Raw genomic sequence first — 72,089 nt, forward strand, 5'->3', positions numbered from 1 at the left:
CATGATTGACTCTGAAAGATGTTCCCTTCCAGTGGACAGATGATTTTGAGGAGAGCACTCAAAAGCTCAAGCTTCTTTTGACTACAGCCCCGATCATAGCTTTACCTGTGGAAGGTAAGGGTTTCGTTGTCTATTGTGATTCCTCCCGTTTGGGCTTGGGTGCGGTCTTGATGCAGGAGGGTAGAGTGATAGCTTATGCTTCCCATCAGTTAAAGGTTCATGAGAAGAATTACCCTACCCATGATTTGGAGTTGTTGGCCGTAGTCTTCTCTTTGAAGCTTTAGAGGCATTTATTTGTACGGTGTCCATGTGAGGTTTTCACCGATCACTGTAGACTTCAGCATGTGTTTACCTAGAGAGATCTTAATTCCAGGTAGTGCCGATGGATGGAACTCCTGAAAGACTATGACATCTCTATTCTGTACCATCCCGGGAAGGCCAATGTGGTGGCTGATGCCTTGAGTGGTGGCCAGTCTGAGCGGACCATTCAGGTGCTCGAGGACATGTTGAGAGCGTGTTTTACTGATTTTGGGGGTCATTGGGATCAACACTTTCCCTTGGTAGAGTTTGCGTACAACAACAGTTATCATTCGAGTGTTGGCATGGCGCATTTTGAGGTCTTATATGGTAGGAGATGTAGATCTCCGATTAGTTGGTTTGATGGGTTCGAGGCTCGGCCTTGGAGCATGGATCTGTTGAGAGAGTCCCTTGATATAGTGAGAGTTATTCAGGCCAAGCTTTTGGCAGCTCAGAGTTGGCAAAAAACGTATGCAGATCGTAAGGTCTGGGCTTTAAAGTTTGCTATTGGTGACCAGATTCTATTGAAGCTTTCACCCACGAAGGGTGTTTTGAGGTTTGGTAGGAGGGGCAAGTTGAGCCCCAAGTATATTGGTCCGTTTGAGATTATGGACCGTATCAGTGATGTAGCTTATAAGTTGGCATTGCTGCCAGGCTTGGCGGGAGTTCATCCGGCTTTAATTTTTTTGATGCCGAAGAAGTACTATGCCGAAGGTAGATACATTATCCGTTCGGATTCTATATTGCTTGATGAGAATTTGACTTATGAGGAGGAACCTATCGCGATCTTGAATAGGCAGGTTCGAAAGTTGAGGTCAAAAGAGATTGCTTCTGTGAAGGTGCAATGGAAGCACCGTCCTGTGGAGGAGGCTACTTGGGAGACCTAGTCCAACATGCGGAGCCGATATCCCCAGTTGTTTACTGATTCAGGTATTTCCATGCTTTCCTTCTTTTTTTTTCGCTCGAGGAAGAGTAACAGTTCAATTGGTATTTGATGTTACGACCCATTTGGTCGTTATAGAACGGGTCGTGAATGTCTTTTCGACATTTTGCCCTTTTTCGAGCATTTATTAGCTCAATTTTGACCCAAGGGGACCGTTGGGATGCTTCCGGAGGTGTCTAGACCAGATTCAGGCAATCTTTGTGAGTTCTTGATACAGAGTTCATGATGATGTTCTTGCAGAGTTAGTATCATTCAGTTATGAGTCAGATGTGGGCCACCCTGTTGTTCAGTGAGATCTAGGTACGAGTATAGGAGTGTCTAGCCAGCAGAGGTCAGGTACTCGTCATGACTCACCAGTTCGGGTCCTGACAGGGACTCATTGCTATCTCTTATTTAAAACAATTTATTTACATGAACTGGCACGAACATTTGAGTACGGAACTGACTTCAATATATTTGAATACCGAACTGACATGAATGTTATAACATGAGATCTGAATACTGAAAACATAAATATCGTGACATGAGATCTGAATATGGGAAACCTGAATGTTATAACATGACACGAGTGTACAACGACCACCCTGGTGTTAATTCTAGCTCATTAGCCACTTGACAGATCCTTCGTCGGATCCTGTTTGGTCTAATATGTCTGGGAATAAGCTTCCCTCTCTTTTCAAATTGTATGATGCCTTTCATGACTTTCAAGAAACACCTAGTCGTTAACATGAAACTCTGAATCTCTACGCCACACATCTAAATAGGACTTTTGGCGACGCTTAGCCTTTTTAAAATGCTCCTGAATCAATTCAACTTTTTCCATAGCCTGATGGACCATGTTTGGCCCTAGAAATTATACTTTATCAACTTTATACCAACCAATAGATGATCTACACCTTTGCTCATACAAGACTTCAAACGGTGCCATCTTGATACTGGCATGATATCCATAACTATACACAAACTCAATGAGAGGCAAATGATCATCTCAATTGCCTTTTAATTCTAGGACACATGCTCTTAACATATCTTCAAGCATCTGGATAGTACGCTCTGCCTGACAATCTGTCTGATGATGAAAAGCGGTACTGAGACTTACCTTAGTACCCAATCCTTTCTGAAAGGACTTCCAAAAGTTTGTTGTGAGCTGGACACCTCGATCCGAAACAATGGACACTGGAGTCCTATGCAATCTGACAATTTTTTGAGTATGCTACTTGGTGCAGTCTTCTACTAAATATGTGGTCCTCACAAGAAAGGATGTGCTGACTTAGTATGTCTCTTTGCAATCCCCAAATAGAATCGTACTTTCTAAATTGGTGAGATACCCTGTTATAAAGTCCATATTTATCATCTCCACTCAGGACTATCTACATTTGGTGCTAAATCACAGGGCTTTAGATGTCCGACTTCCACTGGTTGACAATTTTGACACTTAGTCGCAAAGTCTGCTACATTCTTTTTCATGTCATTCCACCAATAAATCTCCTTGAGGTTATGATACATCTTTGTGTAACTTGGATGGATAGGGTACCTAGAATTGTGTGCTTCTGACATAATTCGCTCTCTGAGCCCATCTGTATATAGTCTGCTTTGGTATCTCATCATCTTCCCTTGTTCAAAAGCCATCGTCTTATGTTTGTGAATCCCCTCTTTTAGCTGCAATAAGAAGGGAACACTAAACTGTTTCTCCTTCACTTCGGCTACTAAAGAGAATTCAACACTGTTCTCTACAACAACTCTACCATCTTCGGGGTCCAAAAGTTGGACCCCTAGGTTTTCTAAATGATTAACTTCTCTCACCATGATTCTCTTGTCTACCTCAGCATGAACTGAACTTCTAATACTTGATTTATTTCTTGAGGTACTTCCTGAAAATACTCACAATATTGTTGTGCGTTAAGTTTTCGACCAACAACCTGAAGATTGGAGTCTCATGAGATGGCATTTTCCTCGTGACACATAACTGGCATAATCTCGTAGCTTTTTCTGTGATATTCCTAATCAACAATAACTAAGCTCGACGATCAATCTACTCACGTCCTGTTTCTTACACATGCGAGACACATTCCTTATGGAGCTATATCTGTCACACCCCGACCTCGCTGGGGTGTGATGGGCACCCGACCCTTACTTAGGGCCGAGCAAACCCTCAGACTCTCGCTGCACATAAAATCACGTCAACTTTTTTTTCTTTAAAACAAATAATAAAGTACATAGCAAAACTTTTCTTTCAGAAATATTCTTTGTCGTGGCTTTCAAGCCGAACAAATTTGTGATCATACAAAATTCATTACGTACACAGACCGACAACCAATACCCACGACACTGTCTGCAAAGTCTCTAATAAGATCCCAAAAGCATAACATACAGAATCTGACTCGGCAGCACTCCGGGAACAAATGAAGCTTGCCATCTGCACTGGAACATCTTCCATCTGTCCTCAACTCAACTGGGAGTACCTGCGCGGCATGAAACGCAGCCCCCGAAGAACAGGGGGTCAGTACGGAAATGTACCGAGTATGTAAAGCGGAAATATAACAATATAAGCAAAACCGAGCCAGAAGTATAGAAATAGAACAGGTAGTATCGGCTCCAAGTCCGAAACGGAAATACAGAGTGTATGGCCAGGACCACGATATATATCATAAGCACGGGGTGTAGCCTTCTGAATCATGATATGAAACAGAGGTACAAAGCCTAACTGGCAGGATCTTCGTGCGGATCGGGGCACAGAGTGCGACTGACATACCCGCAACCGAAGCTAGGGGTGTAGAACTATAGCTGACTGAAGCATAGTCCGGCTCAATCATGCAGAAGCAACACCAACAGAATCATTCTCCGAATCCGCTGTCCAGAAATGTAACAGGCAGAACCATGCATGCAGAATCATAAACTTACACAAGCACAGGTAGTATACATTTACCTCAGGTTTCGGCCCTTTAGTGAGGGGCGCAATGGACAGTGCACTGGGGTGTGCAGGAATAACCAGGTCGCCACAGGGTCGCCTCTAGTGCACAAGTCATACCCAAGAGGTTCCAGTAGGCAAATACGGCAGTTAGAATGTCAAAATGCTTTACTTTCTTTTGAAAAACATTTTTGTTTCACACATATAAAGGAATCAAAGCACAATTTCCGCGGCCATAAGTCCAGCGGTCGCTACCACGCATACCGCGGCCATGTACCCAGCGGTCACTATCACACGTACCGCGGCCAAGGGTCCAGCGGTTATAATCACACATACCGCGACCAAAAGTCCAGCGGTTACAATCACACATTTGACATACCGCGGTCAAGGGTCCAGCGGTCTATGTCAGGCACAATCACAAGTGCGGCACACGCGGTCAAGGGTCCAGCAGTCAATGCCACACGTCCGGCATGACGCGGTCAAGAGTCCAGCTGTCAATGTCGGACACGCCGCGGTCGAGGGTCCAGCGGCCACTATTACATATGCGCATATTCACATAACCGGCCCGGGACTCAGTAAAACAGAAAACAACCATACAGAATGCCAAATTATCACGTTCCCAACATAATCACACACGCCAGGATCATACATCACACAAGATTCAGGTATACCAAAATCGTATATCAGTAAGTACGGGAGGTAAGTAGTTTATCCAAAATATCAGGGTAATATTTTCAAAACGTTTTAGATGTCAAAAAAATATTTTATAAAGCTCAAAAAGGTGGTCATAGCACCTATCGTATAGTAAACAACATAATAACCAGGAGCTACCTGCGAGCTCCGGACACGAGTACATTGGCTAAAGCCATACAGAATTTATATCAGGGTTTCTGTCCCCGTAATTGTTTCCATGAACATTAAATCAATTCAGGTTCGTTAAAATAACTCTCGTTTAGTAGTCGGAACAATAGCCATAAGTTTCCTCGACTTATCGTATGGGAATAAGACAGACAGAACAATAAGAGAGGCATCGGGGAATAGCGGGCCCACCTCGGGCCAAGTCGAGGCGGCGGACAAGAATCACGCCCATTAGACTCTACGGAGTCATCCAGGAAGGTTTCATAGTGATCGGGTTACATTTGTACAAGTTATGGAGGTTTAACCACTTTTCTAGCAAAATGCGCCTTACGCTCACTTGGCTTCAATTCCAATTTCGTCCAGAATCTTAAGTGCACAGCTACCACGTCCACCCTCTTATTTTTAGTTGATTTTTAGCTCAAATCGAAGGCAACGCGACGTAGAACACTTTTCTCTTCATGGGCTTCGGGATTCGGGGCTCAGATTTTGATCAAACTTTATTTATCTCTCTAAGTCTTTCCTCCCTCTCTCTCAATAGAATTTTCTGGATCTTTTCTGGTCTGAAAATGTGGAGGAGGAGGCTGAAACCTCCCTTAAATAACAAGGAAATGGGCCTGACCCGGATTGGAATCGGGTTGGGCCCATTTCACTGCCCAGCTTGACCGTTCCGCCTTAAAATGTTCATATATCCTTATCCCGATGTCACCTATAGGCCCACGACCTACCGTTGGAAAGATATTTCAATTATCTACAACTTTTATTTCTGGGCGTTTTCCAAAATTCCAGACTTATAATGCCGTTTTTGCCCCTTCAAGTCAGGTCATCCGAAAACGTTTTCTTAAAAATATTCGTTTGGAGGGCTTCCACTTTGATTTGGCCCCAAGGCCCTTCACAAGTTGTGTTTTACTTTACATATGTGATTCATATAACTTGTCACGTGTCCCAAAAAAAATTTTGACGTGTGGGCCCCACCTCAGTTAATAATCTGACGTTCAAAAATACGGGATATAACAATATCATTTTTCCCTCATTACTTAATGAAGTTTCTTCATATCTCGTGCTAACTCTTCGGGCTTCATAAGTCTAACTAGACTAACTGACGATTCGTACATCTCCCTTAGACTAAAGGCTAAGGTCTTATACTTGCTGATTCTTCTCTTTTGTTGAGATCATCTGTCTCCCCTTTATCTTCTGCAATTCTTCGTACTTTACATTACCGACTACTTATCTCTAAACTCCCTTATGAGAAATATTCCTCTCTATAAAAACTAAGTTACTTACGTAAACGGGGAAATAATGTATTTATAACTAGCATATTCTATCTTAACGACTTAAACCTTGCTCCCACTGTCAGTCTTAGGGAAAACATCCTTTTTGATAACCCGTAAGGGCTATTCTTCTGTAGTTGCTCTCTTACGTCATAGCTGATTTCTTCATCCACTAATCACTACATTTCGAATTTACTTAAACCTTTGGGTTCTAACATGCATTCGGGGTATTCAAACTGTTACTCACTCACTAGTGTTAACCTGACTAAGGAAATCAAATCGTACCTCTACTAGTCTTGCTGCAATTTCTAATTTACTGTATCTACTCAAAACTTACTGTCACGCACCAAAACCCACCCTGGACGCAACATGTATCCGATTCTATGAACAACACCGGAAGCACCTTATAAAATTAATAAACATCTAATCTCTTTTAACACTCTTTCAGCATTTACTTAAACATGTCATTTTAAGGTTAAATAGACACGTGCTCACACTTATAAAGGTAACCAACGGAAGTGCAATATAAGTACTTAGTCATAAACGTGGAAAAATTCCTAACAAGCCATACGAGACTTCAACAATCTACCTACAATTATAACAACTCTCTGTGGAGCTTCTAAGATAAATAACTGAATGAACGAACTTTGAGACTCAGCCTGAAAAGTAAAATAATAAACTAAGATAGATAGGGTGTCCCACGAACAAGGGGTGGACTCACCAATCAGTCTGGAAAGCGGCAAGTTCTCCTACTACGTATGCGTATCACGAACTTGCTCTTATTCGTTACCTAACATGCCATCGAAACAATAATGGTATGCCTGAGTACTGGGTACTTAATAGGTGTCTCCGGGACAATAGCTAATAACAAAACATATAAGTAATAAGTGTAATAGAAAACAGTATTGAGAAGTAGTTTAAAACGATGATAACATATCATGAATGTCCAACATAAGTCAATGATGAAGAAATAATCACTTTGAATCCTTAAGTCATTCTCGTTACCTTATGTTTTTTCCAAACAGTTTGAAATCCAAAGATAGAGTAAGCCAGTAACCTTAGTAAACTCAACATTAAAAGCCAATTACACATGAATATATCAACTTTAACTTATTATACCTTTTATTACGTTAAGTCCTTTCAATCATTAACTCAAGGTCATCAACAAGCCACTCACAGGCAATCAAAGTATAACACATGCCAATGCCGGCCTAAATTAATATAACGAAGGGATGGCCACTTAAGGTTCCCTAAAATGCATAGAAGCACCACATCGAGGCTATCAATTGTAACGACCCGCTAGGTCGTTATGGGGTGACTTAGAAAACTAGACCTACGTTGGGAATTTTGAGGCCACGGGTGAGTTCATAGCGTGTTCTTATTATATTTGCATGTTTGGTTGGCGTCTTTAGGGCCTCAGATTGGTGTTAGAATTTTTAGGTGAATAACTGGGGGAAAAACCTGAGCTACTGGTCAAAATAGACCGTTACAGCGGGTGTGGGATCGCTTTAGCGGGTCCATTGTAGCGGGTACAGGGTTGCCGCCATAAGGCAGGGGAGATTAATGAGGCCCGCCAGCGAGACATTTCCCGCTACAGTGAGACATTGACCGCTGCCGCAGTCGACGGGAGGCAGAATCAGCGTTTTATATTCTTATTTTCAGACCCATTCCCCACATAACTCCCAAACAGTTTCCAAAAACACTTGTGGCAAATTTCTAAGACTAGGGCTAAAACACTCTTGAAAGGTAAGTCTCAGCCCTTTACTTTTTTCATTCCATCATCACATTAAGTTCCATGATTAGATTAAGAGTCATTTTGTTATATCTTGGAAATTTCATTTCCAAGTCGTTTGAAATTATGAGTGGACTAACACAAACCTAAACTGGACATGAAGTCCTTATAAGGTTAAGGAGAGTATTTGATAACTTTAAGCGCGAACCTTAAGGTCTTGGAGTCACATGAATCGATGGAATTAAGTTCGTCGAAGGAAGTGGAATTTAAGCCATGTTTCGGGAAGATTTTGCGTCAATTAGTTATACCTTGTTTAGTAATGCCTTGAGGGGCAGATATAGGGCCCCTTAGATGGTTAACGAAATTTTACACAAGTGCCAAGAAGGTTCCATAAGGATTGGAAGTCAAATGAATCGAAGGGAGCAACTTATCGAAAAGGGGCAATTTGATGGACCATTTGACGGACCGTACGGTGTTTGATGGCCCGTCAAATGGTGGAGCCACCACCGTGAAATGACCACAGTGAGACCTGTTTGGTTGGGGTATTTGACGGTTCATTTGACGGACCACATGAAGTTTGACGGTCCATCACAGTTCACGTCAAAATGGCCGACGGGATTTAAGTGACGCTTTATATATTTTGTTTTGCCTCATTTGAGTTCATTATTTCCGCAAATTAGATCCTGGAGCTCTCAAAAACCCTCTCCCCAAGTCTATAAACTAATCCATGCTTAACCCAAAAGGATTAAGAGATTCAAGTGTTAAAAAGCTTACTAGGGTTTGTGAAGCTCAAGATTTCCTTGAGTGTTGATGTCGGAGACTTCACTCTAGTGGAGTAAGTTGATCCAAGGCTTGTTCATGTGTGATTTAGGTAAGTTTTTACATCTCTTGCATGTAGTTAAGGTTGTTTGGTTGTTGTACCATTTGGTTGAAGGAAGAAAAACGAAATGAGGGTTTAAGTATGAGTTTGAGGCTATTTTTCAGCTATAAATTAACTTTAATTACAATTCATGGCATGTTATCAATATAATCTTGTTGTGGGTGGGGAGCACCGGGGTTGTTTGTAAGGAAGAAAGATGGATCCTTGCAAATGCGTATTGATTATAGACAGCTGAACAAGGTGACGATCAAGAATAAATATCCACTTGCAAGGATTGATGATTTATTTGATCAATTGCAGGGTGCCAAATGCTTCTGAAAGATAGATTTAATATCGGGGTACCATCAGGTGAGAGTCAGGGAGAAGGACATTCCAAAGACAGCCTTCAGAACCAGAAATGGTCATTTGGAGTTATGGGTAATGTCGTTTGGACTAATGCACCGGTACTGTTCATGGATTTGATGAATAATGTGTCCAGGCCTTTCCTAGATTTGTTGATGAACAATCTAGATTTTCTAGATTGTCGGTCCGAGGCAGAACATGCAGATCACTTATGTACTGTCCTTAGAGTTCTTCAGGCACGGGAACTATTTGCAAAATTTTCAAAGTGTGAGTTTTGGTTGAATTCGGTGACCTTTTTGGGGCATGTTATTTCAGCTGATGGTATTTGAGTGAATACCTAGAAGATTGAGGCTGTGAAGACTTGTCCAAGGCCTACACCACCTATAGAGGTTCGTAGTTTTCTGGCTTGGCAGGTTATTACAGACGATTTGTGGAAGGATTTTCTTCTATTTCTGCACCACTAACAAATCTGACTCAGAAGGCAACTAAATTTCAATGGACAGATGTTTGTGAGCGTAGTTTTCAAGAAGTAAAGAGTAGATTAAATTCGGCCCCAGTTTTGACAATTCTAGAAGGATCGGAGGGCTATGTTGTTTATTGTGATGCTTTAGGTGTTGGGTTAGGATATGTGTTGATGCAGCATGGTAAGGTGATTGCTTATGCTTCAAGGCATTTGCAGAAGCATGAGAAAAACTATCCAACCCATAATCTTGAGTTAGCTGCGGTGATTCATGCATTGAAAATGTGGAGGCAATATTTGTATGGTGTTCATGTTGATATTTATATGGATCACAAGAGCCTTTAGTATATTTTCAGGCAGAAAGAGTTGAATTTACGGCAAAGGTGATGGTTGGAGTTGTTGAAAGATTATGATGTTAGCATTCTATACCGTCCCGGGAAGGCGAACGTCGTAGCTGATGCACTTAGCCGAAGGTCTATGGGTAGCTTCTGTGATGTTCAGCCAGAGAAAAGAGAGTTAGCTCGTGAGCTCCAGCAGTTAGCCAGCCTAGGGGTTCGGGTAATGGACTCGGGCAATATGGGAGCTACCATTCAGAATTCAGCTGTCTCCTCACTAGTGGTTGAAGTGAAAGAGCGCCAGTATGAGGATCCCATTCTAGTCCATTACAGAAACACACTCCCTCAAAGAAAAAAATCATCCTTTGAGATTTTTGCAGATGGAGTTCTCCGATGTCGAGACAGGTTGTGTGTTCCCAATGTTGTAAAATTACGTCATCAGATCTTGGAAGAAGCCCATTGTTCCTGTTATTTTGTTCATTCCGAAGCGACGAAAATGTACCATGATCTTAAATCCATATATTGGTGGAATGGAATGAAGAAAGACATAAAGAAATTCATGGCTCAATGTCCTAATTGCCAGCAAGTGAAGATTGAGCATCAAAAGCCTGGCGGATTGTTGCAAGCCATGGAAATTCCAACTTGGAAATGAGAAGTGATTAATATGGATTTCATTGCAGGCTTACCTCATTCTCGGCGTAAGTATAACTCTACATGGGTAATTGTGGATAGAATTACGAATTCAACTAATTTCTTACAAGTCAGAACTACATACACAACTGAAGATTATGCAAAGTTGTGTGTTAAAGAGATAGTACAACTCCATGGTATTCCAGTATCTATTATTTCCGATAGAGGGGCACAGTTTACAGCCAATTTCTGGAAGTCTTTTCAAGAAAGTTTTGGGACTCAGGTGAGTCTTAGTACAGCATTTCATCCATAGACTGATGGACAAGTTGAGCGTACCATCCACATTCTCGAGGAAATGCTACGGGCGTGTGTGTCGGATTTTGGAGGTAGTTGGGATGATCACTTACTGCTTATTGACTTTTCTTATAACAATATTTATCATTTCAGCATCCAAATGGCCCCGTATGAGGCTTTATATGGGCGCAAGTGCAGATCACCAATTGGGCAGTTTGAAGTGGGAAAAACTAAACTAATAGGGCCAGACTTGATCCAGCAAGCCATAGAAAAGGTTAAGCTTATCCCAGATCAATTATTAACAACTCAGAGTCGTCAGAAATCTTATGCAGATAATCGTCGATGAGACTTAGAGTTCCAAGTGAAGAACTGGGAATTCTTGAAGGTGTCTCCGATAAAGGGTGTCGTGAGGTTTGGTAAGAAGGGCAAGCTTAGTCCTCGGTATATTGGACCTTATGAGATTGTACGCAAGGTAGGCCAGGTGGCTTATGAATTAGATCTACTTCGGATTTGGAGTAAGTCCGTCCGGTTTTCCATGTATCGATGCTTCATAAGTGCACCAGAGATCCTTCAAGAATTGTACCTATAGATGATGTCCAAGTCACTGAGCAATTATCCTACGAAGAAGTTCCCATCGCCATTCTAGAGAGGCAAATTCGGAGACTCAGAACCAAAGATGTGGCCTCAGTTAAAGTTCTATGGAAAAACAATAATAGAGAGGAAATGACTTGGGAAGCAGAGGAAGATATGAAGTTAAGGTATCCCCATTTATTTTCACCCCAGAGGAGACTCAGGCAGAGAAGCAATTATCCTCAGGTATGTAATGCTTTCTTTTGATGATTTCTTGGTCGAGTGTGGCCATTTTTGTTGTTGTTGTTGTTGTAGCCCTATGAGGCGATGTATATTTTGGGTTGCTATGATAGGATGGTAGTGGCATATTACATGAGAAACTCTGGAAATTTTTTTGTAGAATCCCTAAGAATCTAACATTGAAGGACGAATGTTCCTAAGGGGGGAGGAATGTTACATCTTGGAAATTTCGAGTCGTTTGCATTATAAGTGGACTAACGCAAGTATAAAGTGGACATGAAGTCATTATAAGGTTAAGTAGGGTATTTGATAACTTTAAGCGCGAACCTTATGGTTTTGGAGTCACACGAATCGATGGAATTAAGTTCGTCGAAGGAAGTGGAATTTAAGCCATATTTCAGGAAGATTTTGTGTCAATTAGTTATACCTTGTTTAGTAATGCCTTGAGGGGAAGATATAGGGCCCCTTAGATGGTTAACAAAGTTTTACACAAGTACCAAGAAGGTTCCATAAGGATTGGAAGTCAAACGAATTGAAGGGAGCAACTTATCGAAAAGGGGCAGTTTGATGGACCATTTGACGGACCGTAGGGTGTTTGATGGCCCGTCAAATGGTGGATCCACCACTGTGAAATGGTCACAGTGAGACCTGTTTGGCTAGGCTATTTGACGGTCCATTTGACGGACCACAGGAAGTTTGACGGTCCGTCACAGTTCACGTCAAAATGGCCGATGGGATTTAAGTGACGCTTTATATATTTCGTTTTGCCTCATTTGAGTTCATTATTTCCCCAAATCAGATCCTGGAGCCCTCTCCCCAAGTCTATAAACTAATCCATGCTAAACCCAAGAGTATTAAGAGATTTAAGTGCTAAAAAGCTTACTAGGGTTTGTGAAGCTCAAGATTTCCTTGGATGTTGATGTGGAAGACTTCACTCTAGCGGAGTAAGTTGATCCAAGGCTTGTTCTTGTGTGATTTAGGTAAGTTTTTACATCTCTTGCATATAGTTAAGGTTGTTTGATTGTTGTAGCATTTGGTTGAAGGAAGAAAAAAGAAAGGAGAGTTCAAAAATGAGTTTGAGGCTATTTTTGAGCTGTAAATTAACTTGAATTACAATTAATGGCATGTTATGAATATAATCTTGTTGTGGGTGGTAATAATGATGTTGAGGAAGTGTTGTATACATGTGTATATGGGGTTGTGTTGAAATTATTGTTATAAGTGATTATGAAAAGGAGTTTTAGGGATTGAATGGAGCCTAATTTAAATGAAGTGTCTTAAATTGTGGTATTGTTGATAATGTCAATGTTGATTGGGGGTTGTGTTGGAATTTGGTTGAAGTAGATGAAATAGGGGAAATGTTGCCCAATTTTCGCTAGCTCGCTAATTATACTAGTTTAGACTTAAGAGTGTCTTTGAGACCTAACCTTGGTATGAACCCTCTTGAATGTGGATTTCTTGGGCTTTGGAGGAGAACATTAAGTACTTAAGAAGACATAAAGGTATGTAAGGCTAACCTTCTTTCTTAAGGCATGATCCCATTGTTGTATACCTATACATGAAATTCATAATGTCTTCCATGATGACTCTGTTCCTAGAAGCGCTAAAGCTCATAGTTCTTGATACTCTCATGATATAATTGATCCCATCCTATGATAGTTGATCCTCTAAGGAAAGATTTAGTGATAAGGATGATGATGATGTTGCTTTTACTTATGTAATCCAATATGTATATATATAAAGCTATGTTGTGACACCGAGCCTATATAGCCGGGTATGATATCTATTACGCACACACCACTGATCAATTGGGTACAAATAACACCAAGTCCCATTGTGTCCGGGTACATTACACACTGAGTCCTGAAATGGCCGGGTATGTTATGGTGATGATGCTATTTATATATGTATGTATATGTAAGGAAGGTCTTCTTTGGACAAAGGGGTAAGTTAGTGTGATGTAACATCTTAAGAGGTATAGGCGGTCTTCTATCTTATGTTATCCTTCATGTTTTTATCATGTTATTACTTATTCCTTACAGACTAAGTACATTGTCCGTACTGACGTCCTTTTGTTTATAGACGCTGTGTTCAGGCCCGCAGGTGGACAGGGAGACAGACTGAACCTTTAGGCTGCTTTATTAGAGATTGTCTAGAGGAGCTCCATTTGATTCGGAGCTACAGTCGTTGGTACTATTCTTTTTGTGTATTTATATAGGCATGGCGGGGCCCTGTCCCATCTTTATGAAGTTATATACTCTCACTAGAGGCTCGTAGACAGTTGTGTATTGCTAGATGTCACTTAGCCTTATCAGCTCATATTTTGTATATCATTTTGATAGCCTTGTCGGCTTATGTATATAGATGGGCATAGTTGATGATGTTGATATAAAAGTGCCTTAGCCCGATGAAATTTGTATTGTTGATGCATAGGAATTGCGAGTTAGCCATGTGGCTCACCTAGATCTGATTGTGAAGGTATGATAAGGGGTGCTCGGTGAGTTAGTTCTGGGTGCTCGTCATGGCCCTCCGGTTAGGTTGTGACACCTTTAATGGTGGAAGAAAAGGATAGAACCCTAACAGTTGCAAACCCTTGAATAATTGATGGGTTATTGATTTTATTGTTGGTTAATGGTATGGGAGTATAGATTATGACTTCCTAGGATAAGAATTGATTATTAATGGTGAGACTGATGTATTGAGACTTAGGGTTTCATAAAGATGGTAACTTTAGCAGAAAAACTACTTGTAAAAGGGTTGAATTGATTAGAAACCCATGAATTGGAATAGTATGATGGTTGGGGTTGATTTTATGATGAATTCACACCTAGTGATAGTGCACCCAGTTGAAAAAGGTTGAAAGAGTTGGGTTCTCTTCCGCAATTGTTGTTTTTTTAGTAGATGATCCATTACTCACTTAGCGTTATGATTGTCAGACTTTGAATGTTCTGAAGCTTTGCGAAATAGGAAAGCTATTACGGAGTGAATTTATTGTTCCAGTTCGGCTTTAAGGTAGGTTACGATCTACTCGAGTTAGACTTTGATTAGTTGATTGTATATGTTATGAAATTGATAGGAGAATCATGATTAGGGCTTCGGATATAAAGTGTGGTTGGAAATTCCTAAGTTTGATATTGATTGATTTATTATGTGATGATCTATTATGATATAGAACATAAGGAGTTAGTAAATACTCTTTTTGTTGACTTGGAGTAATCATTTGTTCATGTTTGGTGAATTGAAACTTGAGTCTTGATATGACTTGTGACATGGTGACTTGTGTTCCTTGATATTGATTTATTGATTGTTCATAATTCCTTATTGATTATTGGAACGAAAATGCATTGAAATGAGAAAGAATATATAAATATGAAAAGGCACATTTGACAGGGGGTAAGGATGTGGCCTAGTTATGGGTTTGTGATTCGAGGTCAGTTCCAGAGCGGTGGTACATGGACACCATGTGTCCCCTGCAGGTCATGGATATTTGGGAAACAATGCCATTTAGCATGTGTGTACGGATATGTGACAGAGTTGGTGATTACTTAGGCTGAGTTACTTCTATTGATTACTGTTGTGTGGACTTATCTTATATTGGTGTTGGATGATTCCTGTTGATAGTTTCATATGGTTATGTGTTGTTATGCCTATCTGTCTATTATATTCATTTTATGATTTTATGCATGATACTAATCTTTGTCCACCTATGATATCTATCGGTACATAGTGTTTGTACTGATACTACCTTGCTGCATTCTTTTGAGTGCATATTGTGATCCAGCGACATCTACCAGACCTCATATTTAGCGTGAGGTCAGCTTCCGACAGATTTGAGGGTGAGCTCCTATCCATGCCAGGTGACCTGAAGATCTTTCTTATTTTGGATGTTTGTTTCATTTCAGACATTTATGATTATTTCAGACAGTTGTTCATTCTTTAGACAGTTATGTTTTAGAGCCCTTGTACGATGACTTTCGGATTTTAGGGTTGTAATAGTTAGGACTTCCGTACCTTTATTTATTTATGGGATGATAAGATAGTTTGGAGATTTTTATTATCATTATATCCTTGAATGTGTTAGAATTTATTAATTAAATGATGATCGGTTAAAGGGATAGGATTGTCCACTAGGAAAGTTAGTGTGGGTACCACTCACGGCCATTTGGGTCGTGACAAAGTTTGTATCAGAGCCTTAGGTTCATCGACCTCGTTGTACAAGGAAATGTCTAGTAGAGTGTAGAGGATCAGTATACAGACGACTATACTTTACAACTCGAAAAATTTCATGTTGTTGCACAGTGAATAAAATAACAAAAGACACAAAGTATATGATGTTTCTATAGGTAAGGAGTAGTATTTAATGGTTCTAATTGAGCTTTCAAAGACATTCGATGTAAGAGAAGAAAGTTTGTCAAGGAAGGCGAGGTATACGTCGTGTATCGGAAAGGATTTACAAGGTATCAAGTTAATGATGGCTTAATGATGTCTTAGAAGAAGAGTTATAACGTTTCTTAGATCGCTAATGAAGTGTTAAACAAGTGTTAAGAAGGTTCCATAAGGATTGGAGATCAGACGAATCGACGAGAACAAGTTTCAGTAAACTGTGGATTGTACGGTCCATTATATGGACCGTATAAAAGATACTGGTCGTATGTTTGACCATATAAGCTGCCCAAAGTTGGGGCCTTCACTGGAACAAACATACGGTCACACATATGGCCCATATAAATTATACGGACCGTATGTGTGTCTGTATAACCGAGTAGGGACAGATTTTTTAAGTTAATATAAGGGACCCAACCTCATTTATTTCATTTCATTTTTCACTCCACATCTCAAGAATTCACTAGAACCCTCTCCACACTTCTTCTACACGAATTCAAGAGAAACTAATGATCAACTTCATCAAACCAAGAGAATCAAGTGCAAAAAACTCACTAGGGTTCTAAGACAAGAAATCTCATTGGAAGTGGGACTAGGAGTTTGCTCAAGTGATGTGTTTCCACCCAAATCTCATTCCCACACTATAAAAGGTAATTTTTATGATCATGTAATGTTGTTTAGGGTATTGAGGGGTTGAAAGACTTGGATTATGAAAGGAGGTGGAAGATGGGTCATGAATATGAGAGTAGTGGTTTGAATGAATCGTGATTCTTGACATGTTGTGATTATAAATAATGTTATAAATGACATTAAAAACATAGGATAAGGATCATATAGGAATGAATGTAATAGTGTACTATGACCATGGTTATGGATGATTTGAAATGAAATTGGGAAATTTGGATAATGTAGGTGAATGAAGATTGTTTCTTATGAAATTATGAATGTTATTAGTGACGTTTGTGAGTTAATATATGATATCGAGAAAGTTGTATAAACAAAGGAGATGCTGCCCAATTTTCTCTAGCTTTAATCAAGTATGCTTAAGCTATCGATTATCTAATGTTTGTATGAACTCTCTTGAAGGTAGAAACGTGAATATTGGAGGAGAACATTCAAGTGATAGAGTAGCTAAACGAAAAGGTATGTAAGGCTAGTTCCTTCTTTTTCAGGCATGACTCCTATGGCATGAATCGTCCTATCTTTCCATGACTTTCCTACATATCGGAAATGATGAGTCTATGATTATAAAGAGCTTCACATAAGATAAAGAAAGGAGATATGTTACGAGTATGATAATGATGATGACGAATTTCATTCTCCTATGACTTGGCTCTATCGCACGATCTAAGATTGACAGAAGGTCGACAATCCCTAGATGCCCCGCAGCCTCCTGTTTATAGATGTGACCGGCTTCACACCTATAAACAGGACTCTACTGGACACGACTTTGCAGACAAACCCTTAGCCCGACCTGCTCTGATACCACTTTGTCACACCCCGACTTTACTAGGGCGTGATGGGCACCCGACCCCATACTCAGAGCCGCTTACTGAACTGACAACCAATAACCACAACTCTGTCTGCAAAGTCTCTGACTTCGAACAAGACATCATAGCATAGTACGCTGACTCGGCTACACTCCAGGGCTAAATGGAGCTCACCAACTTCGCTGGAACATCTTCTATAATAGTTTTTGCTCATTTGGGTGTACCTGCGCGGCATGAAACGCAGCCCCCGAAGAAGAGGGATCAGTACGAGCAATGTACTGAGTATGTAAGACATGAATAGTAACATAGTAAGGAATATAAATATAAACAGTAACAGGATGGAAACATAGAGCATATCATGAGGTGAAAGAGTAACCTGTACATCTGAGTGCCTCTTAGGGCGGATGTCATGCATGCTTAGCTTTCTTTGAAAAACATTTCTTATTCATACATATAGAAAATAGAACACGTCATATTGCCGAGGCGTCGGCTCCGATCCATTTAACCCCATATATATATATATATATATATATATATATATATATATATATATATATATATATCATACTTTACTTTCTTTGAAAACATTTCTTTTCATATATATAGAAAATAGAACGTATCATATTGCCGAGGCGTCGGCAGCCGATCCAGTTAACCACATATCCCGTATCCGGGCATCCCGCGTCCGCGACGGTATCATATTATTCCAGCTGATCAGGTGGCTACGCGTATGTAACGCTCTGACCTTTCCCCTTACCCCATATACATATACATGTACATATATCAGCGTCTATAGCGCTCTGGCCCTTTTTCCCATCTTCCCCATATACATATACGTATACATATATCATATAGCAGCATGCAGGAGAGCCCAAAGAAAGTCATGTAACTATCGGAGTGACGTAAGGTCGGTAACCTCCGATTACATTATGGAATAATCAGGATCGTCACGTCTCACCTTGAAGGGACTTGTATTATAAGGCGAGACTATCAATAAAGAATGGCGTTAGGAGAAAACATAGAATAAGATTATCAAGCCTAATAAAACGTCAATTCATACACATTGGAGTCTTTAGAAATTAGAGTTATAACAAAGGACTAGCTCATTGTTCTTATATTCATATTGAATCCTTAACTTAAGACTTTTAGACATGAAACCATTCTTGTCATAATCATCCTAGACATATTCTCTTCTTGGCATCACCGTTATCATTTCAAAAAAAAACATGGCCATCGTTATAGTCATAAAAGCTTGTAAAATTATAAACCTTTGTTTTGGAAAAGTATAGACATTTTGGAAAAACATTTACGGTTTATCAGGAAGAGAATCGTACCTTAGAGTCATAAACATCTAACTTTTTAAAAACAAGGAAAATATGGAAACACTTATGAACTCATAACATCGGGATCATGCCTTTAAAAGAAAGGGACGAGCCTTAACATACCTGTTCCGCGTCCTATTAGCTACGCTTAATTGTCCAAGCTCGCTGCCGCTATTCTACATTCAAAAAGGTTAACGCAATCATTAGATTCATCATTATATACTTGTCTTAATTCTTCAAATAAATTCACTTATGATCTGCCGAAATTTCGGCAGCACCTCCCCTGTAAATAAACCATCCCCGAGAATCTAACTCGGCCAATTCAACAACAAACCCGAGAATGGAACTCGGCCACACTATCAACAACAATACCAACATTTATTCTAACAATACTACAATATTCATAATGATCCAATGCTACCCGAATCCTCCAACTTCAACAAAAGTATTAACCACACATTTTTCTCATTCCAGATTCATAAACCATATCAACAACCATGCATTAACAACATCATTCATACAATGTAAGAATCCAAGCTAGTGTCGCATTAACTTTCTTCAACAATTCTATAACGATTACAACTTCATTTCCAAGTCATTAAACCTTCATTTTCTTATGGATTCCACAACAACAACAACTAGAATATCAAATGAAATCCATTCGTCATAGCTTACCAAAACATCACCATTCTCGGCCAGAACACTACATGCATATTTCCACGAATTTCCATCTTTTTCTATACATTACGACAACAAGCAACACAGTTCCTTCTTTCAATTTCAATTACAACAATCAAATTACAATTTTCCAATTCAATAAAATCAATGCATTTCTCTCCTCCAAATTTATGCATTATATCCACGACCACATACTAATAACATTATCTTCACAACACAAGAAACCATGCTAATATTATATTAACTTCTTCACAATCTCGTAATAATTACAAATTCATCACTTCTACACAACATGACCCTATTCGGCCACATCCCCCACATGCACATTTCATGACTTTCATCGATTTCTACATGCTACAACACTCACAAATCATTCATAACACATGAGAAAGAAGGTTGAATCTTACCTTTACTCTTGGACTTCCCATGTTGGCTAGGGTGAATAAATTGCACCAATGAAGACTTTTCTTGTTCCAACAACTCTTTCATGTTAAAGAGGACCTTCCAATTGCTTAGAAAACTAAGAAAAAATAATTTCTCTTCATCAATTTCCATGGAGCCAATTTCTTGGCTTGGGGCCGAATGCCCCCTTATTTCTCTCTTCCTTCTCCCTTTTTTCAAGTCTCTAGAATTATATGGAGAAATATGACTAGTATGTCATATATATATATATAGCTCCTACAGGCATGTGAGGGGCACATGCCCTCTTTCTTCATTTTTCTAGAATTTTCCTCCTTTTTCTTGGAATTTTCTTAAATTAAAAGATGACTAATGTCTTACCTTATAAGCCTTGGTCCATATATATAATCACATGGCCATAAAATAATGGGACCCACACACACACCCTTACGCGGCCAACTTGGCCCTTTCAAGAATTTTCTTGAACACTTTGGTCCTTTCAGAACATTCTTGAACACTTTGTGAAATTCCCGTTTTGCCCCTAGCCTTCCACAATATTACCATGGGCCATTTTGTAAATTTCCCTTTTTACCCTTAACCTTTCTCAACATTTCCATACTACCAATGTTCATAAATAATATTCATAACCAACTTGTACATTAGAATAATTTTTGAAGATGGTCATTCCCTTAACTTTGCCACGACTACCTCGAAATATCCGAAGGTTTAAAATACGGGATATAACATCTTGAGTCCAAATGCATGTTTTATGACAAATGTATGATGATGATAAGTTATGACAAGCATATGATTATGAGATTCCACCGTGCCTAGATGGCCGGACATGTCACCACTAATGCGGGCTGCTTATGATTCCACCGTGCCTAGATGGACGAACATGTCACTGGCAATACGGGCTACATACGATTCCACCGTGCCTAGAAGGCCGGACATGACCACAACCAGTGGGCTGTGTATGATGGCTACCCGAACGCAGGTTAATGGCGATGGCACATGTGCTCTGTTGATATATGTGATATGTATAAAACGCATTTTACTCTTAAAGGTTAAGAAGGTTATATCTTCATTTCATGTTTCATTATTTCCTTACTATGTCGATTTCATTCATGCCTTACATACTCAGTACAATGTTCGTACTGACGTCTTTTCATTGGACGCTATGTTCATGCCCACAGGTAGACAGGGAGGTGACCCAGATTTATAGGAGTTGATCAGCAGATTTAAGAGAGCACTCCATTGTTTTGGAGGTGCTATTTGATTTATTATTTTGTGTACATATGTCTTGGGCAAAACGGGGTCCTATCCAGTCCTTATGTCTAGTACTCTAGTAGAGGATCGTCGATACGTATGTGTGGGTAGTATGGTCTCATAATTTTCCTCAATGCATAAGTATACATATATTATTTTGATAGCCGAATGGCTCATGTATTTAAAGGTAGATATGTGTTGAAACGGAATATGATTTCTCCGCATGGTTAACTATGTTAAGAATAATAAATGAATGCAGGATAAGTATGATGGGTAGCATGATGAGTGGTGCTCGGTAGTTAGCTCCGGGTACCCGTCATTGCCCCTAGTCAGGTCGTGACAAAAGTGGCATCAGAGCAGTTCCGTCCTAGGGTGTGTCTACGAGCCGTGTCTAGTAGAGTCTTGTTTATGGTGTGTTGTGCACCGCATTCATAAACAAGAGGCTATAGGGCATGTAGGAAAAATGACCATTCTTCTTCTTATTTGATCGTGCGATAGAGCCATGTTATAAGATTTACTCCTACCTAATGGTGTGATTATGATTTCAGAATTGCCGGTAAAGAGAACAGCTACCACCGCCCAGAAGGGCAAGGCTACGACAGAAAGGCAGATAGAAAGGGAGCCGCCAACTAATGTAGAAGGAGGTGAATCACATTGTGAGGCTCCATCTAATACCTCTTCCACTCCACCTGTTCTAGAAGAACATGAGGGGGCTTCAGCTCCAGCCCCTATGCCTACCGTTTCTCCACCGGCTGCTTCGGGTCAGCAAATGACCGAAGCTATTCATTTATTGACATAGTTAGTTGCCGCCCAGGCACATCGGCAGAGTTCGGTCCAAGTGACCGGGCAGTTAGTACTGGAGCCCATGATTTTGAGTTTAAACCCTCCAGAATTTTTTGGGTCAAAGCCGGATGAAGACCCGCAAGGATTTATTGATGAAATGTTGAGGACACTAAAAATTATCCATGCCTCCGAGACTGAATTTGTGGAGTTGGCATCTTGTAGACTCCGGGATGTGGCGGTTCTTTGGTATAATAATTAGATATCTTCAAGAAAAGAGAATGCTCCTCCTCCAGTTTGGCAAGAATTTGTTGATGCCTTCATCCACCACTATTTGCCACCCGAGGTCCATCGAGCTAGAGCGAATAGGTTCTTAAATTTATAACAAGGAAGTATGAGTGCCTGGGAGTATAGCCTTCACTTTAATTCATTTTCTAGATATGCTCCGACTATGGTGGCCAATATGGGAGATCGAGTGCATATATTTGTGAGTTGTTTAGGGCCACATTGTTTAAAGATTGCTTGACCACTTCATTGCAAGAGGGGATGGATGTTTCCCGTATTCAGGCCCATGCCTAGAACATAGAAGAGCAGCAGCATCCGCAAAGGGATGAGCGCGATATTGATAGAGGGCAGAGTAAGAGGGCCAGATCTATAGGTGCCGGTAGCGACTATAGAGGGGGATCGAGGCAGTCCTATTCTAGATATTCAGGCCAGTCGGTGACTAGTGCACCTCCCCGGTTTGCAGGCAGGAGATTTGACCGCCCCATTCATTCAGGACAGGGTCAGAGTTCGAGGGTCTCAGGTTCCCAGTTTGGGAGTGATTATAGCAGAGGAGACCACCGGTCCCACGATGTAGTCTGTGCAGAAAGTTACATTCGAGGCCATGTCGCTAAGGTTCAAATGCTTGTTATGTTTGTGGACAGACTGGGCACGTGATGCGTGATTGTCCCTTGAGGTACGGTAGAGGTGGGGTTCAGCCCACAGGCTCAGTGGATAGTTCTTCTTCTGTACGCCCGATAGGGCAGACTCCCCAGATTCCAGCAGGTCGAGGTAGAGACAGAGGGGGAGCATCTTGTTTAGGTGGCCTTCAGCCTCGTATTTATGCTTTAGCCAGACGCTTAGATCTTGAGTCCTCCCCGAATACGGTTATAGGTATATTATTACACCTCGAAAAAAATTTCATTGATGCACAGTGAATAGACTAACGAAGAGCACGAAGTATATGGTATTTCAATAAGTAAGGAATGAACTTGATGACCCTAATTAAGAGTTCAAAAACATTCGAGGTAAGAGAAGAAAGTTTTCCAAGAGAAGGCAAGGCATACGATATGTATCGGAAAGGATTTACGAGTAACAAGTTAATGATGATTTAATGATGCTTTGGAGAAGAGTTATAACATCCCTTATATTGTTAATGAGGTAATAAACATGTGTTAAGAAGGTTCCATAAGGATTGGAGATCAAACGAGTCGACGAGAATGAGTTCGGAGGAACTGGGCATTATACGGCCCAACATACTCGCTGTATGTTTGGCCGTATAATGAGCCCAGATGGCCAGCCTCTTTGTACCAAATCTATAGCCAGACATACGGTCAGTATAATTTATATCGACCGTATGTTGGTCCGTAGAAATGGGTCGGGACAGATTTGAGTATTATTAATAAGGGTCCAAGTCTTATTTCATTTCATTGCCCTTCACTCACCTACTCTCTAGAACATCTTTCTACACTTCTCCCACAAGAATTCAAGGGATATTAGTGATCAACAACATCAAACTAAGTGAATCAAGTGTAAGAAACCCATTAAAGTTCATCCAAGACAACGAATCCAAGTGAAGGTGAAACTAGGGTTTTGCTCAAGTGAGGTGTTTCCACCCAAGGTTCATTCCTATACCATCTAAGGTAAGTTTTATGGTATTTTCATGTTGTTTAATGTATTTGAAAGTTGAAACACTTGGATTGTAAAAGGATATAGAAAATAGGTCATGAATGTGGAATAGTGTCATTGTTTAGTAATAGCTTTGGTTGAGTAATGATTCTTGATATGTTATGATTATAATCACGTTATAAATGATGTTAATAATATGGGATAGACATTGTATATGACTGAATAAAATCGTGTGCTATGACTATGGATATGGATGATTGGAAGTGAATTGAGAAGTAAGGATAATGTAGGTGAATAAAGAGTATTGTTATGACATTGTGAATGTTATTATTGATGTTTGGGAGTTGAGATATGATATGGAGGAAGTCATGTAAATAAAGGAGATGTTGTCCAATTTTCTCTAGCTTTAGTCATGCATGCTAAGCTATCAATGTTCTAATGATAGTATAACTCTAATGAAGGTAGAAACGTGAGCATTGAAAGAGAACGTGCAAGTGATAGAATAGTTGAACAGAAAGGTATGTAAGGCTAACCCTTCTTTCATAAGGCATGGTTCTTTGGCAAAATATCTAATCTTCTATAAGCCTATGATGTCCTCCAAATGGTACCATCTTCAAAAGCTATTAAGCTCATGATTCTCGATATGTTACGATTGTACGAAATTCCTCATATGACGAAGTAATCGTCTAAGGATAGATGTAATAAACGACGATAGTAACGATGCTAAAGATGCTTATGAGCTTTTATGTATATATGTCTATGTATGACTATTATGAACCCCGAGCTTATATGGCCGGGTAGAATATATATATATATATATATATAATGCGCGCGCACCACTGCAGTTGGGTATGGATAACCCTGAGCCTTGGTAGGGCCAGGTATGTGTAGCCCCGAGCCTAGCCATGGGCGAATATGCGAAACACCGAACCTTCGTGGTCGGGTATGCTATGTAAATGATATGTTTATGAATATTAATATGTATATAAAGATGAATACGAATATGCTATGAATATGTATATGAATATGATTATGGATATGAAATGTAAATGAGTACGGATACGGATATGGATGTATGTACACAATCATGCATTAGAAATGGAAAGTTCCTATGAAAAGCAAGTGTCTATGACGTTGGATCTACTACCTCCCCTCTTATGATATTTCTTATGTTACTTATTATGCTTCTATAATGATGTTGATCATGCTTTACATACTCAGTACATTCTTCGTACTGACGTCCTTTTGTTTGTGGACGCTGCATCATGCCCGTAGGTGGCCAGGGAGACAGACTTGATCCATAGCTTTATTACTTAGGGACTACATAGCGGAGCTCCATTTCATTCGGAGCTATAGCTTTTGGTACTTATTCTTTTGTGTACATTTATGGGCATAGCGGGGTCCTGTCCCGCCTATATTATATGACATACACTCCTTAAAGGCTCGTAGACATATGTATATGGTTAGATGTGTTTGGCCTTGTCGGCCTATATTTTGGATATCATTTTGTTAGCCTCGTCGGCTTATGTACATCTATATGGGCATTGTTATTAATGATGATATTTATGTATTGTTGCCCAACGAAATTAGTATGAATAATGGATGGAAAGTATGATTTATCTATGTGGCTCACCTATATGTAATTGTGAAAGTATGATAAGAGGTGCCCGGGTGGGTTAGCACCGGGTACCTGTCGCGGCCCTCTGGTTGGGTAGTGACAAAAGTGGTATCAGAGCAGTTCTGTCCTAGGGTGTATCTACGAGCTGTGTCCAGTAGAGTCTTCGTTATGGGTGTGTTGCGCGCCACACTTATAAACAAGAGGCTGCGGGAATTTTAGGAATGATTGACCTTCTTTCTTCATAAGATCGTGCGATAGAGCTATGACATAAGAACTTCTTTTTCCTTAACCATGTGTTATGTGTTTCAGAAATACCTGTAAAGAGAAGGCTACAGCAGCCCAAACGGGCAAGAAAGTGGCAGAAAAGCGGGATGAAAGAGCACCGCCAATAATTGTAGAGAAAGTGAGTCTCAGAATGCGGCTCAATCTCAGTCCTCCCATTCAGTGCCTATTTCTGAGGAGCGTGAAGGAGCCTCAGCCCCAGCTCCAGCACCTCCAGCTCCTCCACCGAATGCTTCAGGCCAAGATGTAAAAGAGGTCATTCATTTGCTTACTTAATTGGTTGCTGCATAGACTCAGCGGCAAAGTACAGAGCAAGGTGATAGGGCTGTCAGTGCAAGGGCCCGTGATTTCATTAGTTTGAACCCTCTGGAATTCTTTGGATCAAAGCTGGATAAGGACCCTCAGAATTCTATTGTGGAATTTTGAGGACGCTTCGGTTGATACATGTTTCGGACACCGAATCGGTGGAGTTAGCGTCCTATAGATTGAAGGATGTTGCGGTTCATTGGTACACTGTTTGGATGGTTTCATGGGGAGCCAATGCGCCTCCCCCGGTATGGCTAGAATTTGTATATGCCTTCCTCCAACATTATTTACCTCCAGAGGTTCGGCGAGCTAGAGCCGATAAGTTCTTGAATTTGAGGCAAGGTAGCATGAGTGATTTAGAGTATAGTCTCCGCTTCAATTCTCTAGCCAGGTAGGCTTCGGCTATGGTAGCGGATATGGGTGACCGAGTGCACCGATTTGTGAAAGGCCTAGGGCTACATTTGATTGATAGGTTCTTAATTGCGTCCCTTCAGGACAATATGGATATTTCACGCATTCCAGCCCATGCTCAAAATTTAGAGGAAACCCTACAACAACAAAGGAGTGAGCGTGAGCATGATAGGGGGCGTAGCAAGAGGGCTAGATCTTCGGGCCCGATGAGTGAGTATAGAGGCGGGCACAGACAGCAGTTTTCTAGGCATTCATGCCATTCTATGACTAGTGCACCTCCACGGTTTTAAGGCCAGAGATTTGATAGATCTAATCATTCCGGGCCTAGTCAGAGTTTTTTCGGTTCGCAGTTCAGAGGTGATTCGGGTTAGGCGAGGCCACCCGTGCCACGATGTTCCCAGTGTGAGAAGTTACATTTAGGTCAGTGCCGATTGGGTTCAGAGGCTTGCTATTCATGTGGTCGGCCAGGCCATATTATGCGTGATTGCCCCTCAGTTGGTGGTAGAGGTATAACCTAGCCTTCAGGGTCGGTAGCCGAATCTTCATTATCTATACGCCCTATAGGGCTAGGTTCACATGACCCGGTCGGCCATGGTAGAGGTAGAGGGAGAGTCCCCAGTTCTAGCGGTCCTCAGCACCGTATTTATTCTTTGGCTGGACGCTAAGATCTTGAGTCTTCTCCTGATGTGTTCACAGGTATATTATCGGTATTTTCACATGATGTATATGCTTTGATAGATCTGGGCTCCACATTGTCATATGTTACTCCGTATACTGCGAGTCGGTTTAGAGTCAAACAAGAGTCGACCAAACCTTTTGAGGTGTCTACACCCGTGGGTGAATCGGTAATAGCTAGCTGAATATATAGAAACTGCATAGTTGTGATTTGTGACCGTCGTACAATGATTTACTTGCATGAGTTAAAAATGGTGGATTTTTATGTTATTATGGGCATAGATTGGTTGGCTTCTTACTATGCCAATGTTGATTGTAGAATGAAAATGGTTCGTTTCCAATTTCCGGGAGAACCAGTTTTAGAATGGAAAGGGAATACTGCGTCACCAAAAGGTAGGTTTATATCCTATCTAAAGGCAAGGAAAATGACCACAAAAGGTTGCATTTATCATCTAGTGCGGGTTCAAGATGTAGAAGCTGAACCGCCGACTCTTCAGTCAGTCCCCGTAGTGAAAAAGTTTCCGGATGCATTCCGGAAGAGCTTCCAGGCCTCCTTCCCGAGCGGGAGATTGATTTTGCTATTGATGTATTGCCAGACACCAAGCCTATATCTATTCCTCCTTATAGAATGGCTCCTACAGAACTGAAAGAGTTGAAGGAGCAATTGAAAGACTTGCTTGAGAAAGGCTTTATTAGGCCTAGTTCATCCCCGTGGGGAGCACCCGTATTGTTTGTCTGAAAGAAAGATGGCTCCTTGAGAATGTGCATTGATTATCGGCAACTGAATAAGGTGACAATTAAGAATAAATATCCTTTTCCGAGGATTGATGACTTATTTGACCAATTACAAGGCGCCAAATGGTTTTCAAAGATAGATTTGAGGTTCGGGTATCATCAGGTGAGAGTCAGGGAGAAAGAACCTTGAGCTCTTCGCTTCGTGCCTTACTTCTTCTCTAACGAGAACTCTGCAGTTCATCCAACGATAAACTTAATTGAAAAGACGTACTACAACAACTGTAAAGAAACATTCCCTCCCCGCTCTGACTTTGGTCGACCGAGTGTACCCCTTGCACTTTGGACAGCCGTCCGTAGCATCATAAGGAGGACCCCCCCTTTCGAGGTACAAAAAGAGAAAAGAATCGATTTCATTCAACCTTTGATTCAAAGAACTGCGCTTAGCCTCTGGTACGAAATGGGCCACTTCAAATAGGTTCATTGCTCCGGCCCAGAATACGAGTATCCCTAAGACAGCCTTCAGAACAAGATATAGCCATTTTTGATTTCCAAGTAATGTCATTTGGGATAACTAATGCACCGGCAGTATTTATGGATTTGATGAACAATGTGTTCATGCCCTTCCTAGATCAATTTGTGATTGTATTCATCGACGATATCTTGGTGTATTCTAGATCCGAGGCAGAACATGCAGATCATTAGCGTATTGTCCTTAGAGTGCTCCAAACTCGAGAGTTATTCGCCAAATTTTCTAAGTGTGAGGTTTGGTTGAACTTAGTGACATTCCTGGGGCACATTGTTTCAGCCAATGGTATTCGGGTAGATACCCAAAAGATTGAGGCCATGAAGACTTGGCCAAGGCCCACAGCTCCTACGGAGGTTCGTAGCTTCCTGGGCTTAGCAGGTTATTATAGGAGATTTTTAGAAGGTTTTTCTTCTATTTCGGCACCACTCACAAAGCTGACCTAGAAATCAACAAAGTTTCAAAGGACAGATGCTTGTGAACGTAGTTTCCAAGAGCTAAAAGATAGATTGACTTCTGCCCCAGTCTTGACACTTCCAGAAGGATTGGAAGGTTATGTTGTTTATTGCGATGCTTCAGGTGTTGGGCTAGGCTGTGTGTTGATGCAACGTGGTAAGGTGATTGCGTATGCTTCAAGGCAATTACGGAAACATGAGAAGAATTATCCAACCCATGACCTTGAATTGGCTGTAGTGGTTTATACACTAAAAATGTGGAGACATTATTTATATGGTGTCTATGTGGATATTTATACAGATCATAAGAGCCTTCAGTATATCTTCAAGCAAAAAGAGTTGAATTTGCGGCAACGACGGTGGTTGGAATTGCTAAAAGATTACGATGTTGATATCCTATATCACCCCGGAAAGGCAAATGTTGTGGCTGATGCTCTTAGCCGTAGATCTATGGGAAGTTTGTGTGACGTACAACTAGAGAAAAGATAAATGGCTCGTGAGCTCCAGCAGTTAGCTAGCCTAGGAGTTCGAGTAGTGGAGTCAGGTAGCAGGGGAACTACCATTCAGAATTCAGCAGTCTCGTCGCTAGTAGTGGAAGTGAAAGAGCGACAATACAAAGATCCCATGCTAATGCATTACAGAGATACACTCCCTCAGAAGGAGAAGTCATCATTTGAGATTGCAGGAGACGGAGTTCTCCGATGCCAAGGCAGATTATGTGTTCCTGATGTGGCAGGGTTACTCCACCAAATATTAAGGGAAGCCCATTGTTCCCGTTATTCTGTCCACCTCGGAGCAATGAAAATGTACCATGATCTTAAATATATATATTGGTGAAATGGGATGAAGAAAGATATAGCGGAATTCGTAGCTCAATGTCCCAACTGTCAACAAGTGAAAATCGAGCACCAAAAGCCGGGCGGATTGTTGCAAGCTATAGAGATTCCAACTTGGAAGTGGGGAGTAATTAACATAGACTTTATTACAGGCTTACCCCGTTCTCGACGTAAGTATGATTCTATATGGGTGATTGTGGATAGACTTACGAAGTCAGCTCATTTCTTACCAGTCAGACCTACATATGTGGCAGAAGATTATGCGAAGCTTTATGTTAAAGAGATAGTGTGACTCCATGGTGTCCCAACATCTATTATCTCAGATAGAGGAACTCAGTTTACAGCTAATTTTTGGAAGTCCTTTCAAGAGGGTTTGGGTACTCAAGTGAGCCGTAGCATGGCATTTCACCCACAGACTGATGGACAAGCTGAACGTACCATTCAAACTCTTGAGGATATGTTACGGGCATGTATGACGGATTTTGGAGGTAATTGTGATGATTACTTACCACTCATTGAGTTTTCTTATAATAATAGTTATCATTCTAGCATCCAAATGGCACCGTATGAGGCTTTATATGGGTGAAAGTGTAGATCTCCAATCGGGTGGTTCGAGGTAAGAGAGACTAAATTGATAGGGCCAAACTTGGTCCAGCAGGCCATAGAGAAAGTTAAGCTCATACAAGATCGGTTATTAGCAGCCCAAAGTCGGCAAAACTCCTATGCGGATAATCGTCGAAGGGGACTTAGAGTTCCAAGTGAAAGATTGGGTATTCTTAAAAGTGTCACCAATGAAGGGTGTAATGAGATTTGGCAAAAAGGGGAAGCTTATGAGATTGTGCGCAAGGTAGGAAAAGTGGCTTACGAATTAGATCTACCTCCTGATGTGGAGTCAGTTCACCTAGTTTTTCATGTCTCGATGCTTCGTAATTGTGTTGGAGATCCTACTAGGATCGTGCCAGTAAATGATGTTCAACCGACAGAAAAGTTGACTTATGAAGAGGTACCCATTGCCATATTAGATAGGCAAGTACGGAGGCTTAGAAACAAAGCAGTGGCCTCAGTTAAGGTTTTATGGAGAAACAATAATCGAGAATAAATGACATGGGAAGCGGAAGAAAATATGAAATCCAAGTACCCGCACTTATTTCAGCCCCTAGAAGAAATCCGAGATGAGACATCAAGATCTTAAGGTATGTATGTTTTTCTTTTTATGCATTTGGGTCGTGCGTGGCAAAACTCTAATGCTATTATGTTGTGGCCCTGTGAGGCATTTTTATTATGGGCTGTTATGACAGGATGGTAGTGCCATATTACAGGGGAAACTCTGGAGAAATTTTTATAGAATCCCCGAGAACCTAACATTCGAGGACGAATGTTCTTAAGGGGGGAAGAATGTTACACCTCGAAATTTTTTCCGTTGATGCACAGTGAATAGACTAACGAAGAGCACGAAGTATATGGTATTTCAATAAGTAAGGAATGACATTTTGTTATATCCCGTATTTTTGAACGTCAGATTAATTGCTGAGGTGGGACCCACACATCGAGATTTTTTTTGGGACATCTGAAAATTCATATGAATCACATATGAGAAGTTAAACACAACTCAAGAAGGACCCTTGGGCCAAATCAAAGTGGAAGTCCTCCAAACGAATATTTTAAGAAAACGTTTTCGGGTGATCTGACTTAAAGGAGCCAAAACGGTATTATAAGTTTGGAATATGGAAAAGTACCAAGAAATAGAAGTTGTAGATTATTGAATTAGCTTTCCAACCATAGGTCGTGGGTCCCCAGGTGACGTCGGTACAAGGAGATATGGACGTTTTAAGGTCGAAAGGTCAGTGGGCTAGGCCCAACTCGGGACCAAACCGAGTTGGCCCAAAAAAATCAAAAAAAATAAGTGGGCTAAGGTTTGGGCCTTGTTTGGCCGTCCATTTGGTGTGGGCTTAAGCCCACATCAAGGTTAATGAGTAAATAAAGAGATGACCAAGTCATCTTTTTCATCAAACTCTCTAGAATTTTCAAGAAAGTAAGAACAAGAAAAGAAGGAGAAAAACTTGAAGGCCATTTCGGCCAAGATCAAAAACCAACAAGAAAATTGATAAAAATTCTTCAAAAATCATTTTCTACCAAGTAAAGGGTGATTAACAAGGTGGAGTTGTTGTTGGAGCAAGAAAAATTCAAAATCATACAAGTTGTCAAGTTGTAGTCAAGTGAGAAGTTGAAGAAGAAAGGTGAGTTTTGATCTTGTTTTATGTCTTATATATGGTTTATATGTGTTGTAGTATGCTAAAATGGGTGAAATTCATGAAGGAGAGAAATATAGTACATGGCCGTGTGTATGTATATATGTGTAGGAGTCATGCTTCAATTATTTTAATTAGTGTTTAGTTGTTATTGTTGTGAATGATATGTGGAAAATGGAAGTTGAATGAATTTTGAGAAGTTGTAGTGTGTATGTTGGTGTTGGCCATGTGGTTATGGTGAAAAAATGGAAGAGAATGAGTCCATTTTATTTAGTATTTTGTTTGTTGTTATGTTGTGGACTCTATGTTGCTAATGAATGTCTAGGAACCTTAGTGAAGTTAAAGTAGGTGGAGGTTTGTTTTAGAAGTTGTGTAAATTGAATGTAATGTTGTTGCATGCATGGAAGGTAATTTGGTTAGTATGATGTTGTTGGAATATAGATTATGAGGTTGTTATTGTTTTCATTAAAGTTAGAAAGTTTCTGGAAGAAGTAGTAAGTTGATTGAATATGGAAGTTGTTAGTATTGTTGTTGTTGGAATTGTGGCTGATATTTTGGCCGGGTTTGAATTCCCGGGATTGTTGTTGATTGAAATTAGCCAAGTTGAACTTGGTGGGAACGAGTATTTATAGGGGAAGTGCTGCCGAAATTTCGGTAGCCAAATGTTTCCTTAAGATTCTAACTCTAAGTACCCTAATAAGAGTTTTGGTAAACATGACCAATTTGCAGATTTTGACGAGATTGCGACGTGAATTTGGAATAGCAAAAGGAGCGGAAAGAGGTATGTAAGGCTTCACTCTTCTTCCTATGGCATGTCTTAGATGTAATAAGTCGGGTACGAGCCTCGGGGACAACCCTAGCCCCCGGAACCCGCACCTAAAGTTTTCCACTTTTTGTTCAATAGAATTGAACTAGAAAGTGTGCAAATGATGGAAAGACCTCTTAAACCCTTAGAACTTGCACGAGTGGGACCCGATTACCCTAGAACCCTCACAAGTAATGACATGACACGTAATATATGTAAATAACATACGCCACCCCATTCGGCCCGAGGTGGGCCTGCTACTCTCGGATGTTTCCTTACAGTGTTGCTTGACTTATTAGAAGTGAATCCAAAGGGAACTTTTGATCCCGAGTTCGTTACCAAATGATAAGTACTATGACTCCTCCAACGAGGACCCTTCCATGACGAGAATGATAACAATGACATTACATAAGAGGATATGCCTATGATACGCACTACCGGAACGACTCTATGACCAAGATAACTAAGCTAAGTATCTTATGTAAATATGAAAATGATAAATTAATTTTTGAATCTTATTTATATTCCATAGCTATGCCTTTATTTTCTAAAGATTTCAAAGTCTATGAACTGTCATCTATGATGCCCACAATTTCATTCTACGTTTACTTTAATACTATTCTCCATTGACCATCTCACCTCAAAATATTCGTCCCTTCGAGGTGAGACAAGAGCGATCACGAGTATTCCATAATGTAATCGGAGGTCACCGGCCTTACGCCGCTCCGATGGCTATATGATTTTTCCTTGGGCTCCCTTGTGTGCTTATATGATATATACATATAGAAAACATGTCTATGTATATAAGACATGTATATATATATATAAAACATGTATATGTATATAAGATATGTATAAGTATATAAAAGATATATATGTATATAAGATAAGTAAATGTATATAAGACATGTATATGTAAGCAAGCTATGTATATGAACCTGGGTTGGGGGGAAGGGATACATGGGGGAATGGGAAGGGAAACATGTTTCATTGCTACCTGATCAGCTGGCTTATCATCCCGGATGCGAGGTGCCCGGACGCGGGATATATGGGTGAGCCGGTGTATATCGGCGCTATGTGGGTGAGCCGGCATTGTTCGACGCTATGATATGACCTACCATGTCATGACCAGACATGCTATGATAAGATATGCTATGGTAAGCTATACTATGACATGATATGCTATGATCTGCTACGACAGGACATGATATGACAAGCTATGCTATGCTATGATACGCTATGATATGCTATGCTATGGTAAGACATGCTATGACACGCTATGCTATGACACGACATGCTATAACATGCCCTGCTACGATATGAGGTACTATGTTATGATATACTATAGCCTGACACACAATGACACGATATACTATGACGTGATATACTACGACAAGACAAGATAAGATATAATACGATATGATACGAGATGATAATATATGACATGAGATATGTTCTATCTTCTATATTCTATGACTCCATGACATTATTAATTATACATTATGTTACTGCTAGTGTTATCTTTCATGCCTTACATACTCGGTACACTATTCGTACTGACGTCCCTTCTTGTGGACGCTGCGTTTCATGCCGCGCAGGTCAGCAGATAGGCGGATTTGATCCTTAGGAGCCTTACCAGCAGTGTTGACAGCGCTCCAGTTGTTCCGGAGCCTCACTCCTGCGGTACTATTTTGTGTATGTATATTCAGGCACGGCAGCACCCGGCCCTTTCTATGTATAAGTGTACTACGTCTAGAGGCTCATAGACAGTTATGTACGGTCAGTTAGGTACAGTTAGATATATGGTGTTTTGGCATGCTAATGTTGATGTATAAGTGATAACGAAGTTTATTAGTCTATGTTCAGAATGACGCCGCTAATGTTAATGTTCAAAAAAAAAAAATGGCTCTGTTTACATGGCTTGCTAAGAGGTAAAGGTAAAACGATAGACAAGGGGTGCTCGGTACAAGTATCGGGCACTCGTCACGGCCCCTAGATGGGTCGTGACAGAAGTGGTATCAGAGCAGTTCGGTCCTAGGAGTTTGTCTACGAGCCGTGTCCAGTAGAGTCTTGTTTATGGGTGTGTAGCGCGCCACACTTATAAACAGGAGGCTACAGGGCATTTAGGAAATATGACCATCTTTGTGTCCTAAGATCGTGCGATAGAGCTATGCTATTAGGTATCTATGTTCCCTTCCTAATCCTATGCTATGGTTTCAGTATTGTCGATGAAGAGATCAGCTTCAGATGATGGGGGCACCAGTAAGGCCCCTAGAGTATCTCCAGAGCCGAGTAGGGGGAGCCTCGGCTATTCGATTGAGTCAGATCCGTCAGAGGACCCAGCCACAACTCCTCCAGATTTTCTGACCCCCAGAGCGGAGGATCCCGCAGAGGACAGCTATGATGCGGACCCGTCGGAGGATCCAGCGACAATTCCTCCAGAGATTCTGACCCCTAGAGCAGGGGATTCTACAGACAGTGGCTATGATACAGATCCCTCAGAGGATTCGACGATGACTCCCCCAGAGCTTCTTACCTCCAGGGAGGAGGATAGTCATGGCACAGATCCGTCATAGCACTCTTCTGGGACGACGGACGAGGAGGCTTCCGGGGGTACGCCAGTTACCCCCGTGATGGAGGACCGTGTCAGTCCGGCCACCTCGAAGAGTGCTACGGATTTCTCCTGTCCCTTGTTCCGGCCATCAGAGAACCAGGAATCACCGCTATTCTCTTCGGACTCGGACGCGAGAAATGATGAGGGTCGGGCGAGCGATGAGCAGACAGACGAGAATGAAGAATATACTTCGCATGGTAGCTCCCCGGGCCAGGCTCGAGATTGATCGGCTACAGGTATATGAGATTTTCTTTAAAACTTTCTATGTATACGTAATCTCTGCAGGAATACTGATTAATAACGGCAGGTAGAAATTCAAAAAGGGGTCAAAGGTTTAGCGGCTATAAGTAATGGCGACTGAGATGTCCCCGCCACCAGTGTGAGTTTAGAAACCCCGGTAAAAGATAGTTATATGTATGGATAGGAGTAAATAGCGAAGATTTAAGCAGAGGCAATATGGTAGTTGTATGGTTAGGAAAGTGAAGATAGGAGCGGGACACGCCATGAGGACGTTTTGGGAGTTGTTAGAACCCCGACTTACTTTAAATAATGTGACAAAGGTCGTACGGGACAGTCGGAAAAATTACACCAGCGTTCGCGTATTAAAATGCACCAGAGTTTCAAGGTTAAGCGTGCTCAGGTGGGAGCAATTTCATGATGGGTGACCCCCTGGGAAATATGCTGAAATTTTCACAAATGTGGGAACAAGAGACGAATGTGAAGCTAGGTAGTCCAATGTAAATTAGAGTGTGTGGAGTGGTTACAAACCCTATAAAAGTAATGTAGGCTGAGACGGACAAGACTAACGGAAGAGGAGAAAGCGTGATAGAAAGGGGACTTATTAACGTGGGGCCAACGTTCGGAGCTTACTCAATGGACTTACGACATAAAAGCGACCTAAGCGACATGTGAGATGTCTACGAAGGAGCCCTCCCCGAAGTATTATGATACACTATGAGGCCAGTTTAACATTCGAGGACGAATGTTCTAAAGGGGGGGAGAATGTTATATCCCGTATTTTTTAACGTCAGATTAATTGCTGAGGTGGGACCCACACATCGAGATTTTTTTTGGGACATCTGAAAAATCATATGAATCACATATGAGAAGTTAAACACAACTCAAGAAGGACCCTTGGGCCAAATCAAAGTGGAAGTCCTCCAAACGAATATTTTAAGAAAACGTTTTCGGGTGATCTGACTTAAAGGGGCAAAAACGGTATTATAAGTTTGGAATTTGGAAAAGTACCAAGAAGTAGAAGTTGTAGATTATTGAATTAGCTTTCCAACCATAGGTCGTGGGTGCCCAGGTGACGTCGGTACAAGGAGATATGGACGTTTTAATGTCGCAAGGTCAGTGGGCTAGGCCCAACTCGGGACCAAACCGAGTTGGCCCAAAAAAATCAAAAAAAATAAGTGGGCTAAGGTTTGGGCCTTGTTTGGCCGTCCATTTGGTGTGGGCTTAAGCCCACATCAAGGTTAATGAGTAAATAAAGAGATGACCATGTCATCTTTTTCATCAAACTCTCTAGAATTTTCAAGAAAGTAAGAACAAGAAAAGAAGGAGAAAAACTTGAAGGCCATTTCGGCCAAGATCAAAAACCAACAAGAAAATAGATAAAAATTCTTCAAAAATCATTTTCTACCAAGTAAAGGGTGATTAACAAGGTGGAGTTGTTGTTGGAGCAAGAAAAATTCAAAATCATACAAGTTGTCAAGTTGTAGTCAAGTGAGAAGTTGAAGAAGAAAGGTGAGTTTTGATCTTGTTTTATGTGTTATATATGGTTTATATGTGTTGTAGTATGCTAAAATGGGTGAAATTCATGAAGGAGAGAAATATAGTACATGGCCGTGTGTATTTATATATGTGTAGGAGTCATGCTTCAATTATTTTAATTAGTGTTTGGTTGTTATTGTTGTGAATGATATGTGGAAAATGGAAGTTGAATGAATTTTGAGAAGTTGTAGTGTGTATGTTGGTGTTGGACGTGTGGTTATGGTGAAAAAATGGAAGAGAATGAGTCCATTTTATTTAGTATTTTGTTTGTTGTTATGTTGTGGACTCTATGTTGCTAATGAATGTCTAGGAACCTTAGTCAAGTTGAAGTAGGTGGAGGTTTGTTTTAGAAGTTGTGTAAATTGAATGTAATGTTGTTGCATGCATGGAAGGTAATGTGGTTAGTATGATGTTGTTGGAATATAGATTATGAGGTTGTTATTGTTTTCATTAAAGTTAGAAAGTTTTTGGAAGAAGTAGTAAGTTGATTGAATATGGAAGTTGTTAGTATTGTTGTTGTTAGAATTGTGGTTGATATTTTGGCCGGGTTTGAATTCCCGGGATTGTTGTTGATTGAAATTAGCCAAGTTGAACTTGGTGGGATGGAGTATTTATAGGGGAAGTGCTGCCGAAATTTCGGTAGCCAAATGTTTCCTTAAGATTCTAACTCTAAGTACCCTAATAAGAGTTTTGTTAAACATGACCAATTTGCAGATTTTGACGAGATTGCGACGTGAATTTGGAATAGCAAAAGGAGAGGAAAGAGGTATGTAAGGCTTCACTCTTCTTTCTATGGCATGTCTTATATGTAATAAGTCGGGTACGAGCCTCGGGGACAACCCTAGCCCCCGGAACCCGCACCTAAAGTTTTCCACTTTTTGTTCAATAGAATTGAACTAGAAAGTGTGCAAATGATGGAAAGACCTCTTAAACCCTTAGAACTTGCACGAGTGGGACCCGATTACCCTAGAACCCTCACAAGTAATGACATGACACGTAATATATGTAAATAACATACGCCACCCCATCCGGCCCGAGGTGGGCCCGCTACTCTCGGATTTTTCCTTACAGTGTTGCTTGACTTATTAGAAGTGAATCCAAAGGGAACTTTTGATCCCGAGTTCGTTACCAAATGATAAGTACTATGACTCCTCCAACGAGGACCCTTCCATGACGAGAATGATAACAATGACATTACATAAGAGGATATGCCTATGATACGCACTACCGGAACGACTCTATGACAAAGATAACTAAGCTAAGTATCTTATGTAAATATGAAAATGATAAATTAATTTTTGAATCTTATTTATATTCCCTAGCTATGCCTTTATTTTCTAAAGATTTCAAAGTCTATGAACTGTCATCTATGATGCCCACAATTTCATTCTACGTTTACTTTAATACTATTCTCCATTGACCATCTCACCTCAAAATATTCGTCCCTTCGAGGTGAGACAAGAGCGATCACGAGTATTCCATAATGTAATCGGAGGTCACCCGCCTTACGCCGCTCCGATGGCTATATGATATTTCCTTGGGCTCCCTTGTGTGCTTATAGGATATATACATATAGAAAACATGTCTATGTATATAAGACATGTATATATATATATAAAACATGTATATGTATATAAGATATGTATAAGTATATAAAAGATATATATGTATATAAGATAAGTAAATGTATATAAGACATGTATATGTAAGCAAGCTATGTATATGAACCTCGGTTGGGGGGAATGGATACATGGGGGAATGGGAAGGGAAACATGTTTCATTGCTACCTGATCAGCTGGCTTATCATCCCGGACGCGGGGTGCCCGGACACGGGATATATGGGTGAGCCGGTGTATATCGGCGCTATGTGGGTGAGCCGGCATTGTTCGGCGCTATGATATGACCTACCATGTCATGACCAGACATGCTATGATAAGATATGCTATGGTAAGCTATACTATGACATGATATGCTATGATCTGCTACGACAGGACATGATATGACAAGCTATGCTATGCTATGATACGCTATGATATGCTATGCTATGGTAAGACATGCTATGACACGCTATGCTATGACACGACATGCTATAACATGCCCTGCTACGATATGAGGTACTATGTTATGATATACTATAGCCTGACACACAATGACACGATATACTATGACGTGATATACTACGACAAGACAAGATAAGATATAATACGATATGATACGAGATGATAATATATGACATGAGATATGTTCTATCTTCTATATTCTATGACTCCATGACATTATTAATTATACATTATGTTACTGCTAGTGTTATCTTTCATGCCTTACATACTCGGTACACTATTCGTACTGACGTCCCTTCTTGTGGACGCTGCGTTTCATGCCGCGCAGGTCAGCAGATAGGCGGATTTGATCCTTAGGAGCCTTACCAGCAGTGTTGACAGCGCTCCAGTTGTTCCGGAGCCTCACTCCTGCGGTACTATTTTGTGTATGTATATTCAGGCACGGCAGCACCCGGCCCTTTCTATGTATAAGTGTACTACGTCTAGAGGCTCGTAGACAGTTATGTACAGTCAGTTAAGTACAGTTAGATATATGGTGTTTTGGCATGCTAATGTTGATGTATAAGTGATAACGAAGTTTATTAGTCTATGTTCAGAATGACGCCGCTAATGTTAATGTTAAAAAAAAAAATGGCTCTGTTTACATGGCTTGCTAAGAGGTAAAGGTAAAACGATAGACAAGGGGTGCTCGGTACAAGTATCGGGTACTCGTCACGGCCCCTAGACGGGTCGTGACACATTTGATGGCCCTAATTAATATTTCAAAGACATTCGAGGTAAGAGAAGAATGTTTGCCAAGAGAAGGCAACGCATACGATATGTATCAGAAATTATTTACGAGTAAAAAGTTAATGATGATTTAATGATGCTTTGGAGAAGAGTTATAACATCCCTTAGATTGTTAATGAGGTAATAAACATGTGTTAAGAAGGTTCCATAAGGATTGGAGATCAAACGAGTCGACGAGAATGAGTTCGAAGGAACTCGGCATTATACGGCCCAATATTATACTGGCCGTATGTTTGGTCGTATAATGAGTCCAGATAGCCAGCCTCTCTGGACCAAATCTACGGCCAGACATACGGTCAGTATAATTTATACGGACCGTATATTGGTCCGTAGAAATGGGTCGGGACAGATTTGAGTATTATTAATAAGGGTCCAAGTCTTATTTCATTTCATTTCCCTTCACTCCCCTTCTCTCTAGAACATCTCTTTACACTTCTCCCACAAGAATTCAAGGGATATTAGTGATCAACAAGATCAAACTAAGTGAATCAAGTGTAAGAAACCCATTAAAGTTCATCCAAGACAAGGAATCCAAGTGAAGGTGAAACTAGGGTTTTGCTCAAGTGAGGTGTTTCCACCGAAGGTTCATTCCTACACCATCTAAGGTAATTTTTATGGTATTTCCATGTTATTTAAGGTATTTAAAAGTTGTAACACTTGGATTGTAGAAGGATATAGAAAATGGGTCATGAATGTGGAATAGTGTCATTTTTTAGTAATAGCTTGGGTTGAGTAATGATTCTTGATATGTTATGATTATAATCACGTTATAAATGATGTTAATAATATGGGATAGACATTGTATATGAATGAATGAAATCGTGTGCTATGACCATGGATATGGATGATTGGAAGTGAATTGAGAAGTAAGGATAATGTAGGTGAATAAAGAGTATTGTTATGACATTGTGAATGTTATTATTGATGTTTGGGAGTTGAGATACGATATGGAGGAAGTCATGTAAATAAAGGAGATGTTGTCCAATTTTCTCTAGCTTTAGTCATGTATGCTAAGCTATCAATGTTCTAATGATAGTATTACTCTAATGAAGGTAGAAACGTGAGCATTGAAGGAGAACGTGCAAGTGATAGAATAGATGAACAGAAAGGTATGTAAGGCTAACCCTTCTTTCATAAGGCATGGTTCTTTGGCCAAATATCTAATCTTCTATAAGCCTATGATGTCCTCCAAATGGTGCTATCTTCAAAAGCTATTAAGCTCATGATTCTCGATGTGTTATGATTGTTCTAAATTCCTCATATGACGAAGTAATCCTCTAAGGATAGATATAATGAACGACGATAGCAACGATACTAAAGATGCTTATGAGCTTTTATGTATATATGTCTATGTATGACTATTATGAACCCCGAGCTTATATGGCCGGGTAGAATATATATATATATATATATAATGCGCGCGCACCACTGCAGTTGGGTATGGATCACCCTGAGCCTTGGTAGGGCCAGGTATGTATGATCACAGAGCCTAGCCATGGTCAGGTATGCGAAACACCAAACCTTCGTGGTCGGGTATGCTATGTAAATGATATGTATATGAATATGAATATGTATATGAAGATGAATTCGAATATGCTATGAATATGTATATGAAGACGAATACGAATATGCTATGAATATGTATATGAATATGATTATGGATATGAAATGTAAATGAGTACGGATATGAATACGCATACGGATATGGATGTATGTACACAATCACGCATTAGAAATGGAAAGTTCCAATGAAAAGCAAGTAAGTGTCTATGACGTTGGATCTACTACCTCCCCTCTTATGCTATTTCTTATGTTGCTTATTTTGCTTCTATAATGATGTTGATCATGCTTTACATACTCAGTAAATTCTTCGTATTGACGTCCTTTTGTTTGTGGACGTTGCGTCATGCCCGCAGGTGACCAGGGAGACAGAATTGATCCATAGCTTTATTACTCAGGGACTACATAGCGGAGCTCCATTTCATTCGGAGCTATAGCTTTTGGTACTTATTCTTTTGTGTACATTTATGGGCATAGCGGGGTCCTGTCCCGCCTATATGATATGACATACTCTCCTTAAAGGCTCGTAGACATGTGTATATGGTTAGATGTGTTTGGCCTTGTCGGCCTATATTTTGGATATCATTTTGTTAGCCTCGTCGGCTTATGTACGTCTATGTGGGCATTGTTGTTGATGATGATATATATATGTATTGTTGCCCAGCGAAATTAGTATGAATAATGGATGGAAAGTATGATTTAGCTATATATCTCACCTAGATGTAAATGTGAAAGTATGATAAGAGGTGCCCGGGTGGGTTAGCACCGGGTGCCCGTCGCGGCCCTCTGGTTGGGTCGTGACCTATATTGACTATATTCTCTCATGATGTTAATGCGTTGATTGATCTGGGTTCTACACTATCTTTTATCACTCTATATATTGCTAGTCGCATTGGGGTGACACCCGAGCCAATTAAACCTTTTGAAGCATCTACTCCGGTTGGTGATCCCGTAATAGCTAGACAAGTATACATGAATTTTATAATTGTGGTATGTGATCGTTAGGCTAGAGTTGAACTAGTTGAGCTGGATGTTAGATTTGGATGTGATTGTGGGTATGGATTGGTTGGCCTCATGTTATGCCAATGTCAATTGCCGAATGAAAGTGGTTCGATTCCAATTTCCGAGAGAACTCGTGCTTGAATGGAAAGGTAATACAGCCTATCAAGAGGTAGGTTTATTTCCTACCTTAAGGCAAGGAAGATGATAGCTAAAGGCTATATTTATCATCTAGTTCGAGTTCATGACACCGAAGCAAAGTCACCGACTTTCCAATCCGTTCCGGTAGTAAATGAATTTCCGGATGTTTTTCCAGATGAACTTCCAGGCCTTCCTCCGGAAAGAGAAATTGATTTTGCCATTGATAGGTTACCGAATACTAAACCAATCTCTATTCCTCCTTACCGAATGGCTCCTGCAGAATTAAAAGAGCTAAAGGCACAACTGAAAGATTTACTTGAAAAAGGATTCATTAGGGCCAGTTCGTCGTCGTGGGGAGCACCCGTGTTGTTTGTGAGAAATAAAGATGGTTCCCTACGGATGTGCATTGATTACAGGCAGCTGAATAAGGTGACGATCAAGAATAAATATCATCTTCCAAGGATTTGTGATTTGTTTGACTAAATACAGGGTGCCAAATGCTTTTCAAAAATTGATATGAGATTGGGGTATCATTAGGTGAGAGTTAGAGAAGAAGATATTCCTAAGACATCTTTCAGAACGAGATATGGCCACTATGAATTTCGGGTAATGTCATTTGGGTTGACTAATGCTCCGACGGTGTTTATGAATTTGATGAATAATTTATTCAGGCCTCTTTTAAATCTGTTCGTGATAGTGTTCATTGATGATATTTTTGTATTACTCTCGGTCAGAATCAGACCATGCAGACTATTTACGAATTGTCTTTGGGGTTCTTCGAAATCGCGAATTGTATGCTAAGTTTTCAAAATGCGAGTTTTGGCTAAATTCGATGACTTTTCTGGGCCATATTATTTCAGATGATGGCATTCGGGTTGACACTCAGAAAATTAAAGCTGTGAAGACTTGGCCGAGGCCTACAACGCCTACAGAAGTTCGGAGTTTTCTGGGGTTGGCAGGTTACTACAGAAGGTTTGTGGAAGGATTTTCCTCCATTTTAGTACCATTGACAAAGCTAACCCAGAAGTCAGCTAAATTTCAGTGGAATGATGCTTGTGAGTGCAATTTTCAGGAATTGAAAGATAGGTTAGTGTCAGCTCAAGTCTTGACACTTCCAGAAGGGCCAGATGGTTATGTTGTATATTGTGATGCCTCCTGTGTTGGGTTAGGTTGTGTATTGCTGTAGCGCGGTAGGGTCATTGCCATGCTTCGAGGTAGTTGCAGAAACGTGAAAAGAGCTACCCAACTAATGATCTTTAATTGGCTGCGGTTATTCATGCACTAAAGATGTGGAGACATTATTTGTATGGCGTACATGTTGATATCTATATAGATCACAAGAGTCTCCAATATATTTTCAAACAGAAGGAGTTAAATCTACGGCCGAGGCGGTGGTTGGAATTGTTGAAAGACTATGACGTGAGTATTTCGTATCACCCCGGAAAAGCAAAGGTAGTGGTTGATGCACTAAGCCGCAAATCAATGGGCAACCTATGTGAGGTTCCTCCGGAGAAGAAAGAATTAGCCCATGAGATACACCAGCTAGCCAGCCTCGGAGTCCGTCTAATTGATTCAGGTAGTGCAGGAACTGATATTAATAATCTAACTGTTCCATTCTTGGATATGGAGGTAAAAAAGCGTCAATATGAAGATCCTCAGTTGAGCCACTATAGAGATACATTTCACGAGAAAGAGAAGTCTCCATTTGAAATCTCTATAGATGGAGTTCTTAGATACCGAGACAGGCTCTGTGTTCCGAATGTTGCAGAACTACGTCGTCGAATTATGGAAGAAGCTCATTATTCTCAGTATTCTATTCACCCAAGAGCAACAAAAATGTATCATGATCTCAAGCTAACTTATTAGTGGGATGGAATGAAAAGGGACATAGCAGAATTTGTAGCTCAATGTCCAAACTATCAACAAGTGAAAATCGAGCATCAAAAGCCAGAAGGATTATTGCAAGCAATGGAAATCCCTACTTGGAAGTGGGAAGTGATCAACGTGGATTTTATTGTGGGGTTACCTCGTTCCCGAAGTAATTATGACTCCATATGGGTGATCGTGAATAGACTCACGAAATCAAATCATTTTCTTCTAGTCAAAACTACATACTCAGTAGAAGACTATGCAAGGTTATACCTTAAGGAGATTGTGCGACATCATGGTGTGACGATATCTATTATCATAGATCGAGGGGCACAATTTACAGCCATGTTCTGGAAATCTTTCCAAGAAGGTTTGGGTACTCAGGTAAAGCTTAGCACAGCATTCCATTCGCAAACTGATGGGCAAGCCAAACGTACTATCCAAACCCTGGAAAATATGTTACGGGCATGTGTGCTAGATTTCGATGGTAGCTGGGATGACCACTTACCCCTTATTGAGTTTGCATACAATAACAATTATCACACATGTATTCAAATGCCACCATATGAGGCTCTGTATGGAAGAAAGTGTAGATCCCTAATTGGGTGGTTTGAAGTGGAGAGGTACAGTTAATAGGCCCTGAGTTGATTCAACAGGCAGTAGAAAAGGTCAAGATCAACCGAGATCGGTTGTTGACAGCCCAAAGTCGCCAAAAATCTTATGCGGACAACCGTCGGCGAGACTTAGAATTTCAAGTTGATGACTGGGTGTTCTTAAAGGTATCTCCAATAAAAGGCGTGATGAGATTTGGTAAGAAGGAAAAGTTAAGTCCTCGGTACATTGGACCTTATAAGATTGTCCGCAAGGTGGGTCAAGTATCTTATGAATTAGACTTACCCTCAGAACTGGAGTAAGTCCATCCGGTTTTCCATGTCTCAATGCTCCATAAGTGTGTCCGAGATCCTACTAGGATCGTACCAGTAGATAATATTCATGTAACGGAAAAGTTGGCTTATGAAGAGGTACCCATTGCCATACTAGATAGGCACGTACGGAGACTAAGAAATAAAGAGGTAGCCTCAGTCAAGGTTTTATGGAGAAACAAAAATCGAGAAGAAATGACTTGGGAAGCGGAAGAAAATATGAAGTCCAAGCACCCGCACTTATTTCAGCCCCTCGGAAGAGATCCAAGATGAAACATTAAGATTATAAGGTATTTTTTTTTTTTATGCTTTTAGGTGGTGTGTGGCAAAACTTTATTGCTATTATGTTATAGCCCTGTGAGGAATTGTTATTATGGGCTGTTGTGAGAGGATAGTAGTGCCTTATTATAGGGGAAACTCTGGTAAAAATTTTGTAGAATTCCCGAGAACTTAACATTCGAGGACGAATGTTTTAAAGGGGGGAAGAATGTTACACCTCGGAAAATTTCATGTTGTTGCACAGTGAATCTACTAATGAAAGGCACAAAGTATACGATGTTTTTATAGGTAAGGAGTAGTATTTAATGGTTCTAATTGAGATTTCAAAGACATTCGAGGTAAGAGAAGAAAGTTTGTCAAGGAAGGCAAGGTATACGTCGTGTATCAGAAAAAATTTACGAGGTACCAAGATAATGATGGATTAATGATGTCTTAGAAGAAGAGTTATAACATTTCTTAGATCGCTAATGAAGTTTTAAACAAGTGTTAAGAAGGTTCCATAAGGATTGAAGATCAGACGAGTCGACGAGAACAAGTTTCGAAAGACTGTGGATTGTATGGTGCACTATACAGACAGTATAAAAGATACTGGTCGTATGTTAGACCGTATAAGCTACCCAGAGTTGGGGCCTTCACTGGAACAAACATATGGTCACACATACTACCCATATAAATTATACGGACCGTATGTGTGTTCGTATAACCGAGTCGGGACAGATTTTTAATGTTAATATAAGGGACCCCAACCACATTTATTTCATTTCATTTTTCACTCACACCTCAAGAATTCTCTAGAACCCTCTCCACACTTCTTCTACAAGAATTCAAGAGAAACTAATGATCAACTTCATCAAACCAAGAGAATTAAGTGCAAGAAAATCACTAGGGTTCATCTAAGATAAGAAATCTCATTGGAAGTGGGACTAGGGTTTTGCTCAAGTGAAGTGTTTCCATCCAAAGCTCATTCCCACACGATCAAAGGTACGTTTTACGAACATTTCAAGTTGTTTAGGGTATTGAGGGGTTGAAACACTTGGATTATGCAAGGAGGTAGAAGATGGGTCATGAATATGAGAGTAATGGCATTTTTTAGTAGTAGCTTAGAATGAATCATGATTCTTGACATGTTGTGATAATCAATAATGTTATAAAAGACATTAAGAACATGGGATAAGCATTATCTAGGAATGAATGTACTAGTGTACTATGACCATAGTTATAGATGATTTGAAGTGAAATTGAGAAATTTGGATAATGTAGGTGAATGAAGATTGTTGCTTATGAAATTATGAATGTTATTAGTGACGTTTGTGAGTTGATATATGATATCGAGAAAGTTGTATAAACAAAGGTGATGCGGCCCAATTTCTCTAGCTTTAGTCGAGTATGCTTAAGCTATCGATTATCTAATGTTTGTATAAACTCTCTTGAAGGTAGAAACGTGAATATTAGAGGACAACGTTCAAGTGATAGAGTAGCTAAACGAAAAGGTATGTAAGGCCAGTTCCTTCTTTTTCAGGCATGACTCCTATGGCATGAATCGTCCTATCTTTCCACGACATTCTTACATATCGAAAATGATGAGTCTATGATTATAAAGAGCTTCACAGAAGATAAAGAAAGGAGATATGTTACGAGTATTATAATGATGATGATGAGTTTAAGTCTAAAGAATTCTAAAGCCCATGATATGATGCTTCTACAAAGCTAATGACCCTAACTACGATCCCTTGATGTTGATTTATTGCGTTAGACCCACCTTATAATGTTAGTTCCTTTAAGGTGAGGTATGATGATTATGATCACTCCATAATGTAATCGGGGGTTCTCAACCTTACGTCACCCCGATATAGTTATAGTTTCTCTTGAGTCCAAATGCATGTTTTATGACAAATGTATGATGATGATAAGTTATGATAAGCATATGATGAGACTAAACCGTGCCTAGATGGCCGGACATGTCACCGCTAATGCGGGCTGCTTAAGATTCTATCGTGCCTAGAAGGCCGGACATGACCACCACTACTGGGCGGCGTATGATAGTTACCCGGACGTGGGTTAATGACGATGGTACATGTGCTATATTGATATATATGATATGTATAAAACGCATTTCACTCTTAAAGGTGAAACAGGTTATATCTTCATTTCATGTTTCATGATTTCCTTACTATTTCAATTTCATTCATGCGTTACATACCTAGTACAATGTTCGTACTGACGTCTTTTCTTTGGACGCTGTGTTCATGCCCACAGGTAGACAGGGAGGTGACCCAGATTCATAGGAGCTGATCAGTAGATTTAAGAGAGCACTCCATTGTTCCGGAGGTGCTATTTGATTTATTATTTTGTGTACATATGTCTTGGGCTCAACAGGGTCCTGTCCCGTCCTTATGTCTAACACTCTAGTAGAGGCTCGTAGATACGTATGTGTGAGTAGTATGGTCTCATGATTTTCATCAATGCATAAATATACATATATTATTTTGATAGCCGAAGGGCTCATATATATAAAGGTAGTTATGTTTTGAAAGGGAATATCATTTCTCCTCATGGTTAACTGTGTTAAGAATAATAAATGAATGCAGGATAAGTATGATGGATAGCAGGATGGGTGGTACTCGATAGTTAGCTCCGGGTTCCCGTCATGGCCCCTAGTCGGGTAGTGACATTATCTTTGAGAGACTATGGGACACTAGAAAAATTCAATTTCTTTCTTTCTTTCATGCTACTTGATTCCAATTGGTATCTAGATGATTCAAATTGTTATCTGACGTTTCTTTTTTTTCTCTCACAGATAGTGAGGACTCGTGCGGCATCAGCTAATGAGGTACCTGTGCTGGCCACAGGGGCCATAGCTCGAGGTGAAGGTCAGGCCGCTGGGTGCCACAAATCATGGTGGAGGCTAGGCCAGAGCCCATGGTTGTGGTTCAGGCAGGGGAATAGCAGCACCAACCAGGGGCGGGGCTCCTGCAGCTGGTCAGGACCGCGCTGAGTCCCCTGAGCCTCAAGTGATTACAGATGAGGCAGTAAAGTTAGCAGCAGCACCAGTTAAGCCAGATATTATAGCTCATCCAGTGTTGCCAGACGTTATGGTTTGAGTGTTGAACCTGCTGAACGGGTTGATAAAGGCAGGTGTGTTACCAGCTATTCCAGGTGCTCAAGGTGCCAGAGTGGGTCATCTAGCTCCAGGCAGAGTTCATGCTATAGGGTTATAGCATGCTGCAGCTGTGTCTCCTTTTTTGGATAAGGCTCCAGGACTAGAGGTATTTCCTAGACCAATGGGAGGACCGATGTTGAACGGGGATGAGCATGATTTGTTTTGGAGGTTCACAAAAATGAAGCCTCCAGAGTTCTTTGGCACTGAGGTTGAGGATGCATATGAGTTCATTATGGACTGTCATAAGAGTCTCCATAAGATGTGGGCAATGGAGAAATATGGTGTTGAGTTTGTGATCTTCCAGCTCTTGGGTGATGCCCAGTTATGGTGGAGGGCATTCGTGGAGTGCAGGCCAGTGGGGTCGCCCCCGTTGACATGGACTCAATTTTATCAGGTGTTTTTAGAGTAGTATGTTCCTCATACTTTGAGGGGCTGCAGGCGTGACGAGTTTAGTAATATTGAGCAGGGTAATCTGTCTATAGCTACTTATGAGGCTCGTTTCCATTTGTTGTCTCGCTATGCCCTCCAGCTTGTGCCTACTGAGGAGGAGAGGGTTAGGAGATTTGTAAAAGGGTTGAATACTACTATTCAGTTGTCAGTTCTTTAGTTTTCAGCAACAGGTGCTTCCTTTCAGGAAATGGTGCATCATGTTAAGACCATCGAGGGTGTTAGGTAGGATGGTTATATCAAGTATACAGAGAAGAAGGCCCGAAAGGGTGGTAGTTTTAGTGGCTCTTTCTCTAAGGACCACAGTTCCCAGGTCTATTCAGGATGCCCTGTTCAGTCCGCCATGCAGGCTTGAGCTGGAGGCCCATCAGGGGCCAGTCAGTACTAATCTGGTCAGCCAGGGGGTTCACAGGCAAGAGCTCTAGACTATTGTGGTTATTCCGCTTCGTCTGTTTCTGTTCAGCGTCCGACGCTAGACCGCGAATTCTTTGAGTGTGGTGAGACGCGACATTTCAAGAGAAATTATCCCAGACTTAGGCAAGGTGGCAGGGGTACCCAGTTTCAGGCTCCCAAAGCTCCAGCATCAGATAGAGGGGGAGGATCTTATGGTGGTTAACGTGCCTTATCTGGGCGTGGCAGTCACACGGCCGGTAGAGGTAGTACCCAGCCTAACAGAGATGGGTTGCAGTCTGGTAGATGTAGACATCATCCCGGCTCATATTTCCATTCCGCCATATCAGATGACACTAGTAGAGTTGAGGGAATTAAAAGAATAACTTCAGGATCTTCTTAGTAAGGGTTCTATCTTACCGAGTGTCTCCCCGTAGGGCGCTCCTGCTCTGTTCGTGAAAAAGAAAGATGGGACTATGCGGATGTGCATTGATTACCGCCAGTTAAATAAAGTAACTATCCGAAATAAATAGCCTGTCCCTCGTATTGATGACTTGTTTGAGCAGATTCAGGGGGCTTCAGTGTTTTCAAAAATTGACTTGAGATCGGGTTATCATCAATTGAAAATTCGGGTAGAGAATATTCCTAAGACTGTGTTCCGGATGAGGTATAGGCATTATGAGTTTTCGGTTATGCCTTTCGGGTTTACTAATGCCCTGACTACTTTTATGGATTTGATGAATGGCATTTTTAAGCCATACTTGGTCTCTTTTGTGATAGTATTTATTTATGACATTCTAGTTTATTTGAAGAGTAAAGAAGATCATGAAAAACACTTGAGAGTTGTTATTGGGTTGCTGAGAGACGGGTAGTTGTATGCTAAGATCTCTAAGTGTGAGTTTTGGTTTGCGTCTGTGTCCTTCTTGGGATATGTGGTTTCGAAAGAGGAGATTATGGTGGATCTGAAGAAAATTAAGGCAGTGGAGATTGGGCCAGGCCCACTTTCGTGAAAGAAATCTGTAGTTTCATGGGTTTGGCTAGTTACTATCGTAGGTTCGTGAAGGGTTTTACTTGTATTGCTTCGCATTTGACCCGTTTGACTCCGAAAGAGGTACATTTTCAGTGGCCCGACGAGTATGAGGAGAGCTTCAAAAAGCTCAAGACTTTATTGACTACAACTTCTATTCTATCTTTGCTCGTGGAGGGCAAGGACTTTGTAGTTTATTGTGACGCTTCTCGTTCTGGTTTGGGTGCAGTTTGATGTAGGAAACAAAGATGATTGCTTATGCTTCCAGACAGCTGATGAACCATGAGAAGAACTATCCTACTCATGACTTGGAGTTGGGAGCTGTGGTTTTTGCGTTGAAAATTTGGAGGCACTATATCGATTGTGCCCGTTGCGAGGTATTTACTAATCATCGCTGTCTTCAACATGCGTTTACTCAAAGGGATCTTAATTCTAGGAAGCGAAGATGGATGGAGTGCTTAAGGACTATGATATTACTATCTTATATCACCCTGGCAAGGAAAATATGTGGCCTTGAGTAGGAAATCAGCTAGCAAGGGCAGTTTGATTGTTGACAATTCATTATTGATTGTTGGAATGGAAATACATTGAAATGAGAAAGAATATATAAATATGAAAAGGCACATTTGACAGGGGGTGAGGATATGGCCTAGTTATGGGCTCGTGATCCACGGTCAGTTCCGGAGTGAGTGGTACATAGACACCATGTGTCCCCTGCAGGTCATGGCTATTTGGGAAAAAAAATACCATTTAACATGTGTGTATGGATATGTGACAGAGTTAAGATAATTCGTGAGTTACGGTTGTGTTGGTGATTACATGGGCTAAGTTACTTCTATTGATTACTGTTGTGTGGACTTATATTATTTTGGTGTTGGATGATTCCAGTTGATAGTTTCATATGGTTATGTGCTATTGTGCCTATCTGTCTATTCTATTGATTTTATGATTTTATGCATGATACTAATCTTAGTCGGCCTATGATATCTACCTGTACATAGTGTTTGTACTGATACTACCTTGTTGCATTCTTTTGAGTGTAAATTGTGATCCAGCAACATCTACCAGACCTCATATTTAGCATGAGGTCAGCTTCCGACGGATTTGAGGGTGAGCTCCTATCCATGCCAGGTGGCCTGAAGATCTTTCTTATTTTTGGATATCTGTCTCATTTCAGACATTTATGATTATTTCAGACAGTTGTTCATTCTTTTGACAGTTATGTTTTAGAGTCCTTGTACGATAAATTTTTGATTTTGGGGTTGTAATAGTTAGGACTTCCGCACCTTTAATTAATTATGTCATGACTAGACAGTTTGGAGAATTTAGTTATCATTATATCCTTGAATGTGTTAGAATTGATTAATTAAATGATAATCTGTTAAGGGGATTGGTTCACCCACTAGGAGAGTTAGTGTGGGTGCCGCTCACAGCCATTTGGGTCGTGACATCAACCCATGATGGCTATCCTTCCTCTCTAATAGCTAGGCAAAGAGCACACTGGGGCTACCAACCCTCGATGACCACTTTTTCTCCCGAAGGGCTAGGCATGAACTACACCGGGGCTATCGACCCTCAATGGCCACTCTTCCTCCCAAGTGGCTCGACAAATCCCACTAGGATCCATAGTGACTACCCTTCCTCCCGAGTAGCTAGGACAAACATAAACAATGGAAATCTTGGCGTATTAGCCGAATCGCAAATTATGGCATGGAAGTCGAATCTCAAATAATGGCATGGAAGTCGAATCACAACTCATAGAATGATAGTCAAATTGTTCATTATGAATTATGTTGATCATCCCGTTAATAGGGTAGATCAAGTCATTAATCGGTTTAGAAACCATTTTCAATCATTTCATAATAGCGAAAATCATGTTTAAAGATTATCAATTTAGAAATAAATTCAATCATCCCATAGTAGGGGCAAAACTGTCACGACCCAGCCCCGTGGGCCATGACTAGTGCCCGAGCTGTACACTCGTGTACGTACCTATTAGACATAGTCAGACTGACACTATAAATAACATGGGAATTGACAAAGACCCAGAGGTTCACAACGTCACATATCATGATAATCTGTCTCCTGAGGAGTCACAACTAATCACAACGTAATAAAATATGCAAGCCGGCAAGGCTGCCACTAAATATCATTATGATACGCAAGCCGACAAGGCTGCCACTACATGTCAATATACTACGCAAGCCGACAAGGCTGCCACTGCATATCGACACCCTATGCAAGCCGGCAAGGCTGCCACAACAAACAGAAATATCCACAACAAACCGTATAAACACAGCTGATCATAATCTATATACAACCCACACACATGTCTACAGACCTCTAAGAGTATCAACGGTGAAATATGACGGGAGAAGGCCCCGCCGTACCCCTGGACAAACATATATATATACATCAAAAGATCTGTACCAAAATTCTAGGCTCCGGAACAATGGAGCTCTCCAAGACAGCTGACTGGAAATCCTAAGCTGGGGGATCACCGAATCGAGTGTTTGTACCTGCGGGCATGAAACGCAGCCCCCCGAAGAAAGGGGGTCAGTACGAGATATGTACTGAGTATGTAAAGCATGAAATACAATAAAGAGGATCATGACTGAAATAGGGATTACAGGAGACAAGTATAATATCCAGAATACCAAAACACTTGCCTTATGAAACATAAATCATGCATGTCAATATCATATATCATACCCGGCCCAAATGGAACTCGGTGAATCAAGTCATCATATGTCATTCTTGGCGCCATAATCACACCATCATATCATTATATCATCATATCATCATATCATCATATCATCATATATATATATACATATACCGTACCCGACCCTCTAGTGAGGGACTCGGTGAACAATGCAGTGAAACTGTGCACGATAACATACCCGGCTCGGGACTCGGTGAAAGACATATTGAGGCATGCACGAGCAGAGTAGTGAGCAACCATATACAAACTAAATCATATCTGAGACTCAATAGAGTAATCAAAACGAACTACCATTTGGAAATCAAGACAATAGTCACATCAAGTACCTTTCGAATGTCACTATGGATTATATCAAAATAGAACTTCTGGAATCATATACACCTTTCAAGACATAATGAAATAGCTTTTGTAAATCAAGAACATTAGCCATCCTAGTGGCTCTAAGAATAGGAACTTCTTTTGAATCATATACACGTCGTCCGTTTGTTTCATAAAGATCATGCCAAATGAAAGAAAGGATAACTTTACATACCTGTTATAGGTTAACCGTAACCAAGTTCGCTTCGTCGCCCTTTTAGTCTATTTAATATAAAATTAACGCTATCGTTAGTAAACTATACTTTCTAGTTTATAAATCTACAACCAATCACTTATAGGAATCATTCTTTAGTTCATACTTTCTTGATTAGGATTTTGTTAGTTAAGAAGTTAACGGAAATCGGACAGCATTTCGCTTATATAACTCGCCTAAACCGAACTTCCAATTAATCTCCTGTTATCACAGCAATACCAAAAACGACAGTAATAGAAATATTCATATCAAATCCTTACAATCCAGCCCATATACAACTCAAACAACCCAATAACCTTTCTTAATCCTTTTCCAATCCAAATCATTAACATTTAAGATTATACACCAAACAGACCAACATACGCTTTCTATACGATACGTTATACACTTCTTTCTTCCAAACTGAAGCCATATCAACGACAACACGACAGCAACACCAACAACAATATATGAACATAAACCACACTTTTAATCTTTCAACTCAACAATTACTTATAATAACCACAACTCCTACTATCAACGAATTCATGCAATTTCTTACTTCCAATTTCGTCTAATACAATTTTAATCTTTCCATTACAACACCATTAATCCAATTATACCATAAAATGAGAAAATCTTACCTTAATTTAATCGGAGAAAATTCTACACCCACTTGCACCAATTGCACTATTTCTTCTCCCTCAATTCAATACCCAATGTTGCTATCACCTCCTTGGACTTCCAAATTACCTTAGAATTAATCTAAAAAAGAACAAAAAGTTTTTTTTTAAAGACCATGGCTGGCCGAGAGCATGGCAGCCATGGTTCTGCTTCTTTTCCTCTTTCTCTTAGCTAAAACTTACAAAATGAAAATGAATTGCTCAAATTGGTCTTTGACATACATATATATATATATAGTGTCCCTCCATTGGACACGTGCCACCCCTAATGACTCATCAATTTTGTTGTTTTGATTTATATTATTGTTTTTAATTAAAGAATCGGGTGGGGCCCACCTTAATTATATAATTAGCTAACTTAATTAATCTTAATTAATCACTAATCTCCACTTGATAATATAATCATAGTTAATTAATCCCTAATCTCCATTAATATTTCTATACTAATTGAAATTTATAAACAAATCGTGTACTAATTAAAATCGAGAATTATAGGCAGTTATTTCATATTCCAAAAATAATCCCGTCCTTTTATATCGATTAGCTTACGAATAATTCGACGTACAAAAATACGAGATATAACATCCTTCCCCCCTTTAGAACATTCGTCCTCGAATGTTAAATTGGTCCTATAAAGTTTGATAAAAATTTCGGGGAAGTCTCCCTTATCGCTATAACATATAGTCTCATTTATCAATCAATAATCAAGTGAGGAGTTTAAATTACCTGCAGGCGTAGGGAACACGTAAGGATACTTATTCTTCATCTCATCTTCGGCTTCCCAGGTCGTCTCTTCTCTATTATTATTTCGCCATAATACTTTGACGGATGCCACATCCTTAGTACGCAATCTCCTAACTTGCCGATCAAGTATAGCTATAGGTTTCTCCTCATAGGACAACTCCTCTGTCACCTGGACATCATCCATAAGGAATACTCTGGAAGGGTCACAAACACATTTGTGAAGCATCGACACATGAAAGACTAGATGTACTGCTTCCAAATCAGATAGTAGATTCAACTCATAGGCAACCCTGCCTACCCTACGGATAATCTGATAAGGCCCAATGTATCTCGGGCTAAGGTTTCCCTTCTTGCCAAATCTCATTACACCCTTCATGGGTGACAGCTTCAAGAACACCCAATCACCAACCTAAAATTCTAAGTGTCGACATCGATTATCTGCATATGACTTCTGTCGACTCTGGGCTGCCAATAACCTCTCCTGAATAATCTTCACCTTATCAACAGCTTGCTGAATCATGTCTGGGCCTATTAATTTAGTCTCACCAACATCAAACCAACCAATAGGTAACCTGCACTTCCTCCCATACAAGGCCTCATATGGTGCCATCTGGATACTAGAATGGTAGCTATTATTATAAGAAAACTCGATAAGTGGCAAATGATTGTCCCAACTACCTCTGAAATCCATAATACAGGCCCGTAACATATCTTGTAGTGTCTGAATAGTGCGTTCGTCTTGTCCGTCAGATTGAGGGTGGAATGCTATGCTAAGACTCACCTGTGTCCCTTATCCCTCCTGGAATGATCTCCAGAAATTAGCTGTAAACTGAGCTCCTCTGTCGAATATAATAGCTGTAGGAACCCCGTGAAGTCTCACCATCTCCTTTAGGTATAACCTCGCATAGTCCTTAGCTGAATAAGTAGTCCTGACTGGAAAAAAATTGGTTGATTTTGTCAGCCTATCCACGATAACCCATATAGAGTCATATTTTCGTGGAGTGCGAGGTAAACCTGTAACGAAGTCCATATTAATTACCTCCCATTTCCAAGTCGGGATCTCTATCTCCTATAATAATCCAACGGGCTTCTGATGCTCGACCTTAACCTGTTGACAATTCGGGCACTGAGCGACAAACTCCGCTATATCCTTTTTCATGTCATCCCACCAATACAAACATCTGAGGTCATGATACATCTTCGCTGACCCTGGATGAACAGAATAACGGGCATAGTGTGCCTCTCCCATAACCTGTTGTCGTAGCCCTGCAACCTCAGGTACACATAATCTGCCTCTGTATCGTAGTACTCCGTCAGGTGCAATCTAGAATGGGGTCTTCTCCTTTTGAAGAGCTGCATCTCTATAATGCACCAGAACAGGGTCGTTGTACTGGTGTCTCTTTACCTCTTCTATGATAGAGGATTCAGCAACTCCTCGAATAGAAACCCCGTCATCATCAGAATCAACCAAACGGACTCCAAGGTTAGCTAGCTGGCAAATCTCACGGATTATCTCTTTCCGTTCTGGTTGTACATCTGTCAAGCTACCCATAGATTTACGGCTAAGTGCATCTGCTACAACATTTGCTTTTCTTGGATGGTATAGGATATCGACATCATAATCCTTTTGTAACTCTAGCCACCTTCTCTGCCGTAAGTTCAGCTCCTTCTGCTTAAAGATATATTGGAGACTCTTATAATCCATATTAATATCAACATGCACGCCATATAAATAATATGTCCATATCTTCAAAGCATGAATTACTACTGCTAACTCCAGATCATGAGTAGGATAATTCCTTTCGTGCTTTTTGAGCTACCGAGAGGCATATGCTATAACATTGTCATGCTGCATCAATAAACAACCTAGTCCAACGCCCGAGGCATCACAATAAATAACATAGCCATCTGGTCCCTCAGGACGTGTTAGAACCGGAGCCGTAGTCAACTTATCCTTCAGTTTTTGGAAACTTTGCTCACATGCATCAGTCCACTGGAACTTAGTTGCCTTCTGTGTTAGCCTTGTTAAAGGCACTGAAATCGAGGCAAATTTCTCTATGAACCTCCTGTAATATCCTACTAGCCCCAGAAAACTACGTGTCTCAGTAGGTGTCATAGGTCTAGGCCACGTCTTTACCGCCTCAATCTTCTGTGTATCTACCCGAATGCCATCAGCTCCAATAATATGCCCCAAGAATGCTACCGAAGTCAACTAGAATTCACATTTAGAAAACTTAGCATACAACTCCTGGTGCTGGAGCACTCCAAGTACTGTCCTCAAATGGTCTGCATGCTCCTCTTCCGATCGTGAATAGACCAGAATATCATCGATAAATACAATCACAAACATATCTAGGAACGGCTTAAATACTCGGTTCATCAAATCCATAAATACTGCTGGAGCATTTGTCAGCCCAAAAGACATCACTCTAAACTCATAATGCCCGTATCGGGTCTTGAATGCAGTCTTTGGAATATCTGCCTCCTTTACCCACACCTGGTGATAGCCTGACCGCAAGTCTATCTTCGAGAAACACTTAGCAACCAGCAACTCGTCAAATAGGTCATCAATTCTGCGGAGGGGATATCTATTCTTTACTGTCACTTTATTCAGCTGCCTATAATCGATACACATCCGCAGCGACCCATCTTTCTTTCTCACAAATAGTACCGGTGCTCCCCAAAGTGATATGCTGGGCCTGATGAAGCCCTTTTCTAACAAGTCTCTCAGTTGCTCCTTCAACTCTTTCAGTTCTGCAGGTGCCATTGCATAAGGAGGAATAGATATGGGCTGAGTATCTGGCAACACATCTGTAGTAAACTCTATCTCCCACTCAGGAGGAAGACCTGGAAGTTCATCTGGGAATACATCTGGAAATTCGTTAACTATCGGCACTGACTGAAGAGTCGGCACCTCTGCTTTCAGGTCATGCGCCTGAACCAGATGATAAATATAACCCTTTCTAACAATCTTCTTTGCCTTGAGGTATGAAATAAACTTACCCCTCGGCGATGCTGTATTTCCCATCTACTCTATAATTGGCTCTCCTGGGAACTGAAATCGAACTATCTTTTCTCTACAATAAACGTTAGCATAACAAGAAGCTAACCAGTCCATACCTATAATAACATCAAACTCAGTCATATCTAACTCTATCAGATCTGCCTTGGTGTGACGACTATATATAATCACCGAACAATCTCTATATACTTGCTTTGCTATAACAGAATCTCCTACCGGTGTAGCTACCTCAAATGTTTCTATCAATTCAGGTTTTATTCCGATTCTACTAGTAACAAAGGGAGAGATATACGATAAGGTGGAGCCAGGGTCTATCAATGCATACACGTCCAGAGAGAAAATCGATAGTATACCTGTAACCACATTTGGTGACGCCTCCTGATCCTGTCTACTGGCCAAAGCATATATGCGGTTCGAAGGACCGCTAGAACTGGAAGCTCTGACCTGACCTATACCACGGCCCGGTGGTGTCTGAATACCCTGCCCCGTAGGGTGCATAGCTACAGAAGAAGATGAACCAGCAACCGACCCAGTAGGCTGAGCTACACCACCTGGACCGCCACCATACGGGCACTCTCTCATAATATGGCCTTGGCGGCCGCAAGAAAAACAAGAACCTGTAGCAAAACGGCATTCCCCAGAATGGGGCCTACCACACCGAGAGCACCGAGGCAAAGGTGGCCTCGACTAATTCGAACCCCTGTTCACCTGCTAACCTGAAGCCCTGGAGCTCTGACCGGCTCCTGAATACCCTGTACTCTCAAATCTCCTGCCTGTAAACTGTGGGGGTGCACTCCGTGCTGGCTAGGAAGGATATCTACTATACTGCTGAAGCTGCCTGCCTCGAAACTTGCCAGGATAACCAGCCGATCTAGCCCTCTTATGCTGACCTCTGTCATAATCCCTATCTGGCTGACGTCCTCTGTGGCGATCCTCTACCCCCTGTGCATATGCCTTTATCCGAGAAATATCCATACCTGGCTGGAGAGCCACAGCCATACAACCATCAATCCAATAGCGATCGAGTCCCATCACATAACGATGCACTCTATCAGCCATATCAGTTACAATAGTAGGCGCATATCTGGTCAACGAATCAAACTCAAGACTTTACTCTCGAACGCTCCTGCCATTCTGCCTCAGATGTAAGAATCTATCAACTCTAGCTCGCCTCATCTCTGGCGGCAGGAAGTGGCCAAGGAAGGCCTCCACAAACTCATCCCATACTGCTGGAGCAGCATCCTCGCCCCTAGATAACTCCCACGACTCATACCAATTAACAGCTACATCACGCTATCGATACGAAGCCAACTCAACAGACTCATTCTCAGAAGCCTTGATTATCCTCAAGGTACGCTGCATCTGCCGAACAAACTCCTGCAGGTCATCCTCGGGCTTTGACCCGAAAAACTCTGGAGGATTACAACTTAAGAAGTCACGGGCCTTCAAACTATCATGTCTATCCGCATGGTCAACTCCTAGTCCATGCCTGCGAGCCTGCCCTACCACAAATCTGGTCAGCAACTGAACTGCATCTCTCATGGCCCTTTCCTCTGCCCCTGGCCGAGGAGCTGGAGGCTCGGGTACTGGAACCTCGGGAGCTGGCGGTGGAGCCGCCCCCTGATCTAGAGCTGTCGCTGCCCTAGGTTCCTCTGGAAGTGGCGGTGTAACAGAACTCGCCGACTGGAACAAAATCTCAGGCATAAGCTGGACGCGGGCCCTAGTAACTCTCCGAGTCTGGCTAGTATCTCCTGCTACCGATTTGCCCTTCTGGGAAGCTGTCGCTTTCTTTGGAGGCATAACTGTAAACATAAATTATCTGTTAGGGAGGGATTATCCTGATAATATAGCTCTATCGCACGATCTAGAATAAAAAGGAAAGATAACATCCTAAATGTCCTGTAGCTTCCTCTTTATAGACATGGTGCACAACACACCGATAAACAAGACACTACTAGACACGGTCTGTAGACACTCCAAAGATGAACTGCTCTGATACCCCTTTTGTCACGACCCAGCCCCGTGGGCCATGACTAATGCCCGAGCTGTACACTCGTGTACGTACCTGTTAGACATAGTCAGACTGACACTATAGACAACATGGGAATTGACAAATACCCAGAGGTTCACAAGGTCACATATCATGATAATCTGTTTCCTGAGGAGTCACAACCAATCACAATGTAATAAAATACGCAAGCTGACAAGGCTGCCACTATATATCATTATGATACGCAAGCCGACAAGGCTGCCACTACATGTCAATATACTACGCAAGCCGACAAGGCTGCCACTACATATCGAAACCATATGCAAGCCGGCAAGGCTGCCACAACAAACAGAAATATCCACAACAAACCGTATAGACACAGGTTATCATAATCTATATACAACCCACACACATGTCTACAGACATCTAAGAGTATCAACGGTGAAATATGACGCGACAAGGCCCTGCCGTACCCCTGGAAAAACATATATATACATCAAAAGATCTGTACCAAAAGTCTAGGCTCCGAAAAAATGGAGCTCTCCAAGACAGCTGACTGGAAATCCTAAGCCGGGGGATCACCGAATCGAGTGTCTGTACCTGCGGGCATGAAATGCAGCCCCCCGAAGAAAGGGGGTCAGTACGAGATATGTATTGCGTATGTAAAGCATGAAATACAATAAAGAGGATCATGACCGAAATAGGGATTACAGGAGACAAGTATAATATCCAGAATACCAAAACCTTTGCCTTATGAAAAATAAATCATGCATGTCAATATCATATATCATACCCGGCCCATTACGGGACTCAGTGAAACAAGTCATCATATGGCATTCTTGGCGCCATAATCATTTCATCATCTCATCATCTCATCATATCATCATATCATCATATATATATATACATATACCATACCCGACCCTCTAGTGAGGGACTCGGTGAACAATGCAGTGAAACTGTGCACGATAACATACCCGGCTCGGGACTCGGTGAAAGACATATTGAGGCATGCACGAGCAGAGTAGTGAGCAACCATATACAAACTAAATCATATCTGAGACTCAATAGAGTAATCAAAACGAACTACCATTTGGAAATCAAGACAATAGTCACATCAAGTACCTTTCGAATGTCACTATGGATTATACCAAAATAGAACTTCTGGAATCATATACACCTTTCAAGACATAATGAAATAGCTTCTGGAAATCAAGAACATTAGCCATCCTAGTGGCTTTAAGAATAGGAACTTCTTTGGAATCATATACACGACGTCCGTTTGTTTCATAAATATCATGCCAAATGAAAGAAAGGATAACTTTACATACCTGTTATAGGTTAACCGTAACCAAGTTCGCTTCGTCGCCCTTTTAGCCTATTTAATATAAAAGTAACGCTATCGTTAGTAAACTATACTTTCTAGTTTATAAATCTACAACCAATCACTTATAGGAATCATTCTTTAGTTCATACTTTCTTGATTAGGATTTTGTTAGTTAAGAACTTAATGGAAATCGGACAGCATTTCCCCTATATAACTGGCCTAACCCGAACTTCCAATTAATCTCCTGTTATCACAGCAATACCAACAACGACAGTAATAGAAATATTCATATCAAATCCTTACAATCCAGCCCATATACAACTCAAACAACCCAATAACCTTTCTTAATCCTTTTCCAATCCAAATCATTAACATTTAAGATTATACACCAAACAGACCAACATACGCTTTCTATACGATACGTTATACAATTCTTTCTTCCAAACCTAGAAGCCATATCAACGACAACACGACAGCAACCCCAACAACAATATATGAACATAAACCACACTTTTAATCTTTCAACTCAACAATTCCATATAACAACCACAACTCCTACTATCAACGAATTCATGCAATTTCTTACTTCCAATTTCATCTAATACAATTTTAATCTTTCCATTACAACACCATTAATCCAATTATACCATAAAATGAGAAAATCTTACCTTAATTTAATCGGAGCAAATTCTACACCCACTTGCACCAATTGCACTATTTCTTCTCCCTCAATTCAATACCTAATGTTTCTATCACCTCCTTGGACTTGAAAATTACCTTAGAATTAATCTAAATAAGAACAAAAAGTTTTTTTTTAAAGACCATGGCAGACCGAGAGCATGGCAGCCATGGCTATGCTTCTTTTCCTCTTTCTCTTAGCTAAAACTTACAAAATGAAAACGAATTGCGCAAATTGGTCTTTGACATACATATATATATATATAGTGTCCCTCCATTGGACACGTGCCACCCCTAATGACTCATCAATTTTGTTGTTTTGATTTATATTTTTTTTAATTAAAGAATCGGGGGGGGCCCACCTTAATTATATAATTAACTAACTTAATTAATCTTAATTAATCCCTAATCTCCACTTGATAATCTAATCATAGTTAATTAATACCTAATCTCCATTAATACTTCTATACTAATTGAAATTTATAAACAAATCGTGTACTAATTAAAATCGAGAATTAAAGGCACTTATTTCATATTCCAAAAATAATCCCGTCCTTAACTTATGTCGATTAGCTTACGAATAATTCGACGTACAAAAATACGGGATATAACAAAAATAGTTCGAAGATCATCTCTTTCAAAATCAAGTTAAGTAATCCCTTATAAAGGGGTAAATCATGTTCAAAGTTCAAAGCTTTATATTTCAATTTCAATCGTCCCTTGATAGCGAATCACAGATACATATAATATAATACATATAATGTTTAACGCGGGCTTGTCTCGCATGCACAAAAAACATGCCAAGGAAACCATTTTAAAGAAAAGTATATTCGAAAAGAGACATACTTCAAAAGAAGGTTTTCAAAAACGACATACCTCAATTTCTGCTAAAAAAGCTATCAACGGATTTTCCCACATTCAAAAATCGCTCTACAATTGATTAGGATGATAAAGATTAGAACTTCCATCTAATTCCACCCATCTCACCATTTTTGAAAAAACTAGGGTTTTAAAGTCAACATTCATGTTCTTTCTTTCATATGATTCACCAATGGATTCTAATCACTTCTAATAACCCACACTAGTCTCAATCCATTCAATAAACACCATTAGAGGTCATAGATCTTACCTTTTGTGGGCATGTCTTCAACAATAATGGGTTTCTCAATAAAAGCCCGCCTCTTCAACTGAGTTTCCTCTTCTTCATCAATAATAGGCTTCACAATAGGTGGCTCAACCTCAACCACCTCATCTTCATTCACCAACTTTTCTCCCCTAATTGTTTTGCCACTCCTAGTAGTGATTGCATGGCATTTATGGTCACCATCATTCTTTGGGTTTGCAACTGTATCACTAGGGAGTGTGCCTTTTTGTCGTTTATTGAGGGTAGCCAAGATTTGGCTAAGTTGCGATCTAATTGCTTGATGGAAGTTGAGTGAGAACTTACAACTTGCCCCATGCTTTTCATTTCATCTCTTGTTTCTTTGCAAAAGAAATCGGTTGACTCCACCTTTTTCGACACTCTTGATAGCATATCCTCTATTTTAGAACTAGCAGGGTATCTAGTGGATGGTTAGCTTGAAATAAGTTTGTTCCCCTCAGGTGGGACATAGGGATTTGAGCTTCGGCGGTTGTTGTAATTACTGTTGTAACCACCCTGATTGTTGTACCACCATTGCGAATTCTCTTGCTCTTTGTTCCAACCTTGATTCCCTTGACCTTGCCACCAAGGTCCTTGATTGGAACCTTAGTAATTAGGCCGGGAAACCCCCACTTGATTGTTTACAAAATTGGCCTCTTCATCATACATTTGGAAGCATTGTTCATTAAAACGCTCAAATTACACCTTTTAATAGCGTAAAGTGGACGATGTCAAATATAGTAACCCAACAAGGTTGGGGTCGAATCCCAAAGAGAATATGGTGTGAAAAGTATACTAAATAAGTATTATACTAATCTTGCGGTCCTGATGTATTCCACAAAAAGGATTTTATAGTTTTTTTGGTTTGTGGACTAATTTAATGTGACTAGAATTTAAAGTTGTAAATATGTGGGTAAAAAGAACCAAGGTTGTGTCTCCGTCAGACAAAGTGTATGCTCATGGGTATCGATCTATATATACTTCTAATGGATCGTTTATATAGATGCACTTAACCTCTAGGTGAATCTAGACTATTTCCCAGTTAGAAAAGATTATTTCTTTCTATGGTTTTTCCGAAGATAATAAAGTATGCATGAAGAACTGTTAATTATGCCTAGTAAATTTCTCTTATTCCTAAGTGAATTTCTTAAACATGGTTTAAAGCCTTGAGTTCTTGTTATTTGTTCTTACCAAACCCTAGTAATTTTCCCAAATAAACCAAAGTTTTGGCGTTACCTAATGATTGCAACTACTAACTATATGATGAAAACAAAGAACAAATAAACCCTAACATCCATTATGCATATATCAATCACAATCCCCAATCACAAAACACCCATCCTTGGGTTCACAACCTTAATAAAGAAATTTAGCTACTCATAGAAGAAGAAGAAGAAGAAGAAGAAGAAGAAGAAGAAGAAGAAGAAGAAGAAGAAGAAGAAGAAGAAGAAGAAGAAGAAGAAGAAGAAGAAGAAGAAGAAGAAGAAGAAGAAATAATTGAGATCATAATGCTTACGAATGATTGATTTGAATTGAAGAGAAAAGTAATTATAATTGTTTGTAATCCCAAAAGACTTCAAAAACTATGAGTATTCAATGCTAAGGAAATAAAACTGAAATCTGGTGAATTGTGTCCTACAAGAAACCTCTATCAGGTATTTATAGAAGTCTAAGTCGTGAGAAGTAAAAAGATAAAACTGCCCGTCGGGTACATTCTGCGGACTGTTAAACACTTCTGCACTCCGTCAAATTTCTGCCATTCAACCGTCAAATAGTCTTTTGCAACTTTCTACGCTACGTCTTTGACCGACCGTCAAATTTTTTGCGGTCTGTATTATTGGTCCGCAGGATTGCTCTTCTGTGACAGTTCTGCGGTACGTTTGACGATCCGCAGAAAGTTCTGCGGTCCGTCTAATTGATTCGTCAAACTGCCCTTTTCAGTGACTTGTTATTTTCTCCACTTCTTTCTGCGTTTTCACAAACTTCTCCAACTTTTGTCATCAAAACACTTAATTCCAAAGATACAACAAAAACCACATAAAAACTACACAAACTTGCTTGAAAACAAGTAAAACTATTCGCTAAAAGTGTCACATGTGCCGAAATTACGTGGCACATCAACACCCATACTTAAAGGATTTGCTTGTCCTCAAGCAAGTCACACGAAACAATGACTCAACCAAACTCAGATATCACAGAGTAATAATGTCTACAATGGTTTTAACTCCGAACTGCAGGTATGCATGTTTTTCTTCCAATGACCACCCTATTTTCTATTTTCAAACAATATGCACAACTCAAGAATTCTACGACTACCAATGATGCTTCAATGCATGACATTATATTATCGAACATATTATAATGCACACAAACGCTACTTTAGGCGGTCACATCATTTTGACCAATTCTCATGCTTATGCTTCACATCGACCAAAGAATGTCTCAACACACATACATACAACAATAAAGGGACGAAGACAAAAGAGAAGAGAAAAACACTCACACTCACAAAGAAGTTCATATCTGCACATGCAAATACCATAAGCTTGCCCTTATTTTATATGCTTTCATCCTAGGTTCATTCAGTTGTGATCACATTATGATTTGTTTCTGGCTTGTAATGTAGGCTTAGGGATGGGTAGGATACTTTTGGGTATTATTGACTAACCCTCCTTGAACACTACAACATCTCCTCACCTTAATTCACCTATTATTCAACCCCTTTTATTTTCTTTCAAGTTTTTCGACCTCGATGTGGTTTTATTCCTAATCAACTTACAATTCTTTTTATGTTGCACTTTTCTGTTTTTTCCTTTTTTTTTATTATATATATATATATATATATATATATATATATATATATATATATATATATATATATATATATATATATATATATATATATATATGCAACCACCACATCGAGTCTTAACTAGCAAGCTCCACCACCCCCAACATAGGCATTTTGCCTCATCTATCTACTGTATGTATATATATATATATATATATATATATATATATATTATACATATGCAACCACCACATCGAGTCTTAACTAGCAAGCTCCATCACCCCCAACTTATGTTTTTAACATCTACTTCACCTTTATTTCACCCCCAACTTAGGCATTTTGCCTCATCTATCTAGTAGCATCAATGAGGGAACGAGTGCGAAGATGGATTGATTTCACAAAGGGTAAGGTTTCATTATTGGCTAGCCAAGAAAAAGGTCAAAAAGGGAAAACTAGGGATATTTACAAGCATATGGTCAGGCTTATTTAGGCAAAGTGACTATTTACACAAAGAAAGCCTACGATCATCTCACAACCAAACTAACTTTCGGATTTAAATAAGACCAACCGAGCAAGTTCTAGATTATACATGCATAAATAGAACAAAACTAACAACTCACACACATATTGGCATAAGGACGATCATTTACAATTGTAACCTCCTAAGTATTAATTCGTTGCACACAATACCCCAATAATAATAATGTCATAAAAAGATTAAAATCATGTCAATCAACAGTTGTTTCTAAGTATGCATTTTTCAAATTTTCGAGGGGTCTACAATTTTCAACAAACCACAAACAACATGCCACATGTTTCAGAACACTACCAAATAAGTCAAAACTACTCTATTCTATCTAAGCGATAACCTACATATGCCACTTTCAACTACATAAAACCCCTCAGGAAAAGAACTCTGGCAAAGAAAAGTCGAGGGGGGGGGGGGGTCCTAAACACATATATAAAATATTAACAATAACACATAGCCCACCCCTAACTAAAGATCATACATTGTCCCCAAGGCATGGAAATAAGCAAAATAAAGGGTTAGGACTACCTCAAATGCTCTAGGCGCTCTGCGCATCCTAAGGTGTGATCACCTAAGTGGTGGTATCTGGTGCCTGCTCCTCATCATCCTCTCCTACATCCCTAGGCCTTTTTCTCATAGACCGGGGTGGTGAATCATCTCCTATCAAGTTAACAATTCGCAACAGAGAAGCCAAGTCTAGAGTCTGGGCTGGTGGCGGGTTTGCAGTCACAAGTCCTACTTTAACCTTCGATGCTAGCACATCTGTCTTCAACTGTGTCAAATCCGTATGCATTGTCCCCAAATTAACTGTGGGGCTTACCTTCTCTAGCTCAACAATATGTCGCTCAAGTCCATCAATCCGAGAATGGATAAGGCAATGGGAATCCTCCCAAGTCTTCAACCGACAAGTCTGCTTTCTTCACAGGTGCCGAGGTATGCCTACTCCACTCATGGGAACCCTTCGCTATAACTGAAAAAACCCAAGCCAACTTAGACAACTTGTCTTATCGATCACCACTCAACCTGTACTTAAGCTCATCCGTGTTTGGTGGAGGTACATAGTCGGAGCCTAAGTAGAAACGATTGATTCTCTTGCTAGAAATATTGATTCTCAAGCCTCAGATTGTCACTTCTTCCAATGGGGATAGTTTCTTCTTCTTAAGCTGAACCGGCTTCAAGGTATTTTTGACCTATGCAGCATAGTTTGCATAGAATTCCTAAAACTAGAGCCGGGATATACTCCCCTCGAGGGTGGCTAATGGAGTTCCATTTTTAGTGGTAAGAGTCAAAAGGATTCATGGAAAACCCTCCAGTCTATCTAAGTTGATTCTTTTCTCCTCATGGATGCTCTTTTTTGGTCCACCCCACTCTTTCTCTTCCAACCTCTAGTCATATATTTCGTTGGAGCCTGACACAGAAAATCTGATGTTGTGCTCGAATCTTTCTTTCATTCGGATCTCTCGCCGCCTAGCAGCCTCCATTTCATTTTTTGAGCTGCTAAAAGATGATGAAGTGCCCCCTTCTTCATATTGGGAGGACACTTATGCTTAGGTAGCACCCCTAGCTCAGGTAACTCTCGCTGTTAGTGGTTCGTCATCCCCAGCTTCAGTAGCCCCCTGGTCACGCTCGTCACGGAGTCCCCTGCGACCTTGTACTCTGCCTCTTCCAAAAGTTGGAGCAGCTCCTCGAACCTTAGGAGCCATACCTATAGAAAGTACGTCAGTATCGCCATCAAATTGCATTTCAGTGCAATATGTTATAACAACCAGAAGTAAATCGTCAAATAGTCTGAAGGACCCTAGGAAATTTCATGGTCCGCAATAGTGGCCGTCAAATGGTAACGGTACACAATTTTATTCCTAAACATTTGACGATGAAGTTAGATGATCCAAAAAAAATTTCGCGGTCCATCAAACCGATCGTCAAATGGTAACAGTACATCATGTCTGAATTGAGGACGTTTGACGACACTTTTGACAGACCATCAGAGTTTTTACGGTCCGTCAACCTTGTCGTCAAAATTCTCCGACTCAGTTCTTATCTAACGGTGTTATATTCGACTCTTCAATTCAAAACACATGCTTATACCTCACCCATAATTGTTAAACTCATATAAAGCCCGGGTTACTCAGACTTCACCCTTTGTGTCAATTATTGTGATTTAGGCAGTTCATCGAACGGTTGGCGGGCATAAGGAATATTTGAATTCAAATTTTTAAAACAACCATCGGAATGCCCTCCAACCCAGCATAGTATCAATTAATGAGTTTAACAATATACATCCTTCGTACATACCCCACCCTCAACTAAGATTATCAAATATAGACTATAAGCCCCAGTGATAGTGCCCGTAAGTTTCAATTTTGAAAACAACAATATTTGGCTGACAACTTGAACGAGAAGATCATGGGAACAAAGGATCACATACCTGAATTTCTTGTTGGAATGGAGAGTTAAGCACAACTAACAAACTAAATTTTTACACAGATACCTTTTTGAAATTTTTTGAGAAGACGAGGGTTCCTTTTGGGGATGGAAGGATGTAGTTATGGATGGAATGGAAGTAATGAGGGGGTATGGGACATGATTTTAGGGATTGAATGGGAGGAATTTTAGGAGTTTGTTGTTACTCCTCGGAAAATCTTCGTTTGTTGCTCTATGAATGAACTAGTGAGGAGTGCGAGCATACGATATTTCCCTGAGTAAGAAATGACAATCGATGGCCTTAAGTAATATTTCAAAGGAAATTGCAATAAGAGATAGGTTATGCTCCACAATGACTAATTATAGGTTTTGGAAATGTGAAAAGTTGCAAGTTTGCATTCTGTCCAGTTGGTCGTAAAATGAAATACGGACCGTAAAGTGGTATACGGTCCGTAAACTGCCATGTCGTATTTTGGCTTCCAAAACTTCAACTTTCTGCCAAATGATGAAATGGTTAAATACGACCTGGAATACGGACCATAAAGTGGTTTACGGCCCGTAAACCGTGATCGTAAATCACCATGTTTCAGCCTGAGTTTCTATTTCTATTATGATTAAATACGACCACGAAGGACGGTCCGTAAACTGGAATACGGACCGTAAACCAAGTTTACGACCACTGTGCAATTCAAATCAGATTTTTAAGTCATTAAATAAGGGGACTAAGGCGTATTTCATTTCACTTATATATCACACCCCTCTCTCTAGAACATCTCTCTACATATATTCCACAATAATTCAAGGATATTTGGTGATCAACAACATAAATCAAGGGAATCAAGTGTAAGAAAACCATCAAAGATCATCCAAGGTCAAGAAATCCAAATGGAGATAAACTAGGGTTTTGGTCAAACTGGAGTATTATCAACTAAAGCTTGTTCCTACAACATTTAAGGTAAGATTCATGATATTTCTATGTTGTTTAAGGTAGTTAAGAGTTGGAATTCTTGGATTGTAGAAGAGTATAGAAAAAAATGAGTCATGAATATGGAATAGTGTCATTTTGAGAAATAGTTTGAATTGAGCTATGGGTCTTGATGTATTGTGATGTAAATACGATATAAATGATGTTGAGAGCATGAGATGAGCAATGTATGTAAATGAACGTCGTATGTGTTATGGCCATGGTTATGGATGAATTGAATGTAAGTCTAGAAATATGGATAATGTGAATGAGTAATGGCTATTGTTATGGCATCATGAATTTGTTATTGACGTTTGGGAGTTGAGATACGTTATGGAGGAGATGCTGTCCGATTTTCTCTAGCTTTAGTCATATATGCTAGCTATCGATTCTAATGATAGTATGACTTCGATGAAGGTAGAAACGCTAGCATTGGAAGAGAACGCGCAAGTGTAGAATAGTGCAACGGAAAGGTATGTAAGGCTAACCCTTCTTTTATAAGGCATGGTTCTTTTGCCAAAAATCTAAATCTTCCATAAGTCTGTGATGTCTCATAAATGATTCGATCTTCCGAGCTATTAAGCTCACGATTCTTGATATGCTACGATTGTACTAAGTTCATTGTATGACGAGTAAGCCTATAAAGATAAGTGTGATGAATGATTATAATAGTGGTAATCATATTGATGACGACTATAATAGTGATAGCGATGATGATGACGATGACGATGATGATAGTAATGATAATAGTAAAGATGCTTATGAGCTATATGTATGTATGCCCTTGTATGGCTACTATGAAACACTGAGCTTATATGGCCGGGTATTATATGTATAGATGTATATGTATCTATGTTTACGTAACGCGCGCATACCACTGCAGCTGGGTACGGATAACACTGAGCCTTGGTAGGGCTCGGTATGTGTAACACTAAGCCTTAGTTGGCCAGGTATGTATGACCACCGAGCCTAGCTATGGTCGGGTACGTGAAACACCGAACGTTCGGGGTCGGGTATGTTATGTAAATGCTATGTATATGATATGATTATGTATGTGATATGATTATGTATACAATATGAATGTGAATAAGGGTATGTCTTCGAATACGACTACTAATATGGAATGGATACGAACATGGATACGGATATTGAGATATGAGCACAAACACACATTAGAATGGAAAGTTTCAACGAAAGGCAAGTAAGTGCTCATGGCGATAATATTACCATCTCCCATCTTGTGCTATTTCGTGTGATGTTCATTATGCTTCTACATTGATATTGATCATGCTTTACATACTCAGTACATTCTTCGTACTGACGTCCTTTTATTTGTGGACGCTGCGTCTTGCCCGCAGGTGCATAGGGAGACAGGCTTGATCTATAGCTTCTCTCTCAGAGGTTACATAGCAGAGCTCCTTTTCATTCGGAGCCATAGCTTTTGGGTACTTATTCCTTTGTGTATATAATTATGGACATAGCGGGGTCCTGTCCCGCTCATGTGATATGTTATACTCTTCTTAGAGGCTCATAGCCACGTGTATATGGTTAGACATGTCCGGCCTTGTCTGCCTATATTCTGAATATCTTTTGGTAGCCTTGTCGACTTATGTACATTTGATGT

The sequence above is a fragment of the Lycium barbarum genome, chromosome 5 (genome assembly GCF_019175385.1).
Source record: "Lycium barbarum isolate Lr01 chromosome 5, ASM1917538v2, whole genome shotgun sequence".
NCBI lineage: Eukaryota > Viridiplantae > Streptophyta > Magnoliopsida > Solanales > Solanaceae > Lycium > Lycium barbarum.